General features: G+C 42.6%; 2 protein-coding genes across 2 annotated transcripts in view; both read left to right on the top strand.

Moving 5' to 3' along the window:
- Window positions 1–19,772, top strand: part of CPA2 (carboxypeptidase A2) — a 20,766-nt gene extending 994 nt beyond the window's left edge. Inside the window, 14 exon segments of the mRNA XM_029233677.1 lie at window positions 978–1,059; window positions 1,767–1,901; window positions 2,510–2,593; window positions 2,595–2,609; window positions 4,318–4,419; window positions 6,275–6,373; window positions 8,089–8,126; window positions 8,128–8,154; window positions 8,156–8,182; window positions 9,323–9,418; window positions 10,985–11,183; window positions 11,712–11,718; window positions 13,214–13,291; window positions 19,585–19,772. Coding sequence (XP_029089510.1) covers window positions 978–1,059; window positions 1,767–1,901; window positions 2,510–2,593; window positions 2,595–2,609; window positions 4,318–4,419; window positions 6,275–6,373; window positions 8,089–8,126; window positions 8,128–8,154; window positions 8,156–8,182; window positions 9,323–9,418; window positions 10,985–11,183; window positions 11,712–11,718; window positions 13,214–13,291; window positions 19,585–19,772 — 1,177 coding nt within the window.
- Window positions 19,773–23,004: 3,232 nt separating this feature from the next.
- CPA4 (carboxypeptidase A4) lies at window positions 23,005–50,903 on the top strand. Its single transcript, XM_029233067.1, has 11 exons — window positions 23,005–23,072; window positions 33,234–33,315; window positions 33,747–33,881; window positions 35,131–35,229; window positions 39,867–39,968; window positions 41,261–41,365; window positions 42,130–42,239; window positions 43,398–43,489; window positions 44,897–45,096; window positions 46,204–46,288; window positions 50,716–50,903. Exons 1-11 carry the CDS (start codon window positions 23,005–23,007, stop codon window positions 50,901–50,903), a joined length of 1,266 nt encoding a protein of 421 aa, XP_029088900.1.
- Window positions 50,904–63,166: the final 12,263 nt, after the last annotated feature.

Genomic DNA, 63,166 nt, shown 5'->3' on the forward strand with positions numbered 1-63,166 from the left:
TCAAATGGAAGATTTTTCAGACCATCTATGGCCAATGGATACTGGGAGGCAGAAGAGACTTGAAGAGCTCATATTCTATCACTTATATATTCCACTGGAGTTCACTGGAAATTGGATGATACTTGATTTCAGAGGGTCTGGGTTCTGGTCCCTTATTATGGCTCTTTGTACCAATCCCTTCCCCACTGCATAAATGGGCAGGGTGGTGATTCAGGAAGTCAGCCTACTCAAAGAAAGGGAGAGAGGAAAAACCTCTGTCACCAAGGAAGGGCTATAAGAAATCCAGCTCTACTACTGAACTTTTTTTAAAGGATATTTGTTTGCTTGTTTTGCAACTTCTCTTTGCTGCCAAGGAGTCCTTGATATCCTTTATTACTCATTGTGTGTGTGCGTGTGTGTGTGTAGAGAGAGAGACACATACACACACCATGATTTGTCTGGGTTTCAATTGTCCCTAGCAATACCCCAAGTTTGGGCCACATGAATGGGGTTTGGAGATGGAACTCTGATACATTTCAGTTAACAACAAAAACACCCTAGGTCTACCCAGATGTAAATTTGATTCCTCTTTTGAGCACTTATAAGCACCAAATTAATTATTCTACCTTTTAAAAACTTATTTCTGAAAAACAGGAACAGACAAGTTTTAAAAGCCGATGCTTTATGAGCAGCAGGTGTTACTTGATAATCATTAGCTAAAGGAAAGGTAACTTTACTGGCAAAGTTCCTGCTAGGATTAGGTACAGCTCTTAATTATTATTTAGATAACATTTCCTTGGGGGAAGTAAAGCCATTCTATCAACTCCTCATTCTGGGGATGTGGGTCAGTATACTATTTATTAATTTCTTGATTGTCAAAGAGATTACTGACTGCTGCATTAACCTCTTATGTGCGGAGACTAACAGGAGCAGAAAGCAACAGGAAACAGTGTCTAGGTTTTGTTTTTAAGGTCATGTCTGTGGGTAATATTTTTTAGAGACCAAGTTCTTGAGATCACACCAAGGAATGAAGAACAAATAAAAACTCTGGTGGAATTGGAGGCTGAAGAACATCTTCAGGTATCTGTCCTGGAGGGGGCTTCTGTTTCCCAGAGTGAATACTCCACAGTTAGACACGATGACTAAGATCTCTTCCTTTGGGTTGTATCTTGTCTTCTCTGATGAGAAGTATGGAATGCTCACTCATGGAGCTGGGATCCAGAACTCCTGGGCTCTAGTCCCAACTGTATGACATTGGGCAAGTCATCTACCTTCTGCATCTCAGAGAAGGTAGGTGACTTGCCCAATGTCATACTGACTTCTCTCCCATTCAGTATAATGAGGATAAATATACCATTCTTCTATCTCACAGATGTTTTGTAAGAACAAAAAGAGAAATCAAATGTGAAAGTTATTTTGAAAAATTATTGAATAACTTTAATGCATTATTTCCCTCCTAAATAATTTATAGTATTAGTATTCTGTTATGAAATGATTTGGATCACCTGAATGTCAACTGTTAAAAAAACTGCCATAGTTTTAAATAATCTTTACCTTCTTCCAGTTTTAATATTTAACCATATGCGGGGAAAACCATATAACACATATGCTGATGCTTGGACATTTAAAAACACTTCTTGCAACATCATAGCAATTCCACAACGATTCTAGTCTTGGAGGCTTGAGGTAAAATAGATAACGAATTGATTTCTTGTAATCTATCCACGCTGAGCTGTCCATTTCCCTGGAATGACCCAGTCCTTGCCTTGGCCTTTTATCCCTTTCAGCTTGATTTCTGGAAATCACCCACCATCCCAGGAGAGACAATCCATGTCTGAGTTCCCTTTGTCAGCATCCAGGCAGTCGAAGTTTCCTTAAAGTCCGAGGGAATTGCTTATTCCATTGTGATTGAAGACGTTCAAGTAATTATCCCACAGCCCACTCTTCCAGAGGCTTGCTGGTCCATATGAACTGAAGGTCCATCCTCTTTTATCTTTGGGTACCCTCTGCCAGGGAAGGGACCTGTGGGTACCACTAGGGCCTTCCTGAAGTCTGGACTACCCCTGCAGTGGGTAGGAAGGTTCTATCCCTCTCTTTTTTGCATTTGGTACAAGTGGATATGGTAATAAAAAAATGTAATGGAAAGGGCAAAAAAGAGTCTCTGGTATGAAATACAAAGGGCAAACTGAAGAGTGTGAGTCAAAGTAGGCAAATATAAGTTGTTACTCATTTACTTTTTAATTGGAGGTTACCTCTGACCCTGGGTTCCCAGAAAGGGAGAATGAGCCATAACACAGCCACAGGACTGACTGTCATCCTGTATTTGCAGCATCTGTCTGGCCCGAAGTCTCATTAATGCCCCATCCCCTTTCAGAGTGCTGCCAGAATAAGGGAAAGGCATGACCCCAAAGCCTATAGGACAGAAAGGAGAATGCTTGGGATTGGGGCCTGAATGTCACCACTTCCCTCACAACTGTAGATTCAAATGCATTGCTATAAACTAATCATAGGTGTGACTGATTTATCTTAGGTTCTCTTGGACAAGGAGAATGAAGAAATGTTACTCAGAGAAGAGAACAGAATGTTAACTTCAACTTTGAACTTTGAGGCTTATCTATACCTTGGAAGAGGTAGGTGTTTCAAAATGAACATCAGAGAAATGGGCCATGCTTTCCTCTGATAACAAGGCCTATACTTCCACTTGGTGATTTAATGGAAATTATTCTCATACTATTTCCTAACTTCTCCAAATTTCCCTAGGATTTCACAGCCAGTATCAGTGTCACTGCCTTAAGTTAGGACCTGAAGCCCACCTGCCCATCCCAGTAGCCACTGCATTATTTAGAAGTGTCCAGGAGTGGCTTAAGTGAGCACAAGACAGCCTCTAATGCTCACAGTCTCCCCTCGAGGTCCCCTGGCTGATTTCTGACCTGTGCCACCCACAAGCCATCTGAGAGCTGTGCTTTATGGCTACCACTGATGATGGAATCAGGGGAAACTTGATACCACTGACTTCCAGCCAACGGTGGAGTCTCCCAACCTGCCAAATTCTCCTAGACCTCATGGCAGCAAAGTCTTGTGCAATTTCTCTGCTATCTTTCCTGAGTTTTGTTGGTGTGAAGAATGCCCCTTCCTTCACCTGGATCACCTGGACAGTGCTACATCTGCCTCTTTGTGACACATAGCTTTTCTTGGGGGGGGTACAGGTGTCTGCTTGCACTAACTGATTTGGGAGGGTGGGGGAGGGGATGAGGAGATGGGGGTTGGGGGTTAAGGAGAGAGGTGGAGGAGCAGGAAAGAGCCAGAGAGGAGATTGTCTGGTAGGTGCTGATTCCCTAAATCAGCAATTCTAAAATGCAGAGAACTTAGAAAACAATTTTCCCCCTGCATTTATTTGGTGGCAAACCCTGACCCGAACTAAACTCATTTAGGGGCAAAATCTGACCTGAACTGACTTGCTACTCACTTATTTTACTGCCAGAAATATTAATGTGCTTGAGTATGGAGCACTGCCACATGTGTAAAATGTATTTTTCTTTTTAAAATTGCGCACACACACACACAAATCTTAATTTGAAATATGTATGGTCCCTAAAGGGTTTCAGAGTACGGACTGTGGACCAGTACAGAGAGTGAGGGAGAAAAGGGAGTAGCCGAAACAGGATGCGCTCTCTCCTTTGCCTGGCCTCACAAATTGCTGTCCACGTCCTACGGAGACCAAATGCTGGCAACAGCTGGAGGAGCCGTTTTCATGCCGATCACTCTCCAGACATGCCCAGACATGTCTCAATCCCAGTAATGGACACAGTTTGGGTGCCCCAGCTGTACAGGATTGCAATCAGCCCTGCAAATAGGAGCCGAAGTGGCTTGTGGCAGAAGTGCCTCTGAGGCAGGCACCCCGATGCCCCGGCCTGAACCAACCCGGCTGCGTTTTGCAGCGTCTGCTTCTAAATCCACCTTTTCTTTTTTTGGTGCCACTACCATTTGTGTTCCTCTGCTAGTGAGGGGAAGATGCTTTCTGGCTGGGGAAGTTCCACCTCAGAGCTGGCTTGAGGCAAGCCACAGGGAAACCAAAGCAGTGCTATTTCGTTTGAAGCACAAAACTGGAAAGAGCCGGCTCCGCTGCCACAAAATGGCTTCCCTTTTCCCAGCCCCTACGGATGCCCAGTGATTCATCATCTCTTAGCTTTGATTCCAGCGTCCCCAGTCCCACAGCATCTGCCGCGTGGCCCTCTCCATTCTCTGAGGGAATGGAAATGGAGGAGAGAGAAAAGTCACTAATGGATGCACCAGATTATTCATTTGCAAATGTGTATTTCTTCATCTTAAACATTTCAGATTTCCTGAGAAATGGATAACCTCGTTGCTGAGCACCCTGGTCTAGTGAGCAAAATGAACATTGTCTATTCTTTCAAACACCGGCCCATGAACGAGCTCAAGGTACACAGGTGCAGTGATGATTTTTTCCTCTCGATGCTTCTAGAATCCCGGTCTTCAGGCGGGCCGTCAGTACAGTCTCTGCCTGCAGAGCTGTGTCTTTTTTTTTTTTTCCTCTCCTCCTAACCAGTCCTTGCTGGTTTTGACTATCCACCTCCCTGCTTCCCCCACCTCCCTTTCTTCTTCTTTTTATTGCGCGAGCTGACGCAGGCCTGCAGGAGTGAATTAATGTTCTCCTCTTGATAGATTTGCTCTCAGGGAAACAGGCGTATGCACCAATAGGAACAGAGGAAGGGGGAGGTGGTTCGGGCCCCTGGGTGAGCTGGGAAGGAGGAGGTATTCTGTAATTAATCAAGGTAGCCGTGCTGTGCCTTGTTTTTCTTTTACTCGTTTCTTTTGTTTTTGTTTTTTAAAAAAAAAAGAAAAAGATAAAAGTTCCAGGTACTTGCTGGAGCCTCATTTAAAACCAAAACAGTTCTTGTGGTGTGCAGAATGATGGGCAACCAAATGGCAAAGGCAAATGCCCTGAAACGCAGGCATTTTTTACTTGCTAGCCGGAAAAAGGTTATGGTTTTACTTCAACCTGTACACGCTGACAACAGTTAGTGCTGATAATTTCAAGCTTTTTCACCTTGCCTTGCAAAAGAGTGAAAAGTATTTCCCCAGATTTCCTAGAAAGAGTTTGTTAAGGGTGGGGAGGAAGATAATGTCACAACTACCTGCTAAATTTGGAAACATTATGGCTGCGGACCAACGGACTCACTGGGACGGATGGATTTCTCCAGAGCGGTTCTCCGGAAGCGGGCCTGGGAGGAGTGGTTTGCCTACTTTATGACACCGCGGCACATTTGCTCATATTTACTACCTTCTTTTCTTTTGATTTCCTTTTCCCTGTTTCTCCTACAGTTGGGTCAGGAAACCCCAGATTCTCCTCCCCCTTGGATTTTCCTGGACTTTCCTTCTCCCTGGTGTTTCGGTGGTTCGTGGTTGAGAATGTTATTTGTTTTCCAAAGTTCCCTATGTGAGCTCTTTGGAGGAAAAAGCATGAAACACTTTAAACTAAAACTCTCAAAACGCTTGAAAAGTAATTTTTAGCAGGGATTTACATTTCTCATTTACCTTATCTGTGATGTTTAGAATGCTGCAGGAAGATAGAAGTTGATGGTGCAAAAATAATCTTTTCCTCCCCATTTACTGATTCAATTGGCAAAGCCACTGTTCCAAATAAAACTGAGTCCCTTAGATCATAAAATTTAAACTCTGGAAAGGACTTCCAGACCCTACCATCCTGTTTTTATGAAGGACTCAAAAGATTACCACAAGCATTTTTATTACAAAAATAACACAATCATTGCAAAAAATGGAGAACAGAGAAACAAAAAATGAAAAACATCCCTATTTTACTAATTTCACAACTATGGGATTGATAGCTATTAACATTTTGTTGTGTATCTTTCTATTTTTTCCTCTCTTTTCTTTTCCCCCTCCCTTTTTCTCCTATGTTTGTGTGTGTACATATATATACATACACATGAGCTAGCCTTTTAAGAAATAAAAATGGTATCATACTATTTGGTAATCTATTTTTAAAAATTTATGGCATATGATGAACATATTTTCATGTCATCACGTTACCTGCAATGATTTTTTACAAACATCAAATGATGCCCTTCTTGTTAGCCTGTATTTAAGTTTATATTAAAGGAAAGGGACAAAAAAACCCTACGTTAAATGAAAAGTTAATTGACAGCATCACTGTCTACACCTCCTCCTTCTCAACCACATCAAGTACAGAAAGAGGAACAGACAAGGGGTGTGTGGTGGTGGAGCCATTCACATTTCCACACTTGTTTTGCAGTTCAGCACGGGAGGAGACAAGCTGGCTATCTGGCTAGAGGCTGGGATCCATGCCGGTGAGTAGGTTACACAAGCTACTGCACTGTGAACTGCAAATAAGGTCATTTTGCTCCAAATTCCCCATTTATTTTGTCTTTCTGGGGTCAGGCCCCAGCTAACCTCACAGCAATCCCTGTGGTCCTATGGCTGACGCTCTCATCCCAAGTCCTTCTCTTGTCACACAGTCAGGAAACAGACCCATTCAAACCTAATTTGGTATTGCTCCACCCAGCACCCTGGCGTGTACCTCCGTACTCCCCCAACCTGCTGGCCACTGCGTGCTCTGTTAAAAGATAGTGAGAGCTATGGGCTTCCTTGGTGGCGCAGTCATTAAGAATCCACCTGCTAGTTCAGGGACACGGGTTCAATCCCTGGCCTGGGAAGATCCCACATGCCGTGGAGCAACTAAGCCCGCGCACCACAACTACTGAGCGTGTGCTCTAGAGCCCGCAAGGCACAACTACTGAGCCTGCGTACCACAACTACTAAAGCCCGCGTGTCTGGAGCCCGTGCTCTGCAACAAGAGAAGCCACTGCAATAAGAAGCCCGTGCACTGCAATAAGAAGCCCGTGCACTGCAACGAAGAGTAGCCCCTGCTCGCCGCAACTAGAGAAAGCCCATGCACAGCAACGAAGACTCAATGCAGGCAAAAATAATAAATGAAATAAATTAAAAAAAAAAGATAGTGAGCTAAAAGAGATTAAGAGGGTGGCAAGTAAGGACACCAAGGGTCAGATTCAGCATAAGAACAGATTAGAGAACATTGCTTTGCTGCCTGGAGCTCCTAGGGCTGTGGCACGATGTACTAGAGATCTATAAAATCACAAAAGGAGCTTAGATAGAGAATATAAATGGGCTAGAAGAGTTTACTTTGACCTACAGATACAAAGTGGAACAAACTCGTTGAAGATTTTTCGGTTGTTCTGAAAAATTTTCAAATCTCACTTAAAGTTAGGGTGTAGCGATATGTCTCTTCCACATGTTCGTTGGAATTAGAGTCAGGACACCGTGCTGGGTGTGACCTAGTCTGGTATTTCTTAAGTAATTCAAAAATGACATGCTATAAATCAGAATGTTAATTCATGAGCAAAGGAAATCAATCCACATCAGATCATTCAAGCATGTGCAACCACATGCATACCGGCTGATACATTTTTCCCTTCAATTAAAATGCAGTTACCTTTAGGGTATTATGAAATGGATATTTAACAGTTGAATAATAATGCCTTAGGATGGCTGAGCACAGGAAATGAATAAATTTTAATCCAGCAGAAACCTCAACTCTACTGCAATTGATCACAAGTAGAAATGTAATTCCCCAAATGGAATTTAACTGGTTCTCTGGGTCTTTAGAGAAGTCTCTGCATAATTAAGTAATCTGATGTTGGTCGTTTTGAGAAGGTATAGCCTGTGTGGTGATTAAGGAAACTGAAAAGATTTCTTTGGTTCATAGATCCCTCTGAGCCACAAACACAGTTGCCCACCATTGCAAAATGCCTCACTAAAATTAATTGGAAGAATTCTGCTTTTGAGAGAGAATGGATAAGTGATACCTGATTTTTATTTAATATAAGTAAATTATTCTGATTGGAAATAAAAGTATCGACACTGGCATATTAAACACGTTAATAGGAGATTGGGCTGTAGTCCTGGAAGACTCTCACTGACCAGCAGTGTTAGTTTATGTTTGGAAAAAACACATTGCCTTAATATTCTCTCCTCTGTTCCCTGGTGAAAGGGGAGTGTGAGATTGACATATATGTTGTCTCTGCTCAGCTTGCCTCTGATTATGGAAATGACCCATCCATCACTTTGATTGGATATGATGGACATCTTCCTGCTGCTCTGATGGCTAAGTGTTCTCTCAAACCAAAGGAAGCCTGGACTTTTTCTCTTCAACAAGAATTTAAGGAGATGTGTAGGAACTTCAAAACAAAACAAAAGTGATTTTCTGTTCTTGATTTACCCTAAATGGAATGCCTCATCTCTCAGTAGTGGCCCTGAATTGAGGCATATAGTGATGTTTACAATCATTTCATTTTCCAACACATGATGTCTTTCCATATTGCCTTGGTCAGAGCCCATTTCAGCTGTTAGGCTGGGCTATTAGAGTTCAGTGTTCACTGTGAGTCACCTAGGAGATTTGTTCCAATTATCCCTGTGTTTTGATGGTAGGACTGATAGAAAAGAGGAGGCGGATGTTACCTGCTGACAATTAGATTGCTGTAGGATTTAGGTAGGCAGTACAATGCATCTGGCATTTTACTTACAATCTGTAGAAGAAATCCTCTGTTATATCACAAAAACAAGTTATGCAGTTTTTTTTTCTTTAAAAATCTCATTACAGAACACCATTATGGCAACTGTGACCCCATGTATATTCAGAATGAATCAGAGCTTCAAGTTTATTTTTGAAGAGAGCAGACTACGATAGCATTTTTCAACGTGTGTTCAGAAGGAACTTGTAGAAATAGTAGTACTCATCTCATGAGATACCCTATGAATAAAGGGTTCCACAGTCAAGTTTGGGAAATACTGCCCACTGTATGCCTCTCTTGGAGCTTCATAAAAAACATTAAAACATTAAAAAAAACCTTTAGAAATTCTGAAGTAAATTAGCCAATTTAACCCTGTTATTTTCCCAAAATATTCTATCACAGAACCCTCGGGCTCTCCCCACTATTTTTTTGTTTTTTAATTTTTGTTTTTTGTTGTTATTGTATTAACATTTGAGAGGACTGTGGTTCTACGGAACATGGTTTGGCAGGTATTCATTGGAGGAGATGAGGGCTTATTTACTTCTTGCCTCGGTGAGATGGCCGAGAAGCTCCAAGCAGAACCCTGTGTGAGGACTACCGGTCAAGTCTGTGGGCAAGGGAAATGAGTGCAATTCCAAAAGGGCCTTCCCGTGAGGGATTGGGAGAAATTAACAAAATTCTAAAGGAAACTTCTCATTGGACTGAATGACCGTCTTTTTTTTTTTTTCTGTATTTTCTTTCCGTTGGATTTTAAAGAATCGTATGTGGCAGAAGACCCGGTTCAAGGTATCTGGAAGCCTCAGTGTTGGTGTTGATCCTAACCGGAACTGGGATGTGGGTTTTGGAGGTGAGCATGGGGACTTTCCCCCAGGGATAGTCAGATGTTGTCTGGCCAGATAGCTATTTGCATGGCTTTGCAGTGCTGTCAGCCTGCTAAGCCCATTCAGGATTGAAGCTATTTAAAAACCTATTTGAAAAACACTTCACTAAATTCCCTTCACAGGCACACAGTGCTGTCACTGAGCTCTGAGGAGCATTTAATATATTTTGTCTCACATCTTGGTTTTCCCATAAGCTGTATCCCGGCTCAGCTTCTGAGCTTCCAGAGCAAGACTTTGTGTGGTGGCGGGAAGCGCCGGGAAGCCCTGAACCAACCACTAGAGGGGGTTGGGATCTAGTCACAGGAGAAGCATTACATCATCTATGGATGCTTCGAGAAAGAAAACTAAAATGAAGTACGAATAAGATTAAGAAATTGATTTTCAAAATAGATTCAAAGAGAAAATACTTGCTTCCTGCTCTGCCTTTGTTGACTTACAGCTCTAATTTTTCGGGGTCCAGTGCCAGGCTGGTTGGGGGGCTCCTTTTTGCTTTCAGGCACCAGTTAAAACCCCTTATGTTTCTCTAATCACAGAGTTAAAATGTATTTGGTTTTTCCTCATTAGGTATGATAGCAGTAACATTAGAAACTGTCTTTTCCACTGTAGTGTTCCTAACACCTAGCATAGTGTCTGGCACATAGAAGGCAATCACTAAAGACTTGAAAGACAGATGAATTAATGAGAATCATTGAACCAAGAAAGGATACACTGACAGGATATGGATGAGTGGCAACTTCATTCATCGCTTTTACAAATTCTTTTTTTTTTTAGTGTAGGAAAGAAAAAAATCAAAGCATCAGATCCAAAATACTGAACAATGTCCAGCAATTCAAAGTCAAAATTTTTCCTGGCTTGTTGTTCTTATTAAATAATCTCCAAATGAGGTGATAGGTTGTATATATACTTTGTCCATATCATTTAGAGACTCTGTGGAGTCCCAGCCTCTACCTGTCCCTTCAGAGTTTCTCTAGCATTCAGAGCCCTGGCCAGGCCACAGTGGACCCACTTCAGTGGTCATGAGTAACTCCAGTAGCTGAGAAAATGAGGCCAAAGGTAGCCTTTTTGTCAAAAGTAATTGTGACTTCCTCACCACAGAAAGGGTATCAGAGGTTCCTTGCATTTGTGGCTTTGTGACTTAGAAGTACAGATGCATAGAATCTTCTACTCTTGGGCTCTAAGAATTGGAAGAAATCCCAGAAAATGAGCTTGCTGAACTCCCACCCAATGCAGGAATTCCATCTATAATATTAAATCTAGCTTTTCTTCCAACAACTCCCACAGAGAGAAGATGATTTAATTTGATAGTTCTTTCTGCCATATAGAGGAGCCATGTTTTTAAAGAAGAGAGATGTGTCCAGAATCTCTTGAGTTAGGTCTCCTGACTGTGTGTTTAGGTAGTAATTCAATCTAACACAATGACAATCTTGCTCTGATTTCCAGAGGAGGAACTGAAGTGATGCATGGTAACTGCCTCCATACACTGTCTCCTTAAAGCTCACTGTTCTCACTTGGCATCTTCTGCATCCCATCACAACCTGGAGCCAGCAACAACCCTTGCTCTGACTCATACCATAGACCCAGTGCCAACTCTGAAGTTGAAGTGAAATCCATAGTGGACTTTATCAAGAGTCCTGGAAAAGTCACGGCCTTCATTACCTTCCACAGCTATTCCCAGCTGCTGATGTTCCCCTATGGGTATACATGTGCCGAGTCACATAAATTTGATGAGCTCGTAAGTTTCTGAAACTTCATTTCAGATACAAACATCCATGGTGTGGACAAATAAGTTTCAGTCACAAAGATAGGTATTGAGATGGCGGTATACTTGTGACAGGTTACAAACATGAATGAGACATAATATGTCCAACCACTGAGAAGATTGTGACACAGGCAAAGGTTTGAAAGACTTGCCTAAATTAAATTTCCTTGGGAAATAGAGTTCATGAAATTATTGTTGCCTTTATCTAGGTGAGCAGGAGCCTGATTCGACTATAAATTCCCAGGATGTGTTTTCTGTTGCTTAGGAAATAATCACTTGGATTTGGACCTGAAGCTCTTGGATCTGTAGTCAGTTGCTCTATGCTAAGCAATGCTGCCTCTCAGCTCTTTGCCTTATACCTTCCTGGTGTCTTTGGCTCTGTGATCCGTCATCATGCTGCACTGGTGTATGCTGGGCATAAAACACTTCCCTAAGGTATCACTTGATACCCTCCATCGTCTTTCCTGTTTCAGGAATGAGCAAACTGGTGGCAGCCTTAAGTCAGATGGTGACATCTCAGGGGGCTGCTTATAATTGAGCAAGTGCTACCCCAGCTGAAGAGAATGTGCAAATATTTCCAGTTTGGCTTTTAGGCTTGGTTTTTGAAACCCATATATTAGAGATAAACCCTGAGATGGGACCTTTTGGTCAGTTTACTTTCAAGTAGATTGTTGTCAGCAGCTAGCAGAAATGGAATAGATTATTCAAATTCAGGTGTATCTTTCATCTTATCAGTTGCATTTTAGCCCCTGTAAGGCAGTTTTCAGGGTTTTGATGGTGAATATTATCACTAAAGGTTGAATCAAGGGAGAGAGAATGTCAGAGTTGAATATCAAAGGTACTTTTAGTAGCTCTAGATAACCTTACATTACCTAAACCTGGTGCTTAAATCTCTACCATATAGTCATCCAGCCTATGATTGGATAGCTCCCTGCCTCCAAGGGAGCCTTTTCCATGTTGGGGCAGATTTCATTGTTTGAGCTCAAGCCTTCTGCTTATGGTTTTCACATACCAGCCCTGGTTTATCGTCTTGCTCCAGAGAGTAAGTTTATTTCCCTTTGAGAGACAAATTCATTAATTACTTGAAGATAGTAACCTGCTTCTCCTAGGTTTTTCCTTATCCTTGCTAAGTACCCCCGTCCCTTCAAGCCCTCAGAATATGTCCCCAACTTCCCTCACCCTTCTGGTTGCTATTTTACGAATATGCTTTGATTTGTCTGTGTTCTTCAAGGGCAGCTCCCAGAAGTGAATGTAAAACTCGCGTTGTGGGGTTAACAAGCATAGCGCAGAGCATGACCGTAACTGCCCTCATCCAGCTTATGCAGTTGAGGGTCACATTAGCTTTTTGGCAGTGGCGTCGTGCCGTTGACTCATGTTGGGCTCATTGACAGCCGAAACCCCCAGGCTCTCTGAGTATTCTGCTGAGCCAGGTTTCCCCCATCTGGTAATTGTACAGTCGTTTTCCTGGACCCAAGTTCAAGACCTTACATTTATCCCTAGCAAGGACAGTAAAGCCTCAATCAGTCAAAATTGGAACCCTCAAATAATGGAAAATACTTTGCTGAGCTCTACTTCTTGGAAAAAGAGACAATCATAGGGAAATAAGCCAATGTAGGGATCTAGTTTAAAAAAGAAAACCAACTTCCTGGATACATCCTTGAGTCAGTACACATTCTCTTTAGCCCCTTACTCCCACCCTATTTCCATCCACACTCCTGAACAAGGAGAGCTGGTGGCAAAATAATGACCCTGGTGTATTTATTGCAAGAACCTGAAAGATCAAATAAACAACGAGGGTCTGTTGTATTTTCAGAGCCAACAGAAGTGAACTTGTGCTTACTTCCCAGTGAAAATGGTTGAAACAAAAAGGGTGTTGTGCTTAATTAACCAGAGTCCAGTTCATCAGACTGTCCCATTCTACATTCTGCAACTGGGCATCTGTTCTTCCAAGAGACAAGCACTATCTATCCACCTTTCCTTGGTTCTCTCACTCTAAAATGAAGTGGCCCAAAAGGCTGCCCAGTCTCTGACAAGCCTGCACAGCACCAAGTACAAAATGGGACCTGTCTGCTCAGTCATCTGTAAGTATCTAACGTGTTTTTACAAATGACCCACTAAGATAGCAGGCACCATGTGATTTGGGGTCAAAGCCTTTAAATGCTCTGACATGAAACGAGTAGGCCTTAAAAATGCAGGGAACCCAAACTTACACAGTTTTCTTCGGCGAGGCTAGATCTCCTCCATGATATACTTACTATGTGGTATTTAGAGCAAAGAACTTCCTAAATATTTGAGTTGTGTGTTTTCTGCTCTGCTTGTCCTGATCCTTATGGCTCACTCTCATTATGTGGAATTTCTTTGCCTGAAAATGGGCATTTATCAAGACTCTGACCTAAGTTACCACTTTTATTAATTACCCATTTCTTGACTAAGAGAGGCTCACGCCCTAAGTAAACCCATGGACTGTATGTGGGGACAGAATGGGTGCAACTCTTAAGAGGACCCAGAGGTTTCAGTGGATAGACCCTGTTGCAGCCATTTGTCCATGCAGAGCTTGGGAAAACAAAGAGGAGGACAAGTCAGGAGTAATGGCAATGGCAGGTATAAAGCTTGGGAGCCTGCTGTCAGACTTCCCGATGCTCCTCTCTCCCATAGTAAATCGAGATAAGAACAAGAAATGACTGCAGCGCTGTTGGAAATCCTAATGCACCCACATGCAGATTCTTAGTCCTCCAAAGGAATCCCCTCACTTTGTTATGGACAAAGCCAGAAACTCAGGACCCCACAGTTGAATGCCCAGGAGTTCCCTAGTGCTCCCATGCCCATGGATCCTTTGGAAACAAATGACTTTTGTAGGCACCCACTGTGCCTAAAACACACGCTTTTATTGAGCATATATTATGTGCTAATCATTGTATATGATTATATACCTGTCTCCAAGTACTGGAGACATAATGAGCCCACAGAGAACTCACTGTTTAATATGGGAGATGAATGGGAAGAAAAACTTTAGTATGATATGTGCAATAGTAGGCTATACATGGTACAAAAGTATTAGAAAGTTGGGGGGATTTGATTTCATCTAGGAAGAGGGCAGGATTTTGAAGGCTAGAGAAGGGGAAGAGGAATGGGACAATCTGGCTCATTAACAGCACATGCAAAGGCACAGCTGTGTGAAACTGCATGATGGGCTCTGTGAACTACAAGAAGGAATGAAAGTGGTAACAAGAGTCGGGGAGTTCAAGTTTTTGTGTGCCATATTAAAGAATTTAGGTTTTAACCCAAAGGATTCTGGAAGCCATTGGAGCGTTTTCAGCAGGGCAGCGAGTGCACTGAGGCATTGTGTTTTAGATAAAACACATTAGCAGCAACATGGAGGATGTGGTGATGATGGACTAGAAGTAGGAACATCCCACAAGAAGAGCAGGAAGAGTTCAGAGGAGAGATGATGGCTCACACTACAGCAGTGCCAGTGAGGAATGAAGGGCGACATTTACAAGGTAAAGTCAAAAGTTTTTTGTCGTTTATCAGAAGTGGAGAGTTTCTCACTGATGGTCATTGAATGGTGCCATTAACTGAGGGAGACATCCAGGAAGGTGAAGGAGGGGTGGGGTTGGAAAGATGAGTTCAGCTCTAGACATACTGAGGTTGAGATAAGTGTGGTGTTTTCAAGTGGAGATGTCCTGTAGGCTTTGGGCTGTATACCCCTGGGATTCTGCAGAGAGAGAGATTTAAGGGTAGTTGACACAGGGAAGGTGGTTGGAACAGGAGAGCAAGGAGGTCATCTGAAGTGGGAAAAGCCCTGGACAGAGGAGGGGAGTAAGATGTTAAGCAGCAGAAGTGGTTAGCAATGATGGAGGGCATGGCAGCAGGGCTGGGCAGAGAGGCCAAAAACCTTGCATTTCAGAAACCAGGGAAGGAGCAATTGTTAGGAAGGAGGCAGTGGTTAACAATGACAAAAAGGTCACAAAAAGGTCAAATGTGAAAAGGACAGAACATTTACCATTGGGTTTTCATTACTAGCTTATGGTGACCGTAACCAGAGCAGTTTCAGAAGAGTGAGGGTTACTGGAGGAGTACGTGGGATGGGAGAAGGGGAGGCCCAGTGAGTAGACTACTCTTCAGAGGAGCATGGATGAGAAGGGAAGGAGAGAGAGGAATGGAGGGTTTTGTTTTTGAGATAAGAGATTTGTTTATTGACTGTGGGAAAAGGAACATTAGAGAGGGAGAGGTGGAAGATATAGGAGAGAGAAGAAATGACCAAGGCAGTGCTGTTCCAAAGAGGGGGAGAATAGGGGCAAGAAAGGGATAAGCAGAGGTGGGCAGATCAGGCTTGAACAAGAGGAGAGTGTGCCGACATGCTGGGGACACTGACATAGCTCTATCTGTAAGAGGGTGATGGTGGGAATCTGAGGGAGAGCACACTTGTTAGTAATGGTTTTCTTTTCTTTTCTTTTTTTTTTTAAAGCATACTTGATTTTTTAAAAAAATTTATTTTATTTTTGGTTGCGTTGGGTCTTCGTTGCTGCATGTGGGCTTTCTCTAGTTGTGGTGAGCGGGTGCTACTCTTCCTTGCAGTGTGCGGGCTTCTCATTGCGGAGGCTTCTCTTGTTGTGGAACACAGGCTCTAGGACGCGCAGCCTTCAGTAGTTGTGGCATGTGGGCTCAGTAGTTGTGGTGCATGGGCTTAGTTGCTCCACGGCATGTGGGATCTTCCCGGACTAGGGATAAAACCTGGGTCCCCTGCGTTGGCAGGTGGATTCCTAACCACTGTGCCACCAGGGAGGTCCCAGTCATGGTTTTCTTAATGGGAGTCTTGGAGAGCAGAGGAGTAATAGTTTACTCACCATATCTAGAACACTTAATGGAAATCCCAAAACTACGGATTTAGTAATATTTCAGAGCATGAAAGTTTCTCTTTTTTTCCAGATTATGGTTTTCTTTCTTTCTCTCTTTCTTTTTTGCTATTATGATGTATTTTTAAAACTTCATAGAAAAAAGAGTCTAATAATGATTTTACTTTATTATCAGTTTCAATTTCATTAATGTTTTGTCATTGAACACAAATATATTATCTAGTTGTAATCAATGTCTGCGTTTAGCTTTTTTTCATGTAACATCATTTCCCATATAGTTCTTTAAAAAATTTATTTTATTTATTTATTTTTTTTGTGGTACGCGGGCCTCTCACTGTTGTGGCCTCTCCCGTTGCGGAGCACAGGCTCCGGACGCGCAGGCTCAGCGGCCATGGCTCACGGGCCCAGCCGCTCCGCGGCATGTGGGATCTTCCTGGACCGGGGCACGAACCCGTGTCCCCTGCATCAGCAGGAGGACTCTCAACCACTGCACCACCAGGGAAGCCCCAAAATTTATTTTATTGAAGTATAATCGATTTACAATGTTGTATTAACTTCTACTGTATAACAAAGTGATTCAGTTATACATATATATATTCTTTTTCATATTCTTTTCCATTATGGTTTATCACAGGATATTGAATATAGTTCCCTGTGCTATACAGTAGTACCTGTTGTTTATCCATTCTCTATATAATAGTTTGCATCTGCTGATCCCAAACTCCCAATCCATCCCTCTCCCATCCCCCTTGGCAACCACAAGTCTGTTCTCTATGTCTGTGAGTGTGTTTCTGTTTCATAGATAAGTTCATTTGTGTCATACTTTAGATTCCACATATAAGTGCTATCATATGGTATATCTTTCTGACTTCATTTGGTATATAATCTCTAGGTCCATCCATGTTGCTGCAAATTACATTATTTCATTCTTTTTTTATAGCTGAGTAGTATTCCATTGTACATTTCCTACATAGTTTTATGTTATTTCCGCTCTAGGTATTTGTTATTCAATTATACTGCTATATCCCAGTTATTGGGCCTTTGGATTGTTTCAACTTTTTGCTAAATAGTGCTACTATGAACATATTGGCACAAACTTCTTTTCCTTTTAGGCGATTCCCAAGTCAAATGCAATGAACAGCTTTGGAGCTCTATCTACATATTTTTTAGGCTATTCTCTGGGAAGACTGATCTTACAGTTGCCCAGACCTTTTTAACTGTGTTCCATGTGGGATTGTCCTCCCCTTTGGTGGGGGAACCTCCAGGGAGGAGGGCCCCCTGAGTGGTGGCAGTGGGGTAGAAGGCCATTATGGCCACTTGAGGCTCAGGAATGCATGTTTTCTCTGGTTGGCCACCTCTGAGTGGAGGCTGGAGTTCAGAATGTCAGCAGAATGGCATAATTTGCCCCTGAGACACATACATGGGGTCTCAGCCATTTTATTACAAGGAATCTAGTTTTCCACCTTCCTTTTCTGAGGTATTTACAAGTACTGTAGACCTTGAAAGGCCTACATTTAGTATGTTTTTTTGGTAAAGTCACAGATGTTGAAATGTCAGACAAGTATAGGGTTTGCTGTCTGATCTTTTGTAATGTGACCATTAATGGTTAATCAAGTTCTTGCTGCATCTCTGTCCAGAGCTGACTCTGTTATCCTTGATTCTGGCCTCATTCCAGCTTGGACAAGCACTGCCTCTAAGAACGAGTCCCAGTTAAGTACTTTTTGCCTCTTGCCCCTGATTGGTATGCAGCTCTGGGCTGAATACCTGCTTCGCTCCACCCAAGACATGGCTGGACGTCTGTGGTGGGTGAGACATTTTCTGGGCAGTTTCTCATCTGGAAAGGTCTATAAGGAGCTGCATCACAACAGGTGTTTGGTCCAGAAGTTGTTACTTGAGTCTTTCTCAGGGGGAAATAAAACACAGACCTTGGGGAGAGAGGTCTGGGTTTGAGTTATAGTTACATCACTTTGGAACCAAGTAACCTTGGGCAGGTCACTCAAGCCCGGTCACTCAAACCAGGTTCCCTTGGTTTTTTCATCTATGAAATGGGTTGTTGAGAAGCTCTAAAGATAGAATGTAGAATAAAAGAGTTCACTAACTCGAAGGCACTATATAAATGTTGCTTGTTAGTTTCCTGGTGAACTACTCTCCTCCAGATACCTCTGATCCTTAATGTGGTCCAACTTTTCGGATGGGATCTTAGTCATTTATTGATAATGATGATTATAATCACAACTGACATTTACTGAATGCCTATTCTACATACATTATCCCATCTCCTTCACTTAATCTCTCTGAGATTTCCTCATCTGTAAAATGGGACTAATACTAATATCTACTTGTGACACAGGTGAGGATTAAATAAACCAATTTAGCATAACGTCTAACACATTTAATAAGCACTCAACAATTGATCGAATCATGAACATTATATTATCCTATTTAATTCTCACTGCCCTTTGAAGTAAGTAGTAATATTATCCTTATTTGACAGAAGAAGCGTTTGGGATTCAGATAAGTGACTGTCTTAGGTCACCCAAATAATGATTTGCAGAATCAGGATTCAATCTGAAGCCAGTCCACTGTGGACCTCTTAGTGGGATCATCTGTGTCATGTGACCACACCAAAGGTATAAGTTAGTAATTTTGGTACCCAGGAAAATTCAGTTCAAGTCAGCAGCCATTTGGTGTTTGTTATTTACCAGGTGCTACTACTGCTGCTGTGGGTGAAGGCAAAGACACAAGACACACGAGTTCATAGTGTTAATTCCCAATATTAACCACTAGTCCTACTTTTCCCTGGTATAACCTCCCTGGTCTTCCCCTTTGCTCGGCCCCATTCTTAGGGATTAGGTGACTCCATTTGACCTCTACCTGCCCTCCCTTGGATGGGCCTCAGAGCCGACCTATTGCTTAGCTCTTCTGAGTCATGATTATCAGAAGTCTTTGTAGGCTAATGCTACCTTCCTTTATCATTTGTCACGTAAGTGGCCACATATTACACAGGTGCACATTGTTGGTTTTACTCACACATATAGGTGCTGGGCATATTATTTGTTATCAGAGCAAAGCCTGTTCCATCCTTATACTGAAAGTCCCCTGAGAGCAGGGACCAAATCTCTTCCTCTATTTGTAATCCCTTCTCTCCCACCAGAGGAAACAATGTTTACACCTAGCACCCAACTGAAGAAGGAAGTGGTGTAGCCTCCCTAAGCTGTAGAAGATGCCAGTAGGAGAGCAGGCAGGATTCCAAATGGGTGGGTGAAGCCAGAGGCTCCTAAGAACACCAAAGGAAGGCTAAGTATAGTGTCCATTTGAGTAACACCTTTTGCTTTTCAAATTAATCTTGTATTTTTTCATAAGCATGGCCCTCTACTAAGCTATCCCTGTTCTCAAGGTCCATGCAGATAGGGGCCTGACTTATTTTTGATAGTGGTGGAACTTAATATAGAGGTTACATAGCTGTGAGAGGCCAGTGGGAATAGTATAACCAGATTTTATTCTCATTTGCCCTTCAGACCAAGCCAGTGGAGGAAGCATTGACTGGTCTTATGACTCTGGAATCAAATAATCATTTGAATTTGAACTGGGAGACACAGATCGATATGAGTTCCTTCTGCTGGCCAATCAGATCTTACCCACAGTGAAAGAGACCTGGTTTGGCTTGAAGACAGTCATGGAGCATGTGTGAGACCACCCCTATTAAGGCTCTTGGGAATAAACACCATTAAAAGCTCTTTGGTTTGAAGCAAAGTTGGGCTGTGATTATTTATTTATTTTTTAAAATAAATTTATTATTTATTTATTTGTTTATTTTGTCTGCATTGGGTCTTTGGTGCTGTGCGTGGGCTTTCTCTAGCTGCAGTGAGTGGGGGCTGCTCTTTGTTATGGTGCGTGGGCTTCTCATTGCAGTGGCTTCTCTTGTTGCGGAGCACGGGCTCTAGGCTCACGGGCTTCAGTAGTTGTGGCACGCAGGCTCAGTAGTTGTGGCTCACAGGCTCTAGAACACAGGCTCAGTAGTTGTGTTGCATGGGCTTAGTTGCTCCGCAGCATGTGGGATCTTCCCGGACCAGGGCTCAAACCTGTGTCCCCTGCATTGGCAGGCGGATTCTTAACCACTGCACCACCAGGGAAGCTCCTGCATTGTGATTATTCCTTTTTCTTTTCTTTTTTTTTTTTTAAAGATTTGTAACTTTTTCCTTAAACTTATTTATTTTATTTATTTATTTTTGGCTGCATTGGGTTTTCGTTGCTGCGCGTGGGCTTTCTCGAGTTGCGGCGAGCAGGGGCTACTCTTCATTGCGGTGCACGGGCTTCTCATTGAGGTGGCTTCTCTTGTCGTGGAGCACGGGCTCTAGGTGCGCAGGCTTCAGTAGTTGTGGCTCACGGACTCTAGAGCGCAGCATCAGTAGTTGTGACGCACAGACTTAGTCGCTCTGCGGCATGTGAGATCTTCCCGGACCAGGGCTCGAACCCGTGTACCCTGCATTGGCAGGTGGCTTCTTAACCACTGAGCCACCAGGGAAGCCCCTGATTATTCCTTTTTCTAATCCTGATATAGGAGCATTATATCTTTGATTTATGTTGCCCTTAAACACAGCAACACTGAGCTGTACCCCTTTATCTTTTAATCCCATTTTAAGCAAAATGCTACCAACATCCTTTAAAAATTAAAAACAAAATTGTCGTGAAATATACATACCATAAAACGATTTTAACCATTTTGAGTGTATAATTCAGTGGCACTAAGTACATTCACAGTGTTGTGCAGTCATCACCATCCATCTCCAGAAATTTTCCACCGTCCCAAACTGAAACTCTGTACCCCTTAAGCAATAAGTCCCTGTTCTCCCTCTTTCTAGCCCATGGTAATTCTGTGCTCTTTCTGTCTCTATGAATTTGCCTGTTCTAGGTACCATATATAAATGGAATCATATAGTATTTGTCCTTTTGTGACTGGCTTATTTCACTTAGCAAATGTTTTCGAGATTCACCCATGTTGTGGCATGTGTCAGTTCGTTCATCTTAATAGAGTAGCATCTTAGAGCTAGAAGGGGACTTTCGTGTTTATTTATTCAGTAAATACTAATTAAGCAACTGCATTGTGCTAAGTATCATGCTAGGTGCTGTATCCTCTGGTTGCATGTTACCTTCTGCTTTTCTGTTTCTGGTATGCTGCATCAGAAAAACTAGTGGAGACGCAAACCAATGACGCTCCTTCCTCCAGGCTGCCCCATCAAGTCTGGGTCTCAGATTCCATACAATTTCTCTTTAGACATTGGCTTCCATTAGAGATTTATATTTTCTTCATGTTGATGGCTTTTCCCTCAAGAAAAGGGTGGGAAGTGAATTTCAGCTTGCCTAGAATTCTGGGTACTTGATTCTTTAGTTCACATTTCTTGCAGATTCAGGTCTCAGCTTCTCTTTTTACTAATTTCAAAGCTGAAATCTATCATAGTGAAGTACAGCCCAGCCCACCAAAGGCTGGTGAAAGGATGGTATGGTACCCTACTAGAAGACTGGGGGGGATGGAGTCAAGATGGCAGTGTGGGAAGACACGGAGTACATTTCTCCCCACAACTAGGGCACCTGCCAGACACTGGTGGGGGACCTTGATGCCCAAGAAGACCAAGGTGGGCCTAGGAGTTCACTTCCAGTGTTGGAAGGACAAAAGAGCCCCGATAGAGGCCCCCAGCTCCACAGCTCCTGACAAAGACTCTTCTTGACCAAACCTTGGACAGGCTTCCCTGAACTCTCTTTTCTACTAGCCTTGTCCTTGGGCCCTAAGTCAGTCTTAGCAAAGACTCCTGCTAAGTAATCCCCCAATCCTTGACATCTGATTGAGTTCCTCATCCTCCACCATTGATGTCTAAGTCCTTGGCCTGCCTTTAGCAATAATTTGTTAGGTCAGTTAAGCAAGAATCCCCCCTACCCTGATGTCTCCTCTTAACAGTTTTCCATCCACTGATCCCCTTGCTCTGCCATCTTTACGTATTTGAAGTTGAACACAATTACTCTCTCCTATTGTATCTTGAATAAAGTCTTCCTTACAGTTGTAATAACATCTCTTTAACACTCTCAACCATGACCCTTGGTTGAATCTACTCCCCTTGAGAAAGTGCAGAAAGTATGAAGATGGTGGGGGACAGTAGGGTGGGAGAGGCTTGTGGGATTTGGGGCACCTAGGACAGACTGAAAGGCCCCAGAGTCCTTGAAGAAGTCATGGAGGTCATGAGTGTCTTCCATTTGTTCTGCTGTGACTTGGTGGAAAGGACACCAGACTCAGAATCTAGTAAATGCAAGAAAGTCTTATTATTAATAATACCATTAAACCTTACCTTTAGCTCAGATTTCAAGGAAAACTGATAATTTATTCAGACAAACACATTCCTCCTATACCACTTACCTCATATATTTCTGCCTTTTTAGTGGAGTCATAAGAATTAGGTGTCAGATTCATAACAGAAGCCACAAACTTTCATCATGATCTGCTGTCACCAGAGAAGGGCTTGTCAAGTGTGTTAAGTGTGTGGTCTTGGAGCTGGCTTGGGGTTTCTTTGATAGTCTTTATTTATTTATTTTTACTCTAGAGGTAACTTCATCTCAGGTTTATAATCTGGCCTCCTCTATCAGTATAAATTCTATCCAGCACTATGGGACTTGCGTATTTACCCAAAAGACACTATTTAAATACCAAGTGATGAGCATTATAGCACCCTTAGCACAGACTTTTCCAGCCTGAGGAGCAAGTTCCTGACCTTGTAAATCAAGAGGCTTGGCTTTTATCACTCAAAAGGAATGAAAGAGGCATCTGATGTACTGTCAGAGTTTCAAGGGTGCTTGGGAGTCATATTAGCATTTTTGAGGACATGAGACTGCCTCAGACTCCTTATAAATACAGCTTGACTCAGCCACTCTATGACTGACACCCTTGGGACATGAAGTGGATACTGTTCTTTGGGGACCTTATTGGGTCCAGCATCTGTGGCCAAGAAAAGTTTTTTGGGTAAGTTCCTTTTGGACTTACTATTACTTGGTTAGTTCAGAGATATGGGAACCAAATGGATTTGGAAATGAATGGCTGATTATACCTCAAGTGGTACGGTGCCGGACTCCTGTCCCAGCTTTGCCCCTGTGTCATCCTGGGTCAATTACTTCTCTCTCAGGCTCAGCTTTATCTGTGATATCAGGACTAGGTGGTCTCCACAGTCCCTCCCCAGCTCCCTAATTCCTGCCAATACTTTTCCTTCCTAGTTCTTATTTGTAAGGTCAGTTTCAGGCATTTCTACTTTCTTACTCCTATATTATGAATTACTAAGAATTACCAGAAATTGTTTCAATTTCTGCCATGCTTAAGGGAAAACCTGGGTCATAGGCTTTTTGGCTTCACTTCTCTGTTAATGGTTAAGGTTTGGTGGAGCTTTCTCGTCAGCATTTGGCATATGGAGATTTGATAGGTCTTGCCTAGCTGAAACTATGAAAAGTGACATGCAAGGATACACCTGTACATTCTGTGTGTGTGTGTGCATGTGTATGCACACACATGCACACGTGCTCCACACAGAATTCCTTGAGGTTTGCAAAGGAGAGGACATTTGGGAGGTAGGAGAGGTGAAAGGATGGTATGGTACCCTACTAGAAGATTGGGGGGGATGGAGTCAAGATGGCAGTGTGGGAAGACACAGAGTACGTTTCTCCCCACAACTAGGGCACCTGCCAGACACTGGTGGGGGACCTTGATGCCCAAGAAGACAGGAGGAACCCCCAAGCGAATGGCTGGGGGTTGGGCCGAAGCTCCTGCAGTGGGAGCTCCAAGCCTGAACCACTGGACTAACAGAGAACCTCAGATCCCAGGGAATATTCATTGGAGTGAGGTCTCCCAGAGGTCCTCATGTCGGCATCAAGACCCAGCTCTACCCAACAGCCTACAAACTCCAGTGTTGGAAACCTGAGGCCAAACAGCCAGTAAGACAGGAACACAATCCCACTCAACAACAACAACAACAACAAAAGAGACAGCAAAAGAATAAGTCACAGATGAAGGAGCAAGGTAAAATCCTACAAGACCAAATAAATGAAGAGGAAATTGGCACTCTACCTGAAAAAGAATTCATAGTAATGATAGTAAGGATGATCCAGAATCTCGGAAATAGAATGGAGGCACGCATTGAGAAAATACAAGAAATGTTTAACAAAGACCTAGAAGAACTAAGAACAAACAAACAGAGATGAACAACACAGTAACTGAAATGAAAAATACACTAGAAGGAATCAATAACAGAATAACTGAGGCAGAAGAACAAATAAGTGAGCTGGAAGACAAAATGGTGGAAATAACTGCTGAGGAGCAGAATAAAGAAAAAAAATTAAAAGAATTGAAGACAATCTCAGAGACCTCTGGGACAACACTAAACGCACCAACATTCAAATTATAGGGGTCCCAGAAGAAGAAGAAAAAAGGGTCTGAGAAAATATTTGAAGAGATTAAAGTGAAAAACTTCCCTAAAATGGGAAAGGAAATAGTCGCCCAAGTCCAGGAAGTAAAGAGAGTCCCATACAGGATAAACCCTAGGAGAAACACACCAAGACACATATTAATCAAACTAACAAAAATTAAATTCGAAGAAAAAATATTAAAAGCAGCAAGGGAAAAGCAAAAAATAACATACAAAGGAATCCCCATAAGGTTATCAGCTGATTTTTCAGCAGAAACTCTGCAGGCCAGAATAGATTGACAAGATATACTTAAAGTGATGAAAGAGAAAAACCTACAACCGAGATTACTCTACCCAGCAAGGACCTCATTCAGATTTGATGGAGAAATCAAAAGCTTTTGAGACAAGCAAAACCTAAGAGAATTCAGCACTACCAAACCAGCTTCACAACAAATGCTAAAGAAACTTCTCTAGGTGGGAAACACAAGAGAAGAAAAAGACGCACAAAAACAATCCCAAAACAATTAAGAAAATGGTAATAGGAACATACATATCGATAATAACCTTGAATGTAAATGGATTAAATGCCACAACCAAAAGACACAGACTGGCTGAATGGATACAAAAACAAGACCCATATATATGCTGTCTACAAGAGACCCACTTCAGACCTAGGGATACATACAGACTGAAAGTGAAGGGATGGAAAAAGATACTCCATGCAAATAGAAATCAAAAGAAAGCTGGAGTAACAATACTTGTATCAGATTAAATAGACCTTAAAATAAAGACCTTACAAGAGGTAAGGAAGGACACTATAAAATGTTCAAGGGATCAATCCAAGAAGAAGATGTAACAATTGTAAATGTTTATGCACCCAACATAGGAGTACCTCAATACATAAGGCAAATGCTAACAACCATGAAAGGGGAAATCGACAGTAACCCAATAATAGTAGGGGACTTTAACACCCCACTTACACCAATGGACAGATCATCCAAACAGAAAATAAATAAGGAAACACAAGCTTTAAATGACACAATAGACCAGATAGATTTAATTGATATTTATAGAATATTCCACCTGAAAGTGGCAGAATACACTTTCTTCTCAAGTGCACATGGAACATTCTCCAGGATAGATCACATCTTGGGTCACAAATCAAGCCTCGGAAAATTTAAGAAAATTGAAATCGTATCAAGCATCTTTTCTGACAACAATGCTATGAGACTGGAAATCAATTACAGGAATAAAACTGAAAAGAACACAAATACATGGAGGCTAAACAGTGCACTACTAAATAACCAAGAGATCACTGAAGAAATCAAAGAAGAAATTAAAAAATACGTAGAAACAAATGACAATGAAAGCACAATGACCCAAAACCTATGGGACGCAGCAAAAGCAGTTCTAAGAGGGAAGTTTATAGCAATTCAATCTCACCTCAGGAAACAAGAAAAATCTCAAATAAACAATCCAACCCTACACCTAAAGCAAGTAGAGAAAGAAGAACAAAGAAAACCCTAAGTCAGTGAAGGAAAGAAATAAAGATCAGAGCAGAAATAAATGAAAAAGAAATGAAGAAAACAATAACAAAGATGAATAAAACTAAAAGCTCGTTCTTTGAGAAGATAAACAAAATTGATAAACCCTTAGCCAGACTCGTCAGGAAAAAAAGGGAGAGGATGCAAATCAATAAAATTAGAAATGAAAAAGGAGAAATCACAACTGACACCACAGAAACACAAAGGATTATAAGAGACTACTACAAACAACTATATGCCAGTAAAATGGACAACCACGAAGAAATGGACAAATTCTTGGAAAGGTACAATTTTCCAAGACTGAACCAGGAAGAATTAGGAAATATAAACAGACCTATCACAAGTAATGAAATTGAAACTGTAATTAAAAATCTTCCAACAAACAAAAGTCCAGGACCAGATGGCTTCACAGGCGAATTCTATCAAACATTTAGAGAAGAGCTAACACTGATCCTTCTCAAACTCTTCCAAAAAATTGCAGAGGGAGGAGCACTCCCAAATTCATTCTATGAAGTCACCATCACCCTGATACCAAAGCCAGAAAAAGATATCACAAAAAAAGAAAATTATAGACCGATATCACTGATGAACATAGATGCAAAAATCCTGAACAAAATACTAGCAAACAGAATCCAACAACGTATTAAAAGAATCATACACCATGATCAAGTGGGATTTATCCCAGGGATGCAAGGATTCTTCAGTATATGCAAATCAATCAATGTGATACACCATATTAACAAATTAAGGAATAAAAACCATATGATCATCTCAATAGATGCAGAAAAAGCTTTCGACAAAATTTAACACCCATTTATGATAAAAACTCTCCAGAAAATGGGCATAGAGGGAACCTACCTCAACATGATAAAGGCCATATACGACAAACCCACAGCAAACATCACACTCAATGGTGAAAAACTGAAAGCATTTCCACTAAGATCAGGAACAAGACAAGGATGTACACTCTCGCCACTATTATTCAACATAGTTTTGGAGGTCCTAGCCGTGGCAATCGGAGAAGAAAAAGAAATAAAAGGAATACAAATTGGAAAAGAAGAAGTAAAACTGTCACTGTTTTCAGATGACATGATACTATATATAGAGAATCCTAAAGATGCCACCAGAAAACTACTAGAACTAATCAATGAATTTGGTAAGCTTGCAGGATATAAAATTAATACACAGAAATCTCTGGCATTCCTGTACACTTACAACAAAAAATCAGAATGAGAAATTGAGGAAACAATCCCATTTACCATCACAACAAAAGAATAAAATGCCTAGGAATAAACCTACCTAAGGAGGTGAAAGACTTGTACTCAGAAAACTATAAAACACTGATGAAAGAAATCAAAGATGACATAAACAGATGGAGAAATATACCATGTTCTTGGATTGGAAGAATCAATATTGTGAAAATGATTATACTACCCAAAGCAATCTACAGATTCAAACGCAATCCCTATTGAGCTACCAATGACATTCTTCACAGAATTAGAACAAAAAATTTTACAACTCATGTGGAAACACAAAAGACCCCAAATAGCCAAAGCAATCTTGAGAAAGAAAAATGGAGCTGGAGGAATCAGGCTCCCCAACTTCAAACTATACTACAAAGCTACAGTAATCGAGACAGTATGGTACTGGCACAAAAACAGAAATATAGATGAATGGAACAGGATAGAAAGCCCAGAGGTAGACCCATGCACATATGGTCACCTAATTTACAACAAAGGAGGCAAGAACATACAATGGAGAAAAGACAGCCTCTTCAATAAATGGTGCTGGGAAAACTGGACAGCTAAATGTAAAAGAATGAAATCAGAATACTACCTAACACCATACACAAAAATAAACTCCAAATGGAATAAAGACCTAAATGTAAGACGAGACACTATAAAACACTTAGAGCAAAACATAGGAAAAATACTCTTTGACATAAACCACGGCAAGATCTTTTTTGACCCTCCTCCTAGAGTAATGAAAATAAAAACAAAAATAAACAAATGGGACCTAATGAAACTTAAAAGCTTTTTCACAACAAAGGAGACCATAAACAAGATGAAAAGACATCCCTCAGAATGGGAGAAAATACCTGCAAGTGAAACAACGGACAAAGGATTAATCTCCAAAATATACAAACAGCTCATGGTGCTCAATATAAAAAAATAATAATCCAGTAAAAAAATGGGCAGAAGAACTAAGTAGACATTTCATCAAAGAAGACATACAGATGGCCAAGAGGCACATGAAAAGATGCTCAACATCACTAATTATTAGAGAAATACAAATCAAAACTACAATGAGATATGACCTCACACTGGTCAGAATGGCCATTATCAAAAAATCTAGAAACAATAAATGCTGGATTGGGTGTGGTGAAAAAGGAACCCTCCTGCACTGTTGGTGGGAATGTAAATTGATGCAACCACTATGGAGAACAGTATGGAGGTTCCTTAAAAAACTAAAAATAGAACTATCATATGATCCAGCCATCCCACTACTGGGCATCTACCCTGAGAAAACCATAATTCAAAAAGAGACATGTACCACAATGTTCATTGCAGCACTATTTACAATAGCCAGGACATGGAAGCAACCTAAATGCCCATCAACAGATGAATGGATAAAGAAGATGTGGCACATATATACAATGCAATATTACTCAGCCATAAACAGAAATGAAATTGACTTATTTGTAGTGAGGTGGATGGACCTGGAGTCTGTCACACAGAGTGAAGTAAGTCAGAAAGAGAAAAACAAATACCGTATGCTAACACATATATATATATATGGAATCTAAAAAAAAAAATGGTACTGATGAACCTATGGGCAGGGCAGGAGTAAAGATGTAGACATAGAGAATTGACTTGAGGACACGGAGCGGGAGGGTGAAGCTGGGGCGAAGTGAGTAGCAGCGACATATATACACTACCAAATGTAAAATAGCTAGCTAGTGGGAAGCAGCTGCATAGCACAGGGAGATCAGCTCGGTGCTTTGTGACCACCTAGAGGGGTGGGATAGGGAGGGTGGGAGGGAGACGCAGGGAGGGGATATGGGGATACATGTATGCATATGGCTGATTCACTCTGTTGTATAGCAGAAACTAACACAGTATTGTGGAGCAATTATACTCCAATAAAGATCTATTTAAAAAAAAAAAAAAAGGTTAAGAATCCTGGCCAAGGCCACTTAGCTGGTAAGCAGGGGAGTTGGAGCAAAACCCATATGCTTTTGTTATAACACAAGTTAGTCTCCAGATAGAATCCTGTATCTCACTGATCTGTCTATATCTGTTAGTTTACTCTCCATTATACTATCTGGCTAAAGGGACTTTGGAATTGTTTATTGAGATAATTACTTATATGTGATTGAGTAGTTTTTTGTGTGTGTGTGGTACGCAGGCGTCTCACTGTTGTGGCCTCACCTGTTGCGGAGCACAGGCTCCGGACGCGCAGGCCCAGCAGCCATGGCTCACGGGCCCAGCCGCTCCGCGGCATGTGGGATCTTCCCGGACTGGGGCACGAACCCGCGTCCCCTGCATCAGCAGGCGGACTCTCAACCACTGTGCCACCAGGGAAGCCCTGATTGAGTAATTTTTATAACGATGACTTCCGTTCACACCTGGTCTCTACTGCCAAATAGCTCAGAGGGTTTAGGCATAGCAGGTGGTCAGGGAAGGAGATTTTTCCACAGGCAGCTCAGCAGTAAGTGTGTAATAACTACACTTGCTGCCATGTGGGCTGATGCGTAGAGCTCTCAGGCTCTCGCTGCTCCTATTCACATGGCTGAAAAATCTTTCTTTCTCAGGATACAGACTTCTCTTATAATGCAGCGGACGCCTGGGTTGAGGTTTCTTGGCTGAGCTCTGGAGCGCTCACCATAGGCGCTTGCACAGAAAGGGCTGTGTGCCTGAGCAAGTTGCAGATGGTTTTAACCAATAGTGTCATCCTTACCCCCAAATCTGTTCTTGCCTCATAGTAGGGAACCCAGCAAAGGTGGAGGCCACCATGGCCTCAGCAGCTCCCATGGGATGCACGGCCTAGGCAGCCAGCTTGGTGAACATTTAGAGCAAGGGGAAGCTGGCCTCTGAGCATTCAAGTGGTTGGGAAGCCAGGATGCAGGTTGGCTTGGAGGGGGAACAGTGCTGATGGAGATGAAGATGATGGTTTCTCCCCCCACCACACCCCCAGGTCTCTGTTCATTCCATCTAACTCACCTACCTCCCCAGTCTCTCTCACTCTGCTGGTGTCTTCTGTCCTGGGATTCACTCATCTTAAGGATAGGATGGTGACCAGGATGCCTAAAGGTGCACAGCAAGCATAGAATAGGAAGTAGTTGCAGAACTTGTAACATCAGCAGTAACTGGTTGGCATTTAAGAGTTCTGTGAAATCATCTCTTGTGGTGGCTTCTAAGCCTGGCTGGGGATGCAGGTGAGAAAGGCACAAAGAACAGGCCACTTGGCTGCCCACATGGTAGAAGGGGGAGAGATCGAAGCTCAGCACCAAGGTGACTATTGACTGTCCAGAACATGGGACACATGTGAGGGTGACTGAGAGTGGATCACTAGCCATTGCACGGTAGCAGCTGGCCAGCCCTGGGTATTGGAGAGTACCAGAGTTAAGAAGAGCTCTAGGAGCACGTACCTGTGTGGAGTAGGAGGGGGGGTGAACATGGCAACCTGCAAACCCCAACATGTCCCCCTTCCCAGGCCAATCTTCCATCTTCAGAAAGAGCTTAAGGTCTGTGAGAAGATTTCCAGATGGTGGAGATAGGTTGTGTTCCGCCACCCACACTTTCAGGAAGGTATTTTCCAAATAGAGACAAGGACAGTGAGGGCAAGAGAGAGGCTGCCCTTCACCTGGCACCCACTTATGTTCTCTCTGTTTCTAGATATTGATGGGCTTATGTTCATGAGAATAACATAAGATTCTCCCCACGCCCTGCCAGCTTTTAGCACCATCTGAAGTCTGTCGCCAAGGTTGTCTGCTCTGGTTGGGGAAAACCTCGTGGGTGATGGGAACTGGTCCTAAAGCCTGGGTGGCAGATTGGCTAGGCAGGTAAAGAAAAGGGCTGGACATCCAGGCAGAGGGAACAGCATGTGCAAAGGCATAGAAGGGCAAAGTATATGGTGAATTCGGAATTTCAGTGAGGCTGGAGCCAAGAATGTGTAGGAGGGAGAGGTGGAGGAGAGACAGATGGGGAAAGGCTCCATTCTGCACCAGCCTTTCCGCCCTGTCTCTCTGCATGCTGCAGATGTGTCTTTATCCTTTGGAGCTGGGTTAATTAGGACATGATGAAATGCACTGTGGTTTTAATCATCATCTGGGCCAGTTAGATTCACTGTGTTCCCTTATCGTGAACAGTGCCCAGGAGTATGAAAGTTCTGTTGTGAAGTTATCACTTTGGGAGAATTAAAACACATGCTGTGGATGAATGTGTAACATGATTTTCATACTCTTAAGAGCTCTTTATTCTTATGTTTCTCTTTTTTTTCCTCTTCCTGTTCCTTCTCTCTCCTCTTTCTCTTTGTGATTACTCAAGTCAGTGCTGTATTTTACCGATGCCTCATTTTGCTAACAGAGATGTCAATGCACAGGCACTTTCCAGAACACCCATTTTTAAGACGCCTCTTTTTCTGGGGTGTTGAGGGTGAGTTGTGACAGAACATGAGTTCTGCAGATGGGTCCTGGTACTCAGCCAGGAGGAAGGATTTCTCTTCTGTTTTCAACCCGTTTCTTTTGCAAGGCTGCTTTCCTGTGTCAGGGAAATAGTGGTTTGATTCCCCATCTTTGCAGGGCTGCAGTCCAACACCTAGCAAGCCTGTTGGGTTCAGGCTGAGACCCGCCAGCCAGTGGCTTCTCCACCATGGCCTCAGAAGCTCCCATGGGATGCAGTTGGCTGCCCACCTCCGAGAACCCTGTGGAGACCGGATGAGCTGGGAGAAAGTGAAGCTTCATCAATGGCGTTTCCTCCAGACTTGCCATCTGCAACAGAAGCGACTCTGCAGTGGACCTTGCCTCCTTGATGCTAGCCTAGACCCCGCGGAGATCCCCCGGAAGCTCCCAGAACAAAGTTAAACTCTGAGAGTCCATCCGGATTGAGCCAGTTTTCTGATGAGGAGATGCTGATCTGCCACATGTGGCTGCACGTTTAGCTCCCTGTGACAGAACCATTTTCTCTGTCAACAGGTCCTTCAGCCCACAGCCCTCTCCAGCAGCTTTTCCTGCATTCATTTGTGTCAAAGGGATGACGCATGTGACAGCGTTGAGTGTGGATTCATTCGGGCCGTCACCTAGCAACGGCCTAATGGCTCCCCTGGCTTTCTGAGCCGGCCCAGAGCACAAAGGCAGCTTTTCAGGCTCGGCCTTCTCCCACCCACACACAGGACTTCAGGGGCCTCTACCCCTGCTGCTGCTGCGGGAGCTAAATGGTGTATAGGAAACAAGTGCGGGACAAATAACAAAGGGGGACTCGGGACTGGCCCCTATCAGGGCCCCATAGGGAGGATGAATCCCGAGTTCAGCCCCAGCACCATGCATTTGTATAGGGTTCTGGAGCTGGAAGGGCCTGGGAGAGCACCCAGCCTCTCCCCTCTTTGCTAAGAGGAAAAATAACTAACCCTCCAAGGATGGAAGGCCTATTCTCTTTTCTAGCTCTTTCCAGCATGGACATTCAGCCAGAGTTTCAGTCCTAGACCCTGACAGTGAAGAAGTGCTTCTTTATGTCTTGAGTTAGCTTTGCGTGTAACTCAGGAACATTCCTTTCTGCAAAATATATATGTTTTTCATTATAAAGTAATATGACCACATTACAGAAAACAGATACGAGGGGAAAAAAGTAAGTCATCCATAATCCCATGACCCGAACATAAGCACTGTCAGCATTTGCTATATTTCCGTTGTCTGTTTTTCTTCCAATGCATCTGCTTTTTCCATACTTGCAATCATGGCATACATACAATTTTGTGTCCTGCTCTTTCACTTAATATTTCCCTTAAAGTTATACCATAAGCACTTTTTCATATTTGCCACGTAGTCTTATTTTTAATGGCTATACATTATAACCAAAGACTAGACCATTTCCTCTCATTTGGCCCAGTTATGTCTGGGATAGTAGGCCTGAGGTTTATTTGCCAGCTGAAAGCTCACCATTATCTTTTACTTCTTTTTCCTTTCTCCAGGGACCAAGTTTTCAGGATTAATGTCAGAAATGGAGATGAGATCAGCAAACTAAGTCAGCTAGTGAATTCAGACAACTTTAAGGTACCTAGTTCTCCTTCTCTTGGGTATCAATTAACTTTAGTGGGAGAAGACTCTTGCAGCACTGGCATTGTTATTCCTGAAGAGTTTCTGTGTATAATCCTGTATTAGTCAACATGCCTTTATACAATTGAGAGGGTTGGTGGGGGAGAAGTGCTGTAGATCGCAGCAGTGCTGTCCAGGGAGATGAGAGGCCTCAGCAATGGGCTCCATCTTTCTATCTGCATTGACTTATTACTTCTTGGGCTTTGCCAGGTATTGCCTGCTGGGGAGGCCTGACCAGATAAAATTATGAAATGGCGAAGTTTTCCCTTGTGCAGAATCCAACCCCTCAGGGATCACCAAAGCTTTTGGCAGTTGTTCTACAAGAATGAGCTCATTGTGCCTTTTACCTGAACTATCCTTTAACCTGGTTTTACTTCTGTTCTCTTCAGCTCAACTTCTGGAAATCTCCCTCTACCTTTGATTGTCCTGTGGATGTCCTGTTCCCTTCTGTCAGTCTGCAGCCAGTCAAATCCTTCCTGAAGTCCCAGGGCTTAGAGTACTTGGTGACTGTTGAAGACCTGCAGGTGGATAGGCCAAGGTCCCTCACTGGTCTCGCATAGGACCAAGCAGCCAGAGTGGACTTGAGACATTTTCAAGTTCTGGTCTTATTCTTCTCCATTTAAAAGATGAAGACATTGAAGTATATGGAAGTAAAGTGCAGTGACTTGTTAGAGGAACATGTTGTACTAGAAAGGGCATACATGGGTTAGGAAACCAGCCAGATCTGGATCCAAATCCTGATTTTGCTAACTGCTAGCTGTGTGACTTTGGACAAGCTGTTAACCTCTTGAGACTCTGTTTCTTCATCAGTAAAACGGTAATAGTTATACCTACTTCATACAATTTATTGAGAAGTTTAAGTGGCTCAATGTACATAAAATGTCTAACAGTGCCAGGTATGTCATAGATGCCCCACAAGTATTAAGTCCCTCTCCCTTTTCTTATTTGAAGTCAGGAGGGAAGAACAGAGTGTATGGTGGGTAGAAGGTGGGGCCCCGGTGGGGAGGTGGTGAAGACCAGTCATAAAAAGCATCCTTTGGGAATTCCCCGGTGGTCCAGTGGTTAGGACCCCACACTTCCACTGCAGGGGACATGGGTTCGATCCCTGGTCGAGGAACTAAGATCCCGTGTGCTGTGCGGTGTGGCCAAAAAAGAGCATCCTTTGAGGAAGGGAGAATGTCACCAGCAGCCCCCAGCAGAGGGAACATCACTGCCTAAGCCAGACACCAGCCTCATGAGCTGTATTTGAACAGCAGGGCAGTGTCTGGCTCATGTTCTCTCCTTCACTGAGGTGGGTTGTGGACTAATTGGTGATTTGGCCCAGGAGTTTCCTGATGGTGTGAGCAGCTGTGAGCTTATTAATCATCCTCACATGTCACAGACATCTGCCAGGAACCTTCAAAGTATGAGTGGTTGTAAGAATTTCTTTGTTTCTGAATGGTTTCCCAAGCTGGGTATTTCAGAGGCACTGGATACCAGATGCAGACTGATGGCTAGAGAATTTGTGGTGTAGAATAACCAAATAGCACATATGTTGCTTCCAGGAAGTAAGTAGGTTTTGAATGAGGTGAGGTACATTGGGCTCCAAGAAGTAAGATTATATAGATATGTGGAAGAAATCAGACCTCCTTTTACACCTTGACATTTGTGCTTCTTGATATGTGTGCCAAGGGTGCTGCCATCTTGGCCACCACATGTCCCAAGATATGGTGGAAACAGCATGAAGCTCCATCCCCAAAGGATCACTTTGTAATGTTGCCGTGTCTGTTTTAGGCCCTTTTAGATAATGAAGATGAGGAAATGCAATACAATGAAGGTCAAGAACGGAGCAGTAATAACTTCAACTATGGAGCCTATCATTTCCTGGAAGCTGTAAGTATTTCAGAGCAGGTTAAGATCAAGGTCATTGGCTACTCTTCAATTCTTTTCTTTTTTTTTTTTAATTTTAGAATTTTTAAAATCTTTTTATACAGCAGGTTCTTATTAGTTATCCATTTTTCAATTCTTTTCTAATTCTTTGTTTGTTTATCTCCCACCAACACCTAAGAGCATAGTGAAACACAAACTGAACATTTTCTCCTACGTGCATCGTTCTTTTCTTAAGCAACCCCTCAAAGAAAACCATGAAATAATTGCAATCATTTCCAGTCCTTGTAATTCAACCTTCTTATACCCCACCAGAATCCCTGTATTTTATTCACTCAGATTAAAGTGTTTCTTATCCCAGGCAAATAGACAAGTGATTATTTCCAAGGTTAACCAAATATTTCCACTCATTTATCATTTCCACTACTTATAACGCATATTTATTCCATAATGCGCTTTGGTGCTGTGTTTAGTTAGAAATCACTTATATAGATGACTGACTTTCAAGGTAAGCCAACCCTTCAAATGAGAAATTTAGAGCAGAATAATTTAATATGATATTGGAATTTGAGGAACCAAGAAGGACTGGAATGGAACTGAATCACATAGCATACGGTTTTCTTAGGTCCTCAATGTCTTCTTCCTTAGTCTGGAAACTCTCTACTAACTCAGGAAGACACCCCAAATCTAAATTGGTATTCTTCCTATAGCTGAATATATGTTGTTCTTTATATCCAAAGATAGAGTTCTTGGCATGCTTTTCATGAGGCATATCCTTTGAATTATTTTTCTTCTAGATGAGGTTTTTTTCAAAGCTTGACCAAATATTTCCCCTTCTTTCCCAGGATTGTCAGTAGCTTTGTTTAATGTGTACACTTCCAGCCGCACTGCCCCTTGATCCCTCTTGTGACCAATGACATACAGCTGCAAAACACCTGGATAAAGTTAGGAGTTCAGTCCAGGGCCATGGACGAAAGCAGAGCTAAGGGCCCACACAGGGATCAAACCCATGACGTTAGCCTCATTAACATGGGGCACTCCCTAGCTGAGCTAACCAGTAGCAAATGTCACCCCAGATTCTGGAAACTCCATCCCCTCACCTGCCTGCTACAGGAGCCTCACTTTCCCATCCACTCACTTTTGTTCTCTGGCTTTAGGTATCATTGTCATCTGGCTTACAGCCATCTATCATTCCCTGCAAGGCCTTTTGCTGTGGGTTGGTGTACCATCTCCCTTCTGACTTGTTCATATTCAGTTCTTTTTAAAAACAGCTTTTAAGAGCTCATATTCCACAATCACTTGGGCCTTCTTAGGTCTCTAAAGGGAATTTCATGTTTGTCTCTGCCAGGGTTTCTAGTTTCAGATCCTTTGTGTGTATTGTTGTGGTTGCTGTTATTGTTGTTAGTTTTGTGGGTAAGTTTTCCCCTGATGTTGGCAGTGTGAATTTGCACCCCTCATCTGGACACAGCTTAGTGTTTTAACTTTTCCTGGGTGACTCTCTTTCCTCTCACGACTCAGGGCAGGCATCTGACGTTCTAGGGTCAGTGGGTAGAGTTTCCAGGCCCTTTGCATGGCCAGAATTACCAATTCCCAGCTCTCAAGTTCCAGCTCCTTGCCCCATGCAGGGTCCATTGCCCTCTACTCCTATTCCTGGTTGCTATAAACTCTCAGTGGCTAAAGTGGATATCTGGTTCTGGGGCTTCATCTTCTGCCCTTTACTGTGTTACCTTGTTCCCTCTAAATTTCTGGCACCCACAATTTTTCCTTTTTTTTGGCTTTTAAATTTGGCTGGGACTCATTTTCATTGTATTTCATCTGGCTTGTCTATATATTTGGGAGGTAGTTTCTTGCTTCTGCTCAATCTGTCATAATGGCTGCAAGTCTGATAAATCCTTTAAGCTTGATTTTATTCTATATTGATTACACATTTTCGTTCTTGGTAAAGCTCCTTCTTTCAATTTTAAGGTCTAAACAGAAATTTGTTTATTTCCTTATTTCAACCCTCAAAAGGTTTGAACAACTAAGATGGATGAACTCCATTTAAATCAAACTTTTTTTTTTTACTGAAAGCAAATAGAGGCATTTGTAGCCGTGATTTATACAGCTCTTCACGTGCCCTCTCAAAGCCTTTGAAGAATCATTTCCAAAGTGGGGTGCTTGTATGGCAGGGTGTAAGCAAGATGGTCCAGTGGGATGGAGAAATAAACTATTGCAGCTTCTATTTATATTTCTACATATATTTGTATTTATTATTATTTTAAAAATATATTTATTTATTTATTTTTGGCTGCATTGGGTCTTTGTTGCTGCACGTGGGCTTTCTCTAGTTGCGGCGAGAGGGGGCTACTCTTCGTTGTGGTGCACGGGCTTCTCATTGCGGTGGCTTCTTTTGCTGTGGAGCACGGGCTCTAGGCGCGTGGGCTTCAGTAGTTGCAGCACATGGGTTCAGCAGTTGTGGCTTGCGGGCTCTAGAGCACAGGCTCAGTAGTTGTGGCACACGGGCTTAGTTGCTCCGTGGCATGTGGGATCTTCCCAGACCAGGGCTCGAACCCGTGTCCCCTGCATTGGCAGGCAGATTCTTAACCACTGTGCCACCATGGAAGTCCTGTATTTATTGTTAATGCAACAATTTTTTTTAACATCTTTATTGGAGTATAATTGCTTTACAGTTGTGTATTAGTTTCTGCTTTATAACAAAGTGAATCAATTATACATATACATATATCCCCATATCTCTTCCCTTTTGCGTCTCCCTCCCTCCCACCCTCCCTATCCCACCCCTCCAGGCGGTCACAAAGCACCGAGCTGATCTCCCTGTGCTATGTGGCTGCTTCCCACTAGCTATCTATTTTACATTTGGTAGTGTATATATGTCCATGCCACTCTCTCACTTTGTCCCAGCTTACCCTTCCCCCTCCCCGTATCCTCAAGTCCATTCTCTAGTAGGTCTGTGTCTTTATTCCTGTCTTGCCCCTAGGTTCTTCATGACCTTTTCTGTTTTTGTTATTTTAGATTCCATATATATGTGTTAGCATATGGTATTTGTTTTTCTCTTTCAGACTTACTTCACTCTGTATGACAGACTTTAGGCCCATCCACCTCACTACAAATAACTCAATTTCATTTCTGTTTATGGCTGAGTAATATTCCATTGTAGACATGTGCCACATCTTCTCTATCCATTCGTCTGTTGATGGACACTTAGGTTGCTTCCATGTCCTGGCTATTGTAAATAGAGCTGCAATGAATATTGTGGTACATGACTCTTTTTGAATTATGGTTTTCTCAGGATATATGCCCAGTAGTGGGTTTGCTGGGTTGTATGGTGGTTCTATTTTTAGTTTTTTAAGGAACCTCCATACTGTTCTCCATAGTGACTGTATCAATTTACATTCCCACCAACAGTGCAAGAGGGTTCCCTTTTCTCCACACCCTCTCCAGCATTTATTGTTTGTAGATTTTTTTTTTTTTTTTTTTTGCATTGTGGAGCACAGGCTCCGGATGCGCAGGCCCAGCGGCCATGGCTCACGGGCCCAGCCGCTCCGCGGCATGTGGGATCCTCCCGAACCAGGGCACGAACCCGCATCCCCCACATCGGCAGGCGGACTCCCAACCACTGCACCACCAGGGAAGCCCTGTTTGTAGATTTTTAGATGATGGCGATTCTGACTGGTGTGAGATGATATCTCATTGTAGTTTTGATTTGCTTTTCTCTAATTAATGATGTTGAGCATTCTTTCATGTGTTTGTTGGCAGTCTGTATATCTTCTTTGGAGAAATGTCTATTTAGGTCTTCTGCCCATTTTTGCATTGGGTTTGTTTTTCTGATATAGAGCAATGCAACAATTTTTGTTTCTATTTTTTGTTTTATAATGTACATAATATACTTGTGTGGTATTATATATATTCATGGTGCATACTGAATTTTTTTTTTTTTAAGGAGATGTTGGGGTAGGAGTTTATTAATTTATTTTATTTATTTTTGCTGTGTTGGGTCTTCGTTTCTGTGTGAGGGCTTTCTCTAGTTGTGGCAAGCGGGGGCCACTCTTCATCGCGGTGCGCGGGCCTCTCACTATTGTGGCCTCTCTTGTTGCGGAGCACAGGCTCCAGACGCGCAGGATCAGTAGTTGTGACTCACGGGCCTAGTTGCTCCGCGGCATGTGGGATCCTCCCAGACTAGGGCTCGAACCTGTGTCCCCTGCATTAGCAGGCAGATTCTCAACCACTGCGCCACCAGGGAAGCCCAACTGAATTTTTTTTTTAACTGATGGAGAAAGTGATAAAAAAGTTTGGAGAGCAATGCTTTTTAAGAACCTTGGCTAAATGGGACCCTTGCTGATTATTGAGCCTAGTATACTGCAAAGGGCCACGCTGTTGGAGCAGTATCTGCACAAGTCTCTCTACTCTAGTTTAATGGGCTATAATTTTGTGGACAAATAAAATGTGTTTTTCTCTAGAAAACTGTAGAAATGGATTCTTAGGCAGTTGCTTAAGAATAAGCATTCCATGCCGATAATATTGACAACCCCCAGGTTAGGGGACTGTAAAAAATCATTAAGATCAACAAGATTAAGTTCACATATACCCACCCAGAGCTGAACAAAATTTTTAAATGCTCCTGTGTTTACCTTTTCACAGTTCAGATTTACCATGAGAAAGACAGCATTGCCAGAGATTTTCCTGACTTGGCAAGCAGGGTGAAGATTGGGCATTTATTTGAAAACCGGTCAGTGTATGTACTGAAGGTGAGGCCCCATGCACTTTGAAGGGCCCGACTAGACTCAGGTTCCTGGTTCCTTGTGTCCAAGATTCAGCCCTCACACCTCTGAAAGAGGTAGCTTTATAGGACCTCCTTGACTTTAGGGAGGAGGGTGAGGTGAGGAGACATCTACCCGGATTCGAATTTGGTCTGACAGAGGGTCCCCTGCTTCTGCCTAATGTGGGAGGAGTTAGTAGGAGCACATCGCATTCCAAGTTTTGGCTGAAAAGCAGAATCAGGAAGAGGTGGGAGGCGGTTAGTGTTCCAGAAAGCTCTCAGATTGGCCACAGTCTTTTCCCTCCATTCCCATCTTCTGTAAATATTAAGACAAATTGGGATGGGCCTAAAAATTCTATTCTGCTTATTTTCCTTATTGGAAAAGCAATCTAGGAAGCTGATTTTAGGGTTGATGTAGTTTTAAGCCCAGTCTATGATCCTTGGCTGCATAAAGCCTAATTTCCAGATATTTCTAACAGATTTCAGGTCTATATTGGCAAAAGAAGTAGAGAATTTATGGCAGTGACATAAATTACATAAATAATCCAGCCAAATGAATAAAAAGGAATTTGGAGATACAAACCATGGAACAAGTGATGGTGCCTAGAATTTGTCAAACCCTTGAATCCATACAGGCCCTGAGGAGCCCAGGTTTATAGCAATGGTGAAATTACCAGTGGGAGAAGACCTGCCATTGAGCTGATTGCTGTAAAATTATCTACATGAATTTAGATTATTTGCCAACTGCAGGAGACCCTTGCTTCATTAGCACCAAGCTCTGACCCAAGGGGGCCCCACACTAAAAAGCAGCAGCCAGAATTCATTTCATGCTGTTTACAAAGAGCTTTAGTGAACCCTCCCATTCCTCATTTTAAAACTGATTTCATTTATTGCCTCAAGTAGAACAGGCTGGTTCATGCACTTTTGTGTCTCTCTGTTGGGCTACCATTTGAGGTCTTTCAAGAGGCATAATAGTATCTCTAATCACACGGGCATTATAATTCACAGTAGCAATTGTTTCCCCTTCCTATTTGCTTCCAACCTTGGAGTGGCTCAAGCTGCCCGGAGCTGCGGTGCTGCAACTGGGCCCTGCCAGCCAACAAATTAAGCTCCCTGGTCACGAAGAAGCCCGATAAAGGGATGGTGCCCTCAGACATTTGGTCTCTGAATGATCTTAAATTGATTAAATGAATAGGGGCGAGCTGGGAAGAGGAGAGGAGAGGTGAGCGGAGACGCAGGCGGGCAGGAGGGTCATTTTCTGGCCTCTTTTTCCTTCCACAGTTCAGCACTGGAGAAGGCAGGCGGCAGCTGACCATTTGGCTGAATTCAGGTATCCATTCCCAGGAGTGGATCTCACAGGCCACGGTGATCTGGACCGCAAGGAAGGTCATGTTGCCTTGTATTACCCCAGAATTCTGTTGGGCCCGGATTGCCCTGCAGCGTCCCACACAGCTAGACCCTGGAGATGAGATAGGAAGGCACTATGCACAGACGTGATAGGCTGGGGGGTGCCTTTTCTGATTGGAGAAGCAAAAGATCAGAGCCCCATAGTCAGGCCACTGTGGCTAAATGACAAAGTGCATTCATAGCAGCAAGCAAGCTAATGAGCTGCAGAGGTGGCCCTAAAACCCTGACCCATAGTCAGTCCCGCAGGAAGGGAGCAGGGTCTTCTCAGTAGCAAAGCTCAGGTAAGCTTTACCTTTAGTCCCTTTCAGGCCACCCAGACCCTCAGGGACCTCATGCTATCTCCACGTCCCTCTGGAAAGTCTATTTTAAGCCAGCACCAGTGGAGGGGTGGTGCAAGTGGAGGATCCATCTTCCCTACCCCTAGCATGGGGAGGGGGCGTGCTCAGATTCCTAATAACTATTATGATGTGCGGCTCTCCCCTCCCCTGTTCCCGCCCCCTGGAAGGAATGAATAAACAAGGCAGCCCAGGACTCACTGAGGTTGATGTCGTCAGGCAACCATGTTTCCCCGGGTTTTGAAGTGCTCCATGGGCTTTGCAGAGCGCTGCACCTATGAGGGTGGCAGGGAGGCTGCAGAGGGTGGATGCTGTTCTAGGAGTTGGGCATCTTGGGAAGATAAACGGGCTTAGACCTAGCAACCCAGCCTGCAGGGAACAGCTGACAAGCTCGTTGTCTCTGCTTAGACTGTATCTGATTATGGGAAGGATCCAGCCATCAACTCCATCTTGGAGAAAATGGATATTTTCTTGTTGACTGTGGCCAATCCTGATGGATATGTATACACACAAACTCAAGTGAGTAATACTGACAGAATAGGCTGGGTTTGGAGTTAAGACTTTTTTGTTGAATTCCTTGCTTTGCATCTAAATAGTTGTATGACCTTAGAGAAAACTTCCACAAAATGTGCACGTTAGGAGCTTCCTTGGGGTCTCATTTTCCAGTCATTCTCTGAGCTAAGAGTCACCAGGGAATATTTTTTTCTTAGAGAGAATAGTCTAATGAACTCCCTATTATGGATCTTGAACAATTATCAACACTTTACCAATCTTCTTTTCATTTCTTTCCCTCCCACACATTTTTCCTGATGTATTTTAAAGCACATCCCAGACATAAGGTTACTTCATTCAAAACTTCTTTAGTAGTCATCTCTAGCTGATGGTAATTAAAACAACGAACAATATACCACTATCAACTGTAAAAAATTAATGGAAGTTCTTTAATATCATCTGATATCCCTAATTATCTTTAAACTGTCTTTTGAGACAGTTTGTTGAAATCAGGATCCAAATAAGGTCTGTACCTGCATTTGGTTGTTACGGCTCTGCAGGCTTTTTTATTCTACAGTGGTACCACCCCCGCCCCCCGCCCCACATATCTTTTAAAATGTCATTCATTTGTTGGAGAAACCAAGTAAATTGTCCTGTAGAATGTGTCACATTCTGAATTTGCCTGATGGTTTCTTTGTTCTATGCCATTTAATTTATTCCCTCATCTCCTGTATTTCCTATTCACTTGTGGTCAGATCTAGATGCTTGGTTGGAGTCAGGTTAATTTTTTAGGCAAGGATAAAATAGTTGCCGTGCACTTCCGGTCACATCAGTGATCACTGAGGCCCATAATGTCCATTTGTCCCACTTTTACTGAAGCCCAAAGTTATTCCATGGACTCAGATGGTGTCAGCCTGGGTCCCATCAGGGCATTTTGGCGAGGTCCTTTTCTCTGGGCCAGAAGGGCTAAGCCTCCTCTCTCTGGGGCATGAGAGACTCCGCAGTTAGTGAGGGCTGAAGCCCCGATGATCCTCCAGATCTCTGGAGTTGCGTCCAGAGCTGCAGGCAGCTTGTCCCATCCATGGTGCCATCTCCATCATAGTCCCCCAAAGAAAACCTTCACCTCTCCTGTGCCCTGACCCATCTCTGAATGTTGTTCCTTCCTTGGTGAATTTTTTTTTTCCGAACCAATTATGGAGGAAGACACGGTCTCTAAATCCTGGAAGCTCCTGTGTTGGTACTGATCCAAATAGAAATTGGAATGTTAGTTTTGCAGGTAGGTGGGGGAGACCGGTTTTAAATCCTGCTACCCCTGGGTAGTCTGGTCCACAGGCCTCTGAGCTGGCAGTGAGGGAGCTGGTTTCCAGGCTAGTTCCATTGCTGGTTCATTGAGAAACTTGGGTAAGTCCCTTATTCTCTCTATGTATCATTTTACTATTATTATTTGTAATTTTGAAAGGCAATGGAGGAACAATTCCTGTCCTCCTGGGAGAATGCTACTATTTTAAAAACTATTCTATCTTACATATATAAATTCATGGGCCTGCTTTGTACCCTGGCCATCCCAGCTTCTGGGCAATACCGGATGGGTGGAAGGGCTGTTGGTGGCAACTCAGAAGAGAGCAATTAGCACTGTTACCCCAACAGGCAAGATCACATTGTGAGGATTAAACTACAGCAGTTTACCCTTAGATGTGTAAATATGAACCTCAGCCCTTTGATGTCATGGAAAGAGAATGAGAATTAGGAGTCCTGCGTTCTGAGTTCCAGTTATTTAAAAACCATCCCCACAATAGTGCCAACTATGTGCCAGGTACCCTCCCATGTATAATCTTATTTATTCTTCTGACTTGGAGACTGAGTTTTCTTGTCCGAAATGAAACAATTGAAGCTCAGAGACAATCTCAAGAGCATATGGTTGATAAGAATTAGGACCTAAACTCACTTTTCAATTTCAAAGCCCGAGAGTTCTCTTTCACTATTCAGCTGTACTGATGTTTTGTTTTTAGTGTAATGTTTTAATGTAATGGTTTTAATTCTCTTACTTGCATAGAAATACCACAAAAACCACTGGGGGAAAAATAATGTGACTGTGGGAAAGGAGCTGATACAAATGTGGGAATTGAGGGCGTCAAAGTTAAGTTACAACAGGGGTGGTTTCACACATACACCAGATACCTTAGGGGCCTATATTGTGAGGTAATACAGAAGGCAGTAATTCTAAATACCTGTCAAATAATCAAGAGATTTTAGCCACAACAATAGATTATTTTTGGCAGCACTTGGCCATTAAGATCTGAACCAAGAGAATGAGTTGACACCAGAATAAATGGAGTCATTTTCATTATTAATTGGTATTCATATTAATTATCTAGAATACTTATTAATTGACAACTCACCGTCAAGTATGATATTAATTATTTATGACAACTGTTGGTGATACAATACAAGGTCAGCTCTCTCCATTTAGAGGAGTCCTACCAGTTTTCCCGCCCATGTGTGGCAGATCCAGCACCCCACTGCCACACCCTCCCTGCAATTTACACACACTATGGACCAGATTCTCAGGGAGAAGCTAGTAATGGCCTGCCTATGCCTTCTCCCCCTCCTCTGGGTAGAGTACCCTGCATTTTTGTTTCCTTAGCCTATGGGTTAAGGTTTCTGTTTCGGCCACCCCCCACAGGAGAGGGAGCCAGTGACAACCCTTGTTCCGAAGTATACCATGGAGCCCACGCCAGTTCAGAAGTGGAGGTGAAACTGGTGGTAGATTTCATCCAGGAACGTGGGAATTTCACATGCTTCATCGACCTGCACAGCTATGCACAGCTGCTGACGTATCCATGTGGGTACATGGTCAAAAAGGCCCCGGATGCTGATGAGCTGGTAAGCGGGGCCGCATCCAGCCCTGGGCATGCTTTTCCCCTGGGTGCTGCAAAGTCCAGGAGCAGGGCTTATTTCAAGAAGCCCCAGTGTTCTCTCTCTGTTCTTTGCAGTGTGCCATCAGGCCTACTGGGAATAGGAAGAAGATGGTGCCTCTTACTTCTGAGTTTGCTGTGAGTTCCAAGAACCAAACCCAACCCTGTCTTTCCTTCTCACTTGTTCTTCCGACCAAAATGTATTGCAGACCCACTGCTTGCCAAGAACTGTGGGTAGCACTGTGGTGGGCAAGGGGGAGGTGCTCCTCACTTGGTGTAAGGTAGAGTTTAAGTAGGGTGTAGGCCACAGCCTAGGGGTGCTCTGGGTCACATGCAATGACTCACCCCAGGATGTGAGCAGGCACTTAGGGTGAACTGACTGGAGTAGGGCTGGCATCCACAGAGTGACTGCAGGCCTATCTCTCCACGCTGGTCTGCTTGAGTGTGCCCCTCTGCCCGGGGCCACAGCTAGCTCACACGCCTCCCAGCAGATGCAGCCCCACCCAGGGCTGGCCAGGTGTGGACTAGATTCTGCTCTCGAGGTGCTCTGTGTAGGGCACATCCATATATGGTGTCCCTGTCTCCACCTCCACTCTGGGAGCACCTAACTCTTAGAAGGTTTTCTCTTGAACATACTTGCCCTTCCCTCATGTTCATGAACATGACATTCCCTTCCCTCAGGATAGGTGAAGATGGTGGTGCCTATATTAGATTTCTAATGGGCTGGTGAGCAGCCTTCCAGATCTATGAAGAGCTTGAATACAGTTCCTCCAATTTGTGTTTATAATATACATGCTTCAGAATGCTTATCTGGTCTTCTTCCACCTCTCTCCTTACCCCCTGCCCCAAACTGGACGTAAAGAACTGAGGATAAGAGAAGGAGTTGGAGGAACCATACCATTTCCCTCACTTCATAGTTAGGCCTTTGCTCTGGTTGGTTGGGAAAGAAGGAGACCAGGAGGGAACATTGAGGGTGGGGTCGGGAATTTTTCAAACCACTGCAGTACAGAACAGCTGAGGAATGTCTGGCTTCGGGATCCATTCTTTCTCACTCTGATGATTTCCCCACTCCTAGGATGAGGTGGCAAGGTGTGTAGCCAAAGCTCTGGCTTCCCTGTCGGACACTGTGTACCAAGTGTGTCCTACCTGCACCACTGTCTGTGAGTACTCACTGAGTTTATTGGTTATAAGGAAATGCTTTGAGAGGATACTTGAAAAGGAGCAGGAGAAGAGCTGCAAGTCAGCCTTCCTATGTTGTAGTCTTTTTTGTTGTTAGTGATAGGCTGAATTTATGTCAAGTCTGTGTGATGGTAGCTGTCACGTGCGGCCATCTTCATCAAACTGAGGTGGTGGTACGGTGGGTAGAGGGGAACCCCTCACCTTCCTGTCCAAAATGAACACGTGTTGAGCATAACAGGCTTAGGTGAGGGGTTCCCCCGACAATCATTAGCATTGAGCTGAAAAAACAAAAACTCTACCAAGACTTCAGACCTGAAGATGGTCTTGAGGCCCATCACCTACAACTCAACCCCAAGTGGAGGAAATACCCTTGTTTTGGTTTCTCACTGAAGTGTTTCATCTGAGCATTTCACTCTATTCCTGCTGAGATCCTTCCAGTTCCCTTATTCTGTGAGTCTGATCTTTAAATTTTTTTTTTTATTTGTTTGTTTTGTTTTTGCGGTACGCGGGCCTCTCACTGTTGTGGCCTCTCCCCTTGCGGAGCACGGTCTCCGGATGCGCAGGCTCAGTGGCCATGGCTTACGGGCCCAGCCGCTCCACGGCATGTGGGATCTTCCCGGACCGGGGCACGAACCCGTGTCCCCTGCATCGGCAGGCGGACTTTCAACCACTGCGCCACCGGGGAAGCCGTGATCTTTAGATTTTTAGATCAAATTGAAGGATATGATTATTCTCCAAGGCCCTAGCTATAAATGGGAAACAGAAACAAAAAATGTGGGGAGCAAAGCTCCTTTCAAGCAAGTGCCCTTCTTTTCCCCTCCTGTGCCTCTTCTGTAAATAGTCTTCCAACAGTTGGTCCACCCTCAAAGCCCCTGCAAACTTGTTGATAATTCTTTCCTTTTCCATACTGTAACTTGCTGTCCCGTCCTACCCACCTCGCCCTCAACTAGCTCTTCCCCTCAGTCTTCCTCTTCTGCGAAGATTCTCCAACCTACCTCTTGGGTCCTCCTCTGTACTCTGATCTCAGCACTCTTGTCTGTGTTTCACATGCCACCAAGCTGCATAAAGCACTCAGCATGATGCTGGTGGTTGTGTTGCTAATTGCAGCAACAATCCAGTAATTACACATGGTTTATTATTACTAGTGTTGTTGAATGGGAACTCCTCAGAGAACAAACACATCAGGAGAGGTTCTCCACCCTCTAATTAGTCAGAACTGAGTCCTACACCAAAGAGAGCTAAAGGAACTTGGCAGGAGCCTTCTGAGGAGGTCCTCTCAAAAGATCTTTGCGGGTCACCAGGGTCCTGGCTTTTGGGTCAGATGCCAGTTTAAAGAATGGCCTTTTCCTCTCATGTCAAAAACGTTCTTCTCCTCAGCATAAGCTGTGCCAAAATTAAGAGATACTCATCAGATTCCTCCAGCAGAAGAGGAGAAAGGCTCTCCTGAGCATTGTCCAGGATACATAATATTTCCTACCTCTTTCAAGAGCCCATCTTCTGTATTTTTTATAGGCTTTGTCTGCCCTCCTTTCTTCCCCAAAATGAAATCAATTTTTGTATAAAAGCACTCTAACTCCCTGGGTTATTGTATGTGTTATATAAGTAGTTGACATTTGTCCCTTCAAGTGCTGAACTTTTCCTTAGATTAATCATTTTAGATGAAAATAATTCTAAAATGGGTTTTCACACTTCCCTGCCTTCTTAAACAGAGTACATAGAAGAGATTTAAGCTCTGTTCTTCATGACTGAGTGGCCTTCTGAATGTCAGTTGTTGTACCTTGAAGGCCTTCTGTGCTGTACTGGACTGTTCAATCCTTTTGCTGAACAGCGCAGCCTGTTTTGCTTCTTTAACTCTTGTGTCTGCTTTTTAGAGTTTTCATGTCTCCTTCCTCAGGCCACCTTCCTCTAGCAACCCTTTCCCCTCCTCCTCATTGATTCTAATCTACTAAGGGCTTGGAAACAAGTTCATTGGGCTCGTTTAGCTCATGGATAGATTGTGAGTATTAAGGATGTTCATGACAGCATTGTTTATAGTCACAAAAGACTGGTAAGCAACTAAATGTTCATCAGTAGAGTGCTGGATAAAAACACGTTTGGTGCATTACTACAGTGAAACACTATGCAGCCCTTAAATGAGTGAGGTGGATCTGTATGTGCTAATAGGGAATAATCTTCAAATGTTAATTGAAAAATACAGTGTATACAACAGTGTTATTAGTATGTTCCCATATGTGTTTTTTCTTTTTTTTGTAAATTTATTATTTATTTATGGCTGCGTTTGGGTCTTTGTTGCTGCGCCTGGGCTTTCTCTAGTTGCGGCGAGAGGGGCTACTCTTTGTTGCAGTGCGTGGGCTTCTCATTGAGGTGGCTTCTCTTGTTGCAGAGCATGGGCTGTATGCATGTGGGCTCAGTAGTTGTGGCGCAGGGGCTTAGTTGCTCCATGGCATGTAGGATCTTCCCGGACCAGGGCTCGAACCCATGTCCCCTGCATTGGCAGGTGGATTCTTAACCACTGTGCCACCAGGGAAGTCCCCCATATATGCTTTTTTTTAAAAAAAAAGAGTAGGTAGACTTCGCAGGGACCCAAGTAAAGTGAAGTTCATGAACCTGATCACTTTGCTCAGCAGAGGTCTTCTTGGCCCCTTCCTGAATTTAAAATCTGTTCTGAAATACTTGAGCTTGCCATGTAAATAACTTCTAGAAACTTCTGGTGCCATTGCCTGTTTTTTTTATTCATCATTTTTCTTAGTGTAGAGAAAGGCTGTGGGAATTACATAAGAATTTCAGAGAGTATAGGAGAGCCTGTTCCATTACCTCTGGGAGCATGTAATTGTAGCAGAAGCAGCATCTCTAGAAAATCACAAATGGTATCATGAGAAACAACCTTTAGGAACAATGGAAAAACAAAGGGACCCATATTTTTATTTAATAGACATATATATTATATAATAAATGGACCCCAAGTCAGTTGAAGAAAGCATGGGCTTTGTCATCAGATGGATTGGGTTTAAATTCCAGCCTTGCCATTTTCCATCTATATTTTCTTAGATAAATTATTCATTCTGAACCTGGATTTTCTCATCTGAAAAACAAGGACAGTAATACCTACCTCATTGGCCTCTTAAAGATGAAATGAGATCATAAGTGTAAACTTTACAGTATGATGACTGGCTCATGGTAGATGTTCAACAAATGATAGCTGCTATTACATTGTTATTTTAGTATTCAGTATCATCTACACTTTGCACTTTTAGCCATTTTCTTCTCTAGTAGAGTTTTGACTGGAAGAAGCAGGAAAACAGGCCTCTTGCCTTTCGGCAAAGAGAAGTCCCAAGGGCTGTGCTTCTTTCTCTCTGTGTATCAGTTATCTCTTGAGATGTAAAAAACTATCCTAAAATTTAACAGCTTAAAACAATAAACACTAATTTTCTTACACAGTTTCTGTGGGTCAGGAACTCAGGAGCTTCTTATCTGGGTGGCTCTGGCTCAGGGACTCTCAGGACGTTGCAGTTAAGGTGTCTTCCAGGGCTACAGTCATCTAGAGGCTTGATGGGGCTGGAGGATCTTCTTCTCAGATAGCTCACTCAGATGCCTGGCAAGTGAGGGCTAATTACTGGCACTGAGTTCTTCAGCACATAGACCTCTTTATAGGGCTTCTTGAGTGTCCTTACAACATGACAGCTGGCTCTCCAGAGCCAGTGATCCAAGAGACAGCAAGGCTGAAGCCATGATATTTATCACCTAGCTTTGAAGGGCACACACTTTCATTTCTGCAGTCTCCTGAAAAACAGGTCAAGTTGGCCCTGTCCAGTGTAGGAGGGCACAACACAAGGATGTGAATACCAGGAGACAAGGATCATCGTGGCTATCTTGGAGGCTGCCTACCACACTCTGTAAAGATTTGCTTCCAGTGACCTGAAGGAGTCTACACAGTGAGTTGGTGACAAGATGGAAATGAGGATTTAAAATCTCTTGGATTGAGACTAGTGAAGACCCTCATGGTGCAGGACAGTCTGAGACATAGGGATCAGGCCAGTGTTTATGTTGTAGGCCTGATGACTTTCAGAAATAACTGTAGATCCCTAAGGAACCACAGGTGGGCAGAGCTCCAGGCCCCTTCCCATCTAACCCTGAAAGGAACTAGGCTTCAAAGGTGTTTTCTCTTTTTTTTTTTTTTTTTTTTTTTTTTTTTGCGGTATGCGGGCCTCTCACAGCTGTGGCCTCTCCCTTGCGGAGCACAGGCTCCGGACGCGCAGGCTCAGCGGCCATGGCTCACGGGTCCAGCCGCTCCGCGGCATGCGGGATCTTCCGGGACCGGGGCACGAGCCCATGTCCCCTGCATCGGCAGGCGGACTCTCAACCACTGCACCACCAGGGAAGCCCGGTGTTTTCTCTTTTGACTTAACAGATCCAGCTAGTGGCAGCAGTGTTGACTGGGCATATGATAATGGCATCAAGTATGCATTCACTTTTGAGTTGAGAGATATTGGGCACTATGGCTTCTTCCTGCCAGCCAACCAGATCATCCCCACTGCAGAGGAGACCTGGCTGGGGCTGAAGACCATCATGGAGCATGTGCGGGACAACCTCTCCTAGAAGAGAGCCTGCTCTGTCTACATTTATTTATCCACATGTATACACGCACACACTGAGGCCACTATTAAAGGGAGCTTATTCCTTCACATGTGAGTCAGAGCCCTCTGGCTTTGTAGAGAACACAGGTCAGCCCCTCTCCAGCCCCCTTCCTTGAAGTTTGTGCATTCTGGTGGTGTGCTTAGAGAAGCACATCTGCCACCCTGCTGTATTTTGGTCCTGCTGTTTCACTGAGCCCTTTGTATGCCTTTCCTTCCACATAGCTGAGTGGGCAGGCCACACTTGGGATCAACCCTTCCTGGGTGGCCTGTCTCTACCTCATTTTTAGAATAAAAGGACATGTGAAATGGTTCTGTAGCCTCATCCAATCTAGCCACGCCCATGATCTTGCTCTGGTGGAGGCCCCAAGGGAAGTGCTGTGGGAGATAATGTTTGTCTTTTAGATTGGTCTTGGAAGATGACGCATAACTTCCTTCAATATATCTCACCTTTCTTGAACATATTTTTCTTTGAAGAATAAATCCCGAAGGGTCATCAATATAGGTCATCCCCCTTTTCTGTTTTTGTTTATTTATTCTTAGTCTGAATACAAGGTAGAGGATCATGTCTCATCACTGGGCCAAAAATTCCCAGATACTACAGTTCTGATCACATTCTTCTCTTTATCATTCAGTGTAGCTGGGATCCCAGAAGGGGATCTGTGTCTTTATAGGTACTGCTCACTCAGAAACCCTGGATGAAGTGGTGATCTAATAGCAGGATTGCTAAATTATCCCTATCTGTCCTAATGGGCTTCCCTCTACTTTGCCTTTTGAACTTACTTCAGAGATCTTTCTCTTACCCTATTGGTCCTAAATCACTCCGCCGGTCTGGGTAATCTCCCTGCCTGGCACATTACAATTTGTTCTCTGGTGTACCTTGTGTTTCCTTCTCCTGGTTTTTGTTTTTGGTCTTTAAAGTTGCCTTTTTCTATTTTGCATCCTGGACCATGAGTACCAAGGTGGAGCAAGGATTCATCAGTCAGGCTCCTCTTGCTACATTCCTCCTTAGCATGTACCATCTGCCTTTTTTCTTTATTCTTTTTTTTTTTTTAATTTGCCTTTTTCGAACATGTCTGTAAATCTTATCCTTCTGCCTAGGATTTGTGCAGCATCTGGTGTGTGCTCATAAGCCAATAAATATTCAATATGAGTCTCCTGATCATCCTCTATTCTTCGCCTTCACCTGAATGGAACCAAGCCATGCTTTTGAATATGCAGCTCTTTATAATGTCAAAAGTCAGTTTTAATCCCTGTCCATATCACATGACATGTAGGAAGGCCTTCTCCATCAGGCCGAGGGGCCTCCAGGGTAATGTTACCTTGGTGATTTCGCTCTGGTCCTAGGTCTAGTTCTCAGTTTTTCAGCTCAGAGGCTTGATATTCTCTGTATCCATACTGATTAGACTTGGGGATGCTGACTCATGCCTACAGAGCTCAGATGAGGCAGGTGATAAAATCAGAATACGAATTTATTAATTTACATCATGGCATGTAACTGTTTAGTGGATTGGATCCTCACGTCGGCCTGAACAGTACATTCTCTCCCTGTAGGCAAAGATACATGGGAAGCCAAATTGTAATCAGAAGGTTGTTTAGTGAGCGGGGCGTCAGAGCAAGGAAAGTTAATTACAGTCTATGATTAGAATTTTTAATGGTATCCAGCTCTAATAGCATGATACATCCAATTCTATAACCAGAACACACCTGCCAGCCAGCTGGTCGCTTGTGCTGGCTAGTCAGGGCTGCCTCAGACCAGACAATGCCTCAGTAGACCTGACAATGCTTGCCTCTGTGACTCGCCTGTAACCTGGCTCTATTTGTGGAACCCCCCTGCTCACCCCCAAGATTGAGATTGTCCTTTAGATTCCTTAAGAGAAAGATTTATTAGCAAGGCAATAAAAAGCCATAAAAGAATACCTGTGACTATAATAAAATTAAGAGCTATTAATTAAAAGACACCATGAAGAGAGAAAAGTTGCAAACTAGGAGAAGATAGTCACAACATTCATAATACACTCAACAGATGAAGGAGATGCAAAGAACTCCTACAGATCAGTAAGAAAAGAACAAATAATCAGATAGAAAAATGGACAAAAGATATGAGCAAGCATTTCACTTAAGAGGTAACAAGTATTTTGATAAAAACAGGAAGAGATGATTACTGATGGAAGACATACAAATCAAGACCAAAATGAAATGCCATTTTATACTTATTCAATTTACATAAGTCAAAAAGTTGGAGAGGGTGAAGCTGGGGCGAAGTGAGAGTAGCATCAACGTACATACACTACCGAATGTAAAGTAGTTGGCTGGTGGGAAGCAGCAGCAAAGCATGGGGAGATCGGCTAGGTGCTTTGCAATGACCTAGAGGGGTGGGATAGGGAGGATGGGAGGGAGCCTCAAGAGGGAGGGGATATGGGGACATGTGTATGTATATGGCTGATTCGCTTTGTTGTGCAACAGAAACTAACACAGTATTGTGAAGTAATTATACTCCAATAAAGATCTATTTAAAAAAAAAGTTGGAGAGGAGGTAGATAATAGGATCTTTTATACATTATTGGTTGGTGTGTGAATTGGTAAAATCACTTTGGAAAATAGTTGGGCATTATCTTCTAAAGTTCATACTTTATGATCCACCTATTCCACCCCAGGCATAAACCCAAGAAATTCTTGTAGTATACAACAGGAGACATAAATGAGAATGTTCACAGCAACACTGTTCATAATAGCAAAAACCTAAAAACAACTTAAAAGTCCACCAGTGGGAGAATGGGTGAATAAGTATGGTATTTTCACATACTGAAATATTATACTACAGTCAAAACAAAATTTAGGGTGATTTCCTTTCTAGAAAGTTCCAAATAACTGGGAAAAAATATATATATATGTAATTTATATATACACATACACTTATAAGGAAGGCATAAAATTTGATAAAACTGTGTAAAAAAGGGAAGCCATAGTGAAATAAGTCAGAGAAAGACAAATACTGTATGTTATCACTTATATGTGGAATCTGAAAGATAAAACAAACTAGTGAATATAACAAAAAAGGACAGACTCAGATATAGAGAACAAACCAGTGGTTAACAGTGGGGAGAGGGAAGAAGGAAGGGACAAGATAGGGGTAGGGAATTAAGAAGTACAATCTACTATGTATAAAATAAATGAGCTATGAGGATATATTGTGCAGCACAGGGAATATAGCCAATATTTTATAATATAAATGGAGTATAATCTTTAAAAATTATGAATCACTTTGTTGTACACCTAAAACATATAATATTGTTAATCATCTATAACTCAGTAAAAAGGGTTGGGTGAAGGGAAGCAAAGTATAGTAGGCATGCTCAGACCCCTTTTCCCAGTCAAGTGCACTCATTCCCAGCTGCTAGGAGTGTTGGCTATCAACAGCTCAAGGCCCCATCCTTCTCTGGAGAATTGTCCTTAGCCAAATGAGGCCTGCCTTACCTAGGAAGCCATGCACCTGCTTTCTCTTTATCACCTTCCCACATGTCAGCCAATGACTGCCTGACTCGGGGTACAAACAGCTAGTCTTTTACTTCAAGGTAGATTCAATGCTGTGGTTCAGTGTATGCTTGAGAGCTCGGAATCCAGCCTCCAGCAGATTCCGCATCTTTGCTTAGCTTTTTTTCCCCCTGTCCCTCCCTGCTTCCCAAACTCCCCTTCTCCTGAGAACTCCCTCAGTAAATCACCTAAGCAAGAATCCCATCTCAGGCTCTACTTCTAGGGAAATGAAGAACCTGGGATTCTGAATGATGATTACCTTAGATGGGGAGAGGCTCGGAGATGAGATAAGGGTCAAGGCCCTATGGTGAAATGAAGGACCTTAGCTTTTGTTTTAGGTTATGTTTCTTTTTTTTTTTTAGGGAAAATACCTAATTCAACAGCTAAATAAATAACCAAAGAAGTCGTGCCATTAACCAAGGATTACACTTAATCTATTTCTATGGACCTGAAATCCCATTTTTAAAAATGTTAACAAAGATATAGATTTTTTTACAAAAAGGTTTTACCATTCAACATGCATTTATTGAGAGTCTAATGTCTGCCAGGGGCAGTTTTAGGTGCTGGCAATGCAATGACAAACAAGGAGACAAAATCCTTTCTTGCATGGAATTTCATTGTAGTTGGAGACACAGAAAGTTCTCAAGTAAACAATTAAATTAAAAATTTTAATTTGGGTAATGAGAGCTGCTATAAATAAAAGAAAACTGGCTGCTGTCAGGAGAGTAATGGGTGGTGGTGGGGCCTCTAGATTGGAAATGTTAGAGAAGATGGCATCTGGCTTGTATTGTAAAAGTCTTCTTACCTCTCTTTTTTGCTTTCTTTTTATACTCCTCAAAACCACGTGGAAAATGTGGGCTAAATGTTATTATCCACATTTTACAGGTGGAAAATCTCAAGAGCAATAGGTTTCTTGCCCAAGACAAATAATATCTCCTGTCCTCTAAGTGAAGACCCCACTGAAAAAGAGAAGATCTAAGTCATAAACATTCATGGACACAACTTAAATTTCTGAAACACATTTCAGTTTGAAAGGCTCTTATACCACATCAAACCAGGCTCCATGGAATTTTCTACTATTAAGGACACTAAATAGGATGGAAAGGGATAATCCATTGATAATGGAAAAATGTATTTTAGATTCTCTTTTTCGAAGTACTGGGGAGGGGGCTTGCTGAGCCATTTCCAGGTCTTACACCCAGTCCTGTTGGGGACAAAAAGAAGACCTTCTGTGAAGTAACTGGTAGGGTGAGGGATACTGTCCATGGCTGTGGATGGGATTAGCTGTCATCCATGTGCTGCCTACTTGAAACCAGAGCCACTCATTGAACTGCAGCCACCTGGGGACTGAAAGGCAGACCACATCCACTTCTGTCTGGGTTACACGTGGTGAGGGGCAGCCGAATAGCCCAACTCAGCCATGTGACCTTGGGCCATGATGTAACCTCTGGGAGCCCTAGTTTCCTTATCTTTAAGATGAGAATAGTGACTATATTTACAATAGCTTATCAAGAGAATTCAGTAAGCTAATGTATTAAAGTCCTCAGCACCTTACCTGGAAGTAGAAGTACTCAGTATGTGTTAGCTTGAATTATTATTCTCACCAAGTGGTGAAAATTCATTTATGAATGAGGACATTGGCATTTTCCCTTATTAGAAGCCTTATCTTATTTTGGCCGTGCTGCGTAGCATGTGGGATCTTAGTTCCCTAACCAGGGATCAAACCCACGCCCCCTGCATTACAAGCACAGAGTCTTAGCCACTGGACCGCCAAGGAAGTCCCATAGAAGCCTTATTTTCTTTAGACTTATCTTGAGACTTAAAGATCTCAACAGTTCACAGAAAAGCACTAGTTGGATGTTGTCGTTTTGAGTATCATTTGGGTTTTGAAATATTGGGGTTCTTTGGGAGCTTTCCTATGTTAAACAAATATTGATGCCCTTTTACTGGATTAATCAAAGGAACCTGGCCTGAAACCTTCAAAGGTCCAGCTTCCAAGCACAACTATGTCAAGTGTATAGGGTCACCATTGATTTCTACAGGTGCTGGGAAGGCCGTGACTGCTATAAGTCTATTTTGGGTGAAGTTGAGGGTATGTTCCAGTTTTGGAAGGTCCTATGTAGATTGCACTTCTTTTATGTCACTATCTTAAGAACAGCTATGAAGAATCTTTAAAAAAAATTTTTTTTATATCTTTATTGGAGTGTAATCGCTTTACAATGTTGTGTTAGTTTATGCAGTACAACAAAGTGAATCAGCTATAAGTATATGTATATCGCCATATCTCCTGCCTCTTGAGCCTCCTCCCACCCTCCCTATCCCGCCCCTCTAGGTTGTCACAAAGCATCAAGCTGATCTCCCTGTGCTATGCAGCAGCTTCCCACTAGCTAACTATTTTACATTTGGTAGTGTATATATGTCCATGCTACTACTCTCTCACTTTGTCCCAGCTTCCCCTTCCCCCCACCCCGAGTCCTCAAGTCCGTTTTCTATGTCTGCGTCTTTATTCCTGCCCTGCCACTAGGTTCATCGGTACCATTTTTTAGATTCCATATACGTGTGTTAGCATATGGTATTTGTTTTTCTCCTTCTGACTTATTTCACTCTGTATGACAGACTCTAAGTCCATCTACCTCATCACAAATAACTCAATTTCATTCCTTTTTATGGCTGAGTAATATTCCATTATATATATGTGCCACATCTTCTTTATCCATTCATCTGTTGATGGACACTTAGGTTGCTTCCATGTCCTGGCTATTGTAAGTAGTGCCACAATGAACACTGTGGTACGTGTATCTTTTTGAATTATGGTTTTCTCAGGGTATATGCCCAGTAGTGGGATTGCTGGGTCATATGGTAGTTCTATTTTTAGTTTTTTAAGGAACCTCCATACTGTTCTCCCTAGTGGCTGTATCAATTTACATTCCCACCAACAGTGCAAGAGAGTTCCCTTTTCTCCACACCCCCTCCAGCATTTATTTTTTGTAGATTTTTTGATGACAGTCATTTGAAGAATCATTTTTATCATTATTACCATCATCTTTATCTTTCTATTTGATGAGTTCTGGAATTTTGCCAAACTAGACAGCTTGTAAAATAAATTCCCCCTACTATTTGTATTGAGCCTTAAATCATGAACACCAGCTGTTTCTTGTATTTGAAGTAAAGCTCCAGGTGTACTGGGGGCATCCACAGAGCATAGGCAGTTTTTTCCTCCTTAGAATATATGGGTACCACGGTGCAGCTGGGCAATTTGCTCCTTTAATGCAGAAAGAGAATCTCATAGTTTTTGTATTTCCTACAAAGCTGAGTTCAGCAGCTAGTAAATATTTGTCGATTGATTTGCTGTAGGGCAGCAAGTTAACAATCGCATAACCCATACTCTCAACAAGTTAGGGCAGCAGAAAAAGAGTACCTTTTCCAACAAGTATTATCAGTGGAATTCTGGAAAATAGATAGGAATGTATGTCCCTAAGTTCTAAGAGAAACAGAGCATAAATTAAACCTTCAGAGATAAGGAAGACTTGATATTGTTTAAGTTGCTTGCATTTTTGTAATGATTTATAGTTTTAAAATGCTTTTATAGATATTGGATAATTAAATTATCACAACCACCTGGGGATATGTGCAGGATGGGTATTATTATCTCTATTTACTGATGAGGAGTCAAAGAATTAAAGAGGTGAAGTAACATGTCCAAACATAGACAGATGGAAATGGCGAAGCAGATTCTCAAGGCCAGCTCTAGAGATTGTTGCTGAGAAAGCAATTTGAATGCTTTTAAAATACACAGAGTTCCTCCAGTTCCTTTGGTCTCACAGCCCTGTATTATCTGCCTGACCCCTGAAACCTTTGAGTTTCCAGGTTTTCAGTGATGAGAGGGAATTTAGGGAAGAAACAGGAGCCAGGCCTCCCTCTCTGGCTGCCATTGCTGGCTGATGATGACCACAACTGAGGGACATTGTGTGGTTCCCATGGGTCTGCCCCCTGTGCCTGCACCCAACATTGTCATCAAGAGACAACATTTTAGTTATTAAGAAACATCTGAAATGGACCAAAGACACTATACCCATCCATTAGGGACTTCATGCCCTTCGAGATTAGATAACCTATAGAACCACCTACTCCCATCTTTAACTTTAGCCTCTTGAAACCTTGATGACAAAATGCCCACTGCTCTCAACAAGGAGGTAGACATATTCTGTTTGAGTATTTAAACAACTTGGCCGAACCTTAGAAAGTCATTAACCCAGATTTTGGGCTTATAATTCCCTCAAGGGCAGAGCCAAGGTTTTATTTATTTTGGGTCTGCAATACCTAAGCACAAATTGGTGACACCTGCAGCAGAGTCAGCTGATCTACTTAGCTAACTGGCTCAGGCAGTCTCCCTTCCTCAGCTCTGAGTACCTTGCTATAGTATTGTTCTTTTCTGATGGATGTAAGAAGCACAGAGGTCAGGGAAAGCAAAGAACTGCTCTCATTTCAGCAAATCTGTATTAGAAAACTCAGAGACGTTAGGCCCAGTGGGAGAGGAAGGATGACCTATCTCATCATTGTGAAGTGGTATTTCTAAATACTTCTAGAGGCAGCTGGTGGTTGAACAGGTATTAACTTGTTAAGGAGGCATGTCAAAGAAGAAGTCCCCAGATCTCCCTCTCTCCCTCCTGCCCCAGGGCCATCAATAGGATAAATATCTTACAGGCATGTTTCTTTATGTCTTCCAGGCTCTGTAGTGCCTGGCAGCAGGTCTAGGAGCCTTCCATTTAACTCAGGAAAACAAATGAGGGACTCATGTAGCCAGAAAGATATTTGTTCAAGCTGGAAAGTGGACAAATTGCTAGGCTGGAGAAGGCCTGATGATGAATAGCACTGGCCCTGGAAGAGGGTGTTTCCCTCCTACTCTTTGCCAGGGTTGCAGAGTGGTGGAGGGATATAGGTGCCAGCTCTGTGGCCTCAGAGGCCAATGGTATCATAACCTTTAGAAATTAAACCAAAAGATTGAGAGGAGGCAGTCCAGAGATGATTTCCCTTACTCCCAATAGAAGGAGAAATAATAACACATTGATCAATTTTTCCCTGAGTTGCCCAAACTTGATGGAATGTTTGCTCTAGTAATATCAGGATTTTACTTTTTATTTCTCTGACACTTGGATCCAGATTTGTGGACCCGTCCTCAACTATTACCATCATCAATATTTGAGCAATGTAAGGTTCAGAGTAAAGTTGTTGCTTAGGATTTAATGGCCCTGTGTTCTTGGATCCAAATTTGTGGACCCGTCCTCAACTATTACCATCATCAATATTTGAGCAATGTAAGGTTCAGAGTAAAGTTGTTGCTTAGGATTTAATGGCCCTGTGTTCTAAATCTGTTTTTTTAACACCCTGAAGTGTCTGTCAAATTTCTCAAGATCTCAACACCCAAGGTATTTCTGTGGTCCCGGGAACCGTAAGGCCTCACTCTATTGCAAAACCATCTTCCAGAGTCAGGCTGCCTTCTCCCTTCATATATGATAAATTCCTGAACATGTATGTATATGAAATTTTAGCAGTAGACACAGATTATAATTAGAGTATTCCCAGTGAGCCCAAACCTTTCTACTCAAAGTCAAATGACAGCATCAGGCAATACCAGGGAGCTTGTCAGAAACAGAATCTCTGGCTCCACTCCAGACCTACTGAATCAGAATCTGCATTGAACATGATTCTCAAGTAATTCACATGCCCAGCAAACTTTGGGAAGCACTGAGCTAAAAATATATTTACTAATTACACCTCACCTCATCATCTTTTAGACAGGTGTTCTCCACCCTGGCTATAAGTCAGAATCACCTGGGGGCTTTTGCAAACTACTGATGCTTAGGTTCCATCCCAGACCAATTAAAACAGAATCGGTGGACATTGGTTTGTAAAGATCTGCTCAGGTGATACTAATGGACAACCAAGGCTGAGGACACTTTTTTTGTGTCTGTGCCAGGCGACTTGCGGGATCTTAGTTCCCTGACAAGGGATTGAACCCAGGCCCACAGCAGTGAAAGCACTGAGTCCCAACCACTGGACTGCCAGGGAATTCCCCCTGAGGACCCTGTTTTGAACCCAATTTCCAGTCATTTTCACAGTGTTTTATACATGGATAAATTCTCCATGGATCTCTATGTTTCTGCACATCCAGATTATCTTTTCAAGGCTGTTAGAACAATAAATAGCTTTGGAAGACAGAGATAATGTTCCCTGTGAAGGAAAGATTTGTTTACTGTTCAGTATAATAAAATAATCATCGTATTCAAACTGCAGAAAAATAAAGACAGAGAAAATCTTGAAAGCGAGCAGGGGGGAAGTTACTACTTATAGAGAAACAAGCATAAGAATTACAGTGGACTTCTTGTCAGAAACTGTGAAAGCAAGAAGAGAGTGGAAGGAAATATTTAAAGTTTTGAAGAAAAAAACACAAACCTAGAATTCCTACTCAGTGAGATTATCCCTTGAGACTGAAGGAGACTCAAATAGGCAAAACAGTCTTGAGAGAGAAGAACATAGCTGGAGGTATCATGCTCCCTGATACCAAACTATAGTACAGAGATATAGTAATCAAAACAATATGGCACTGGCAAAAACAGATACGCAGATCAATGGAACAGAATTGAGAGTTCAGAAATAAACCTATATGTATAAGGACAATTTATGACAAAGGAGCAAAGAACATACAAAGGAAAAAGGATAGTCTCTTCAATAAATAGTGTTGGGAAAACTGGATAGCCACATGCAGCAAAATGAAACTAGACCACTATCTTACACCATACACAAAAGTTGACTCAAAATGGATTAAAGCCTTGAATGTAAGACCGAAAACCACAAAATTTCTAGAAGAAAACATAGGTGGTAACCTCATTGACATCTAGTGACATCTTAGTGATGTTTTGTGGATCTGACTCCAAAGGCAAGGGAAACAAAAGCAAAAATAAACAAATGGGACTATATCAAACTAAAAAGCTTCTATATAGCGTAGGAAACCATCATCAAAATGAAAAGGCAATCTATTGAATGGGAGAAGATATTTGCAAATTATATATCTGATAAGGGGCTAATATCCAAAATATATAAAGAACTCATATAATTTGACAAAAAACAAACAACTTTGGTTAAAAAATTGGCAGAGGACCTGAATAGACATTTTCCCAAAGAAGACATACAGATGGCCAACGGGCGCATGAATACATGTTCAACATTACTAATTATTAGGGAAATGCAAATCAAAACCACAATGAGAGATCACCTCCCACCTGTTAGAATGACTATTACCAAAAAGACAAGAAACAACAATGTTGCAGAAGATGTGGAGAAAAGGGATTCCTCATACACAGTTGGTGGGACTGTAAATTGGTGCAGCTACCATGGAAAACAATATGGAGGGTTCTCAAAAAATTAAGGCTAGGACTACCATTTGACCCAGCTATTTCACTTCTGGGTATTTATCCAAAGAACATGAAAACATTAATTCAAAAAGATGTACACACTCCTATGTTCATTACAACATTATTTACAAGAGCCAAGATATGGAAACAACCTAAGTGTCCACTGATGGATGAATGGATAAAGAAGATGTGGTGTATATACCAAATGGAATACACTCAGGCATAAAAAAGAATGAAATCCTACCATTTGCAACAACATAGATGGATCATGAAGGTATTATGAAATAAGTGAATTAACTCAGTCAGAGAAAGATAAATACCATATTATTTCACTCATATTGAATCTAAAAAAACAAAACGAACAAACAAAAAAAACTGAAAACAAACTCATAGATACAGAGGTCAAATTAGTGGTTACCAGAGGGGAAGGGGGTTGAGAGGTGGGTGAAATAGAGGGTAGGGGGTCAACTGTATGGTGATGAATGGTAACTAGACTTGTGATAATCATTTTGTAGTGTATACAGATGTTGAATTATGATGCTGTATACCTGAAACTTACATAATAAAATATAATAATAGATAAATATCAACATTAAAAAGGAGTGAAGAAGAAATCCTTTCCCAGACAAACAAAATCTGAGGGAATTCGGATTTTGAATTTTGCAAGAAATATTAAAAAAAGTTTTTCAGGGAGTAGGAAAATGACATAGGTCAAAAATTTGTATCTACATAAAGAAAGGAAAGGGGAAGGAATAAATGAAGGTAAAATAAAATATTTTATTTTTCTTATTCTTAATTGATCTAGAAGATAACTGTTTAAAAATGGTAACAATGAGATTACAGTTTATGGATAAGTGAAATATACTGTATTTCAGCAATGTTATAAGGGGTAAGAGGAAGAAACTGGGAATGTTCTAAAGCAATGGTCCCCAACCTTTTTGGCACCAGGGACCGGTTTCATGGAAGACAATTTTTTCATGGACTGGGGTGGTGGGGGGATGGTTTTGGGATGATTCAAGCACATTACATTTATTATGCACTTTATTTCTATTATTATTACCTTGTAATACATAACGAAATAATTATACAACTCACCATAATGCTGACAGGAGGCAGAGCTCAGGTGGTAAGGCAAGCGATGGGGAGCGGCTGTAAATACAGATGAAGCTTCGCTCGCTCGCCTGCTGCTCACCTCCTGATGTGCGGCCCGCTTTCTAACAGGCCACAGACCAGTACTGGTCCGTGGCCCAGGGGTTGGGGCCACCTGTTCTAAAGTACCCAC

Source organism: Monodon monoceros, unplaced genomic scaffold (genome assembly GCF_005190385.1).
Source record: "Monodon monoceros isolate NGI ecotype Baffin Bay Population unplaced genomic scaffold, NGI_Narwhal_1 Super_Scaffold_2, whole genome shotgun sequence".
Classification (NCBI taxonomy): domain Eukaryota; kingdom Metazoa; phylum Chordata; class Mammalia; order Artiodactyla; family Monodontidae; genus Monodon; species Monodon monoceros.

Bases quoted from the DNA above. Each gene is read 5' to 3' on its own strand.
- CPA4 (XM_029233067.1), top strand. From the start codon at position 23,005: ATGAAGTGGATACTGTTCTTTGGGGACCTTATTGGGTCCAGCATCTGT. The intron at 35,230-39,866 runs GTAAGTATTTCA...TTCACAGTTCAG, and splicing joins CCTATCATTTCCTGGAAGCT to ATTTACCATGAGAAAGACAG. The intron at 42,240-43,397 runs AGTGAGTAATAC...TTTTTTTTTTCC, and splicing joins TATGTATACACACAAACTCA to GAACCAATTATGGAGGAAGA.